Raw genomic sequence first — 72,089 nt, 5'->3', positions numbered from 1 at the left:
GCCAAGAAGAAAGAGGGAACGCTGCGACCTTGCAACGACTACCGCCAACTCAACAAAGCCACGATCAAAAAAAATCAGTACCCTCTTCCGAGAATAGAATACGTGTTTGACCAATTAAGAGGGTCAACATGATTCTCGATGATTGATCTAAAATCCGAATACCACCAATTGCGAATCAGAGATTGTGATATACCTAAAACAGCGTTCCGCACACACTACGGACACTACAAGTTCGCAGTCATGCCGTTCGGTCTAACCAATGCCCCTGCTATTTTCATGTGTCTGATGGACATAATTTTTATGCCGTACTTGGACAAGGTTGTGGTAATGTTAAGTGATGACATCCTCGTATACTCTCCAACGGAGAAAGAACACGAATACCACTTGAGAATTATCCTCCAAGTACTTCGAGACAACCATTTATATGCGGAGGCCAGCAAGTGCAAATTCTAGATGAAAAAAGTCGAATTCCTAGGACACGTAGTGTCAGAGAAAGGAATCCCAGTTTACAACGGCAAGACAGAAGCAGTCATGGACTGGAAAAGACCCTCAACGGTGTTCAAGATAAGAAGTTTCTTGGGATTAACCGACTACTACAGAAGATTCATTCAGGATTTCTTCATCAATTGGGAAAACATTGAATTCAACGAGAACGTCACTCTCAAGGAATAGCCGTAGAGGTCCAGGACTATAGTGAGAGGTGCATCCAAGACAAAACCATTCAACCTGTTTGAATCCTTTGGCGACATCGAGAGACCAATGAATCAAATTGGAAACGAATCGATACTATGCGTCAACTGCTGTGTCTGATATTTGCTAATTTCGATGACGAAATTATTTTAATGGGGGTAGGTTGTAACGACCCGGATTTTTGCCCTATTTTTTTTTCTTTTCTTTTTTTCTTTTTTCAATAAAGAAATTATTTTTAATCAAATAGTCTATAGTAATCGATTAATTAGTTAAAAAGTGTTATTAATAATGAAATTAATTCTTTTCCTTAATAAGATAAATACAAATAAGAATTATCCTATTTTAATTATTTTCAATTACATGCATGCATGCATACAAATTCCTTCCATCTCTCCCTCTCCTACTCAGTTTCTACTTCCTCCCTAGCCACAAATTCGTCCGTATTTATGTCCATCTCCTAACCCAAGAAATAGAGTTTTATTTAAATACAAACTCGTCACCTTTTTCCAAATTCTCTTATATATACCCCATAACTCCGACCCTAGGGCACACCACGCCACTCCCTACATCCCACCAGTCCAGAAGAGAGAGAGAATTCGGAGAAAACGAAGCTCCAATCCGTGGAGTTTTAGAGAGAGAAGGAAAGAGAGAGAAAAGTGGGTTTCAAAGCCACGACCAACCGAGACCCGAATTGATCATTCTAATCACTTCCCTCAACCCCAAGCATCCCCAAGCATCATTCAATTCGAGCCCAAGGTCCCCCGATCGCCAAAACCGAAGTTGTCTTCTCCAAAAACTCAAGATTCGTTTTAAAATCAATTCGATCCAAACCAAGGTATTATAATCCCTTCCAACCACTTCTCTAAGTATATTAAGTGTTTTTATGCTTAACTCAATAGCTCAAATGGTCCCATGCATCGAAACCGTAGCAAAAAACCAAAAAACGAAATCTGGACCGTACCTTGCGGCCGCAAGAACCAGGCTGGACTTTGCGGCTGACTGCTCCACCGCAAGGTCAAACGGTCAGACCTTGCGGCAGATTCTGTTTTGTTCCGAATTCACTTTTCGACATCCCGAACACCATTTTTGACTCCCGAACTATTTTTCCTAGACTTTTCACACCTCAAAGATCATACCTTGTTAATATCATAATTTATTTATTTATTTATTTATTCAGATATTTATTCATTATTTATTCATTATCTTTCAAGGTTTTATAAACGAAAAATATTTGCGACCTTCCAAACAATATTTTTAACACCCAAACTATTTTTCCTAGATTTCTCACACCTCAAAGATGTTATCTTGTTAATTTCATATTTTTTTATTTAAATTACTATTTATCATTATTTTTACAGTGTTTCCAATTAAAATTACTTTACGACCTTATAAACCTTATTATAAATTCTCAAATAATTTTATTTAGACTTTTTACCTTCCAAAGATGAAACGTTGTTAACCTCAACCTATCTTATTTATTAAACAATTTATTATCCATTTATTTTACTTTTGACAACTTTTATTAATCTCTTTGTTTAAAATAATCTCGCGGCCCTCCAAACCCAACTTTTGACACTCAATTGGTTGCATAAGACCTTTAGGACTCTTATTAAGGTCATGATAAATATTATTAATATTTTTATCTGATTAATGTATTTAATTAGTTTTTAATTAATCTATTATCTTAGAATTAATTAATAAGAGCCCAGAAAATTTTTCTTTTAATTTCTTTTAAAATTCTTACTTTATTATTGACATTGTGACCATACAAGATTAAGGGCAACGGCCCGTCCATAATAAGTTGCGTGATTACATTGTTTATTAATTATTTTAATTATTATTGATTTGTTGTATATTGCATCACTGCTTAATTGAATGCTAGATTGTATCCTAGAGATATGGGTTGGTATGCGAATAGAGTTCACTTAGACGATGCTAGGTAATGGATGAATTGGAAAGTTTTGTTTTCTTTAGAATGCCTGCAGGCGGGATTTTGAGATGTGATGAGTTGAATGTGATGGTTTGAAACTGGCAAAGTAAGCCCAGTGTCGATTGATGAATTGAGACTGGCAAAGTAAGCCCAGTGATGATTGTGAAGTGGTGCATAAGATAGGCGAACCCTAATTATGATTCAGGCATGATAAGCTTTCTTTTGTTGTAATGAGAGGGATACACGCTAGGTACATAACTGAGGTGCAATCCGCGACAACAAAAGAAAGTGAGCTCATGGGACAGGGCATGGCTAGCGGTTGGGGAGGAAAGATCCCGCGGAGGAGATCTTAGATTACACGTCAAGTTAATGGATAGTAAATAATTGGTTTATGTGGAACAAACTCTGTCTTACTTTTTCGAACTACTATTATCCTGCTGCTTGCTAACTGTAAAGTAAGAGGGGTAGTTGGGTTGGATTATTCTACTGGGTGATTTATCACTTACGGATACGTTTGTATCCTGGCAAATCGTTTGTTTCAGCGATCAATTTGCCAGAGGGCGCATGATTCATTAGAGAGGATTAAAAAATGGTGCAGTTCGACACGGAAAGAATATCAGGAACGAAGATCGAGTATGCTTCGGATTTGTATCAAGCCTAGAGTTAGCTCTGAAATTAATGTATTTTGAATCAGTAAATTTATCTTGTGAATGTAATAGCTAAAACTTTATTTTGAAAAATTATATTTATTTAGCAAATTTTCTTAAGATTTTATTTTATATTGCTTCCGGAAAGTCGGGATGTTACAAATTGTAAAGCTTGACGACGTACTGGATCAACATCACCACAAAAAATCAAGCATCGGATTTTCCTGTTTTGAAGTGCAATCTTAAAATCATGTTTGATGTTTATCTTCTAATTCAATAACATTGAACTTCAATCATTGAATAATCAATGTCCAATCGATTTGGTTATTTATTTATTTATTTATTTATTTATTTATTGAGATAGAGATACTATACTCATTAAGCTTTGCAATGTGTGGACGGTTCAATCGGATCATTGATGTTTTGAGCTTGGAATGAGCAACTCATCAGCCAAGTTAGTGCCTAGGCATTCTCGTGAAAAATAAGGCCGGAAATTATGTTGACTGGTTAAATGGCATGACTTAAGCAAATCAAGTCAAACAAACATAACTTGGGTGTTGTTTGAGGTGGGAATTGTAGTAAAAGAAGATTTATTTCAAATTATCAGTAGCAAAAGTTAAGCAAAAAATTACAAAACATGTCAAAGAAAGATTAATGCAGTACATATGATAGTGGAGTTAGGTTTCATCGATCACATGCATTGACATAGTGTGCTTTTTTTTTTTTTGTGAAAATGATATAAATGCTGTCTTTTTGGCCTTGGATGTGAATGATATTAAGTCTTTCGGGATAAGAGTTGTTGCGACATAGAAACATCCTTTCAATAATTTTGATGGAGAAGAAGCTAAAGTGGGCAAGTGAAGAAAATGAGCCCATGATAATTTAATCACTTTTTCCACTGATTTGTCCATCACATGATTAAAGCAAAGCTAAAAGTCAGCGATTAGATTCTCAATTCTCTTTCTTCTTGTACGTACATATAGGGGGGGTCGTCGAAACTGTGCACTTGATGACCACGTAAAAAAGTTGGGCTCGGCTCCCTGCCAAATTAAATTCCATCCCCACCGTGTACCCGTATTCACATTGATGAACTAAACAGTAGATTTCATACATGCATCACTAATACATAGAAGGATATCTTTTAGAAAAAATCAATTCAACATATAAGATTAAACTGCACCCGTGTCAATGTTCTAGTATTAATTAAACTGATTTTGGGCGCATGTGTTCTTCATGCATGATGTATGAGGTCAATAATTTGGAACATTTAGGCTAAAAATAGGAAGTATGAAAGAATATGATAGAGCGTGGAGGATAGAGTTTTGGAGGGGAGCTGACCCCAAAAAAGTTGGTGGGTTATATCTTCACCCCATATATATGTGTTGGGCTTGTGAAGCCTACTTAGCAGGTATTTATATCGCACGAAACCTAGACAGGGGCATTACAGGAATCGGTTATGCAAATTTTTTGTTATAAATTCTTGCTATACGTACGAAATAGCCGATGTAAAGTCAATATACAGTAAAAACTTGTGTGACCGGTAGATGTATCAATTACGGAGTTGAAGATCGAAGCAGCCCGTTTATCGTTATGAAAACAAAGACAGTGAATCCATGCGTTTGAGATTAGATTAGGTTGATATATTTTTCCCATAAAAAGTCTACGTGATAAAGCAATAATAGAAAAAGGCCAATGGGACCCACATGGTTGAAATCCAAAAAAGCCTAGACTATAGGACATATACCCATCATTTTTCATCCGAGGCCTGTACGTTCTGCTTCCTGAAATCTCAAAATTGAATCTTGACCCTCCAATTAGCTGGCTAGGCTCTTGCTTAGCATCATATAATAATTTGCATCACTGCTACGCCACTAATACGTCATAAATAGCTACTCTTACATTAGTGGCCAGTTAATCACATAGTATGCGGTATGTATAACGTGGTTGTATTTAGATTTTAAGGGTGTCTGCGAGAAATTAGCAAAAAATATGACCTTGATGTACTTGTTTTGAGTAGTTTTTAATTGAATCGTTCATCAAATTTGAGCTAAAAACTGCTTAGATTAAGTCTTGCCCGGTCTTTTTTTTTTTTTTTGCTGATTTCTCGTAGGTATCCTTAAAATCACGTTCTGATTACATTGAGCGGCTCAGATCATCAAAATTCAATTGGAAACTATAAGATATTTTTTTTAGATGTTTTTATAAGTATCCCTGAAACCGCCCCGATATTTATAACAGTAATTTTTAGCTCATAATAACAAATACATGTTGATTTTTCTTTCCCTCAGGATCTACGAGTCAGCTAATTACGCGTATGGACCTCGAGTAATCCTTCGGAGAACTACCCTGTCATCCAATGGCAAGGAACCTATTTAAAACAGTATGTGGCCTAGTCTCACAAAAGTTAATAGCTCTTCAAACGAACGTTTATGTTACTCATTTACTTTTTCGGGACAATTCCCCATGTAATTAAATTAATTAATACGGCATTGGAGCAACAAGTAGTAATGCTACCATGACAAGCCCTGTGGACAATCTTCAAGCCTTTATTTTTTTTTTTTGAGGGGGGGGGGGGGGGGGATTGTCTCTATCACTAATTTAGATTTATAGTCCAAAGAATTCGACAAGGGAGAAGCCTAATCACACATTGGCCATGTGCAGTACTTCTATGAGTTTAACTTGTATTTAACTCCTTCAAAGTTCGTTTGAAATTCACTTGTTATGGAAAGAGAAAAAGGTCGGACATTTTTTCATGTTCGTTATGATTTGATGCTCAGGCACCCATTTTGGCTATGGAATTAAGACCTCATACATCCAGCGCGCTATATTCAGACTATGCCAAATCAGAACCCTCATGCACTGGCAACCAACCCTTAATCAACGAATCCACTAACTAGCTCAAAGTAATCTCGCACTTTTTGAATAAATCAAATAACTCGATCTCAACTTTTAATCAACTCAAATAAAACTCAGTCGAGGTCGACTCAATTAATAGGTGGACCAAGGCTGAAAATAATTTTCCAATTTATTAAGCTTTTAGATCAAAAAACTCAAAACCATGGTACCCAATTGGACTTGGCTTGGTTAGCATACTATGACTGACTTGAGGACTTGAGAATGATGACACACTGCATTATGGGCAAAGATGAATGAATTAAGATGCTTGGTTAGCATACTATGACTGACTTGAGAACTTGAGAATGATGGCACACTGCATTATGGACAAAGATGAATGAATTAAGATACAAATTGGATCACTTAATCTGAGTGGCCGGCTTCAAAATGTTACGAATATATTATTTACAGTATTTTTGGTAGGAGTAATATATTTGATCCCACGACCCGCAAAAAATATTCTCCCCCAAGTCCTAATCCGCCTCAAATTTTTCTGATTTCCGTTTGTTTCGATGTAAAATATTTTACAATGTAAAATATGTTCCATGTAAAATGTTTTTTCAAAAAACAAACTTCAAACTTCTATTTTTTGGTGTTTGGTTGGTACTTGAAAAATATTTCTAGAAATCAAAAAAATAGTGTAGATCTAGAGAGAGTTGATGGAATTAAAGAGTGAAGAGATCTAAGAATATAAGAATTCAAGGGTAAGTCATTTTCATCCGATCAATGAAAATAATTTACTTTCTTATTTTTTACATAATCAAATACCAAAAAATAGGGAAAAAATATTTTACGCAAAAACAAACGGAGCCACTGTTTATTTCTTTAGTTTTTGATCCACTACTCAAATCATGCTTGTGATGATAGGAGTAAAATGGTAGGAGTAGTAAAAAATTCAATCATTGGATACTCGAGGGGCCTAATCTACGCTTCATTGTCGGAGTAGTAATATAGTTGACAAATCCAATCCAGTCCGAAAACCACTATAAAGATGTCCACCCACTGCCGCCCGACTTGTGGACACAGAGCGACGCGTGAGCCCTCGTGACTCTCAATTTGCTGCTAAAATTCGCGGGTCCCACGCCCATCTTAGCGGAAACCTACCGTACATATGAGGTGTGCAGTTTCACTAGACTAGCTTATTCCAAAAACTTTTTTAAGAAATACTTTGTCAATATTAATTTATAATTTTTAAACTTAAAAATGATGGACTTATTGAAAATAATTTTTATATTTTTTTTGTATCTTTTTAAACAAGATCCATATTATATATTTTTAAATTTCAGTAAGCCCATCATTTTTTATCTTAAAAATTACAAATAAGTATTTATTGGACGTACTGGAACAGAAAACTCAAGTTTTAAATAGATTTTTAGGCAAATCATTTTTGTCACATACATTAACTAGAATATTACTTTTAGCAGAAATAACTTGATTTTTGCTATTAGCATGTAGTTCAATAATATAATGGAAACACGCCTTAAATAAAAATTGATTCCTAGAATAATTTCGTAAAAGGTTAATTTTATTGAACATTGACAACTCGGCGGCTGAATTGCATTTGTTTTGAAAAACGCAATGGCAAAATCGATTTTAGGGGCTAATTTGGTTGAATCACTAAGCTTAATCTTCATGTCGAGTTCCAACTTTTTCCAAGCCCAGTTTATTTGTCAAGTTCTATGAAGTGAACGGTTTGAATAACATTTTTTTTAGCTCAGAATAAAGCCTATTTGAAGGGCTCTCTCCTTTTCAAGTCGTCGGCCTTTTTAGTTAGGGAAATTAAACATAACACTCAACAACGACTCTAGTGGTGGATAAGGGAGGGGATAAGGACCTTGGTGGTATAAGCTAATCTTAACTCACTCTTATTTAGTGTTTGGTTCCCTCTTTATACCCAGACTACTTATCCGGTGGATAAGTGCATGGGTCTTAGCGCAACCCACCCCGCCCGTAGGATTAGTTTATCCAGGCGGGCATAGTTACCAGCGTGCCTCTCAAATACCTCCAAACCCATTTTTGTATTCTCATTTCAAGGGTCAGCTAAGTAAACGATCTTACATTATTTCTTTATCCACCACTCTTATTTATCCATTTTTCAGCTACCAAACAAACCCCTTCTTAGTGAATTCCACCCCGTTAACTAATATCCACCTTAATTTTTTTCTTATCCCCTAAAATCTTATATATACGCCAGCCAAACAAACTCCTTCTTAGTTAATCTCACCCTCTTAACTAATTTCCCTTTATAACATAAGTATTCAACTTTATCCAACCTTCTTTATTATCCCAAAATTTTATCCTCTCTTTATAACATAAGTATTCAACTATATCCAACCTTCTTCATTATTTCAAAATTTTATCCGTCCATCTAACGAGTCGTAGGGGGGCAACTAGTGACAATGCCGATGCAGAGAGAGAAAGCAGAGAGAGAGAAAGGTGGGTAAACGATTGAGATATCACGCCTCCTCCTCCTCCTCCTCATCGGATACCGTATGGTATAATGGGTTTACTGTAGGTAATGTGGGGTGGTGAAGAAAAGGAGGTAATTAAGATTAGATCGATAAAGTTGGGGAAGAAATTTTAAGAAAGGAAATTGAGGGCCATGTGATGTGATAGTACTGCCATAGTGGTAGTGGTACTCTCTTTTTGACACGCTTTCCCGTTGAACTTTTTGTCGCATTTTTACCTCATTCCTGCCATGCATGATGCATCATCCACTACTAGCTACAATTTACACATGGGATCCCAATCTGAGCTAGCTAGATTCGAGAAAAGAAATTCTTTTTCTTTTTCTTTTTCTTTTTCTTTTTTATTTTATTTTATTTATGGCAAAAATAGAAAATGATTAGCTAATTCTTCCTTGGGTGATGTGATCATACTGGGAGATGGTCCCATTCTTTTATTCTCTCAGCTTGTCGCACCGGAGCATTTTGTCTTCTTCTCTTCTCTTATATACTACAGTAACTACACCTTTCGGCTTTTTAATGTCGGAAATTCGAGTGACAGATTAATTTGTGGGTGGTGATTAGTGTCAATGTAAATGTCAAAAGTATAAAAACCTGTCAACTGCGTAAAGGATTTCGATCGGATGAATTGAAATGTATGAAAATAGGGATTGGGATAGTAAATATTTTTCGTTAAGTTTTAGCAAAGCTGCAAAGGTAGTAAATTAATAATTTCCATTAATCCCGCATTAAGTGAAACTAGTGGACGGTAGTTAACTTGACCATTTGTTAACGGGTAAGTCTGCAAACGAGCAAAGTCGAGCTTTAAAATAACTTCAACTCATTCAAAACTTGTTGAGCTCAAGCTCAAGCCAATGTAAATGAGTTGAACCGTAACAAAATTGTTCTAACCTGTGTCAACTAGTACTAATAATTTAGCTATATATTACAAGAAATATTGGAAGTTAGTGACCTCTCTTGTCAAGAGTCATTTAATATTGGAGTAGGAAAAATGGAAATTAGCTTTGTTAACCTTTCTTAAATGGAAGAATCTTACAAAACTGTAAAATAACCGACACCACACTGTCGGTTAACATATTTCGTACAGGTGTCCCTTGAGAAGAGAGGAAGCGAGAACGCATAAACTCAGTTAGAATGGAGGAAGAAACGAGAAAGCAGAAAGTAGTTGGAGGTTAGGAGCTCTGAAAAAAATACTCCTTGAAGATATCCTGGAAATTGCAGAAAATTATTTACATGCTATTGGTTGCTCTAGTCTCAGACTATTTGTCCGGCTAGAGGAGGAATTCGCTTTTATTTTTTTTATTTTTTTATCACTTTTATACATCAGCGGGATTTGGAGGGGGTAGTATGTTAGTTTACAAGAGATCCAGAGGTTATTCATAGCTCTAAACACCGATCGCACCTCTGGTGAAGCTCGAACTCACGCCTCCACTGGGAAGGTAGATGAGATTCATGAGAATACTAATTCGCTTAATGAATTTCCAAATAAGAGATGTCAGTACATTTCCAAGTCAAAGCTTAAAATGAAGCCCAAATCAGCTTCTCCTTGTTTTTTTACCTGATCGAGAGGCCCAAATCATCCGCTTAATTAAGAAAATTCTTATGGTTTCTCCTGACCAAAACACAATTTGTCAGTTTCGTATTATATTTTCTAACACAATCTCCAGAAAAGCAAAAAACAAAAATTCTGTCGTCTGATTTCAAAGAAAGCAAGGGGCAAATCTGTTACAACCCTGTATGATCAAACCTAAACCTCTCATTCCAGCACAATTTTGCAGGCCATCTGAGGTTGCTCTGCTCCCTTTCCTTCTACTTCTCGTATTTCCATTTTCGCTCCCCGAATCGGGACAATTCGCGTTTTAGATACCATATGTCCATGCTATTTAAGCAGTAAACTTCAACAAAAATCTGCATAGTTAAATGGAACTTTTATAATGAGCATCCTTGTTTGCTAAAACGTTATTTAACCAGTACCACCAAAAGAACATACGCTCTACTGTGCTTCATAACTTCAACAATACTGGTTTCTTTTCATTTCGTGTTGTAGAATCTCTTAGGAGCCAAAGTTATGATGATGTCATATCTATGTTTGGATAAAGATATATAGCTAACTTTGTCATTCAATACTAGACAGTACTCATTGCACCAACAACTCAGATAATACAACAACGGTTGCTGGCCGGGTACACCAGACAAAATGTATAGCAGAGAAATGTAACAATGACCATTTTCTCATACAACAGAGAAATGCATGTGCGGCAATTTAGACTACAATATGGAAAGAAACGTCACAATCCTCTTTAAAAAAAAGTCCGAATACAAAATGGACGACTACTCGCAAACATTTTCAAGATTGAGCAATTCTAAGAAACATCAATTGGATAGACTTCCATGAAGGATCGAGTTGACCAAGATGAAACCAATTTCAGAAAAGTGCCGCCAACATCAATTCATGCTTACGCGAATTTCCCGGCTAGCAATTGATTGACATTTAGGCTCCGTTTGTTTTCCGGTAAAATGTTTTACTTATTTTCCGGTGTTTGGTTGTACAAAAACTAAGGAAAACATTTTACATGCAAAACATTTTTCATTAATTGGATGAAAATGATTTACCCTTAAATCCTCCGTAAATTATTTTCCGAAATGAACCCGCTGCCTTTTACTGTAATTCTCACTGCTCAGTTTTCTCGATCGTTAGTCCTGACTTACGTTCAATTCCAATATTCTCAGATCTCTTTACCGTTTAAGCCTCCGCCTCTCTCTATCCACTATTTTGTTGATTTTTAAAAATATTTTTCAAGTGTCAACCAAACACCGGAAAATAAAAATTTAAAAGTTTGTTTTCTGAAAAATATTTTACTTGAAACAAAAGGAGCCTTAAATCTTGAAACCATTACATGAGAATACTCCCGATAGAGAAACCACATATTGTCACGCACCTTTATAAATACTTTACAGCGTCTAATTATCACAAAAATAACCAAATTGTCACGCACCTTTATAAATACTTTACAGCATCTAATTATCACAAAATAACCAAATTGTCACGCACCTTAATAAAAGACACGGTTCATGAGTTTACAAGGTCAGCCGTTATAGAACTTGAAAGTTGAAACTATCACTCCCGTAGCATATTTTCTACTCGTATCCCTCGAAAAATGAAGAAAATCTGTTGCTTACACGCATAGGTGGAGGGACATAAGGACGAAGGAGGGCAGCCGACTCCACTGGTTGTCAAATTTTTATAGAGATATGTATAATTTTTACTTCATTTTTACTAATTTGACCACACTTTAAAATTTGTTTTTGCCCCAGCCCATATAAGAGTTTTGTACTTGGAAAAAAAATAAGTCAAAATAAAATCTCCACCCACAAAATTTCCTAACATAGCGCTAGTTTATTCATTCCTTGACAATTATTCTATCTCCACACTTATTTACACACCCCCACTCACAATAGGGGTGGAGCCCGCACACACTACACATCCAGTGTGTGTGGGCCCCACCTTTATTGCGAGTGAGGGTGTGTAAATAGGTGTGTAAAAAGGTGTGGAGTTAGAATTTTCGCTAAACCAAAATCTCTATGGAAGGTAAGAACCTCCTCCTCTTCTCTCTCTCTCTCTCTCTCTCTCTCTCTCTCTCTCTCTCTCTCTCTCTCTCTCTCTCTATTACAAACGAGACTATCATTCATTGTTTTCGAAGTATGAAAAGTTGTCGAGGTATATTGTAAATTGAAGCTACATTTTGTTATCAACATATACCTATACATATCTACTTTTTGATTAACTTGTTAATTCTAATTGTTTCTTTCAATTAGCAACTAGAAAAGTGAATTACACATAACTTAAATTTTCGACCCCACTTATCGAAAATCTTAGCTCCTCACCAATAAAGAATCACACAAACAAAACACTAGAATCATTAGCCTAACAAGAAATATAGAACCAAAAACTCCATAGCCACATAAATAACTCATGTCGTAGGAACAACAGCGTGGTGCTTCTTCCATTCGGAGTGAAATTATGCGGAAGCGTTCAATCTACTCCTAGAGGGGAGGTGAATAGGAGTTTTGATTAAAAAAAATACCAATTTTCAGATTTAAAAATTAATATAGATAAACGGGTTGATTATCTCGATTAATCCAAACCAAAAATAGAGTACTGCAGTAGAATAAAAACTGTAACAAGAGACGCACGATTTACGTGGAAAAACTTAGGGTCCTAAATAACCCTAAGCCAAAACCACGGCCTAACACTACTGCTTTATTCTATTAATCGGAAAGAAGTACAGATTGCGAAATAGCAAAAATCTTACCCAAGCCTTTACCTATTCTCGCCAATCTCCGATGCTCCCAGAGCTTCTTCAAGATCCAATAAATGCACCACAGACTTCACGCCCGATCTCCGGATTCAACCGGCTCCGAATCAATCTCCCAAAGATTCGGCCAAAGTAGCAAACGGCACCAAAAAAATATGCACAATGAATAGATGAATGATATGATGAGAAGCGTGATCTAGATAACCCAACTATCGTTCAAAGATGCAAGAGGCAAGAACAACAAAAACGGAATACGGGCTGCACACCAAAATCACCCCGCTGTCGTGCACTGGCCTTTCTTTTTCTTTATTAACAAATAAAATCTCTCGCCCTCCGCCGAAAACCGAAACAGTCGAGCAGCCCTTTCTTTCGTTTGTATAAACAAAAAAACTCTCCACTGGATCGTGCAAGAACGAAACAAAACAAAGGGGGTTAATTGCTGCCAAAATAAAACTCTCTCTGGTTGGCTACCTCCTTTGAATGAATAACCCCCTTTTTTTATATATATATTTTTTGTTACCTCTCGCCCAAAAATCTTTTACTAATGCAAGTATGGAAAGTAAATTTTCAAAGGATTTTTTTCAAAAGACAAACGTGCAATTTTGTTTTACTCTAAAAAGGAAATCTCGTAGTGACAATGATGTTAGTATGGAAACGAGTATTCGGAGAGATTTAGGAAAGACAAATGTGCATAAATAAAATTTTTAATCATGGAAATAATATGCATGATGTGCTAATGCAAATTACCTCTCACGCAATTGGATCAATTTCGTAGCGGTCAACTTGGCACAGATAATGGGAGGGGTATCGAGCGAGCAACTACCCCCTAATTAACCTACCCATTACAATCAAATGGAGTCAATATAATAAAGACACCAATGAAGGTTTTGAACAACCCCGGAAAGTGCCAAAATATCTAACAATCTCCCCCTTTGGCATTTCCAGGACAAAACTAACTGCACTAAAACACAATAAAAAAATACAACTTAAAGAGACAAACACTAGTCTAAACTAGGTCTATCCAATGAACCTTGAGTTGCACTTCCAATACCTACAAAGATATGTAACGCCCCGATTTTTTAATGAATTTCGGAAGTATTAACCCTAAAATACCCTGAATTTGATAAACTACTAGACCCCTATTTGTCGTTATACAAAATCTACATAAAAAAATACAAAAAAAGAATCTAACATTTTATTTAAACATCTTCAAAGCGATTCTAGTGTTGATACAAATCTCAAGCATCATCGGTCTTCGCCCTTAATATCCTCTTGTGTCAAACAGCTCCACCATTGAACCCTGCACCCTCTGACAAATTGATTGCCGAAGCAAACGATTTACTAGGATACAAACGTATCCGTGAGTCATAATTCACCCAGTAGAATAATCCTAAACCTACCAACCCTTACTCTACAATTAGCAGTTCAACAATATAACAATTCACAGGAGGTACAGAATAATAGCACATCGCCCTTTTATTTACTATCCATTATCTTACACGAAATCTAAGAATCCTCTCCACAAGGTCCTTTCCTCCCACATCCACCAACTTTGACCGTTCCATGGAATAACTCTCCCTTTATTTGTCTTGCACCATGGTTCTAAACGAATACTGCTAAATTATGTATCCAGTCTAGATTCGCTTACAACCATAATAAAGGAACAGTTCACCATGACAACTCAACATTAGAGGCCGCACTATCTCATTGTCAGGATCCTTTATAGTCTCCCAACTCTACACACTGGGTAATTTACCATACCCCTAATCTACACAATGGGTACTATACCGTATTCAAGGATCCTTTACCGTTTTCCAAAATATTGTACCCGAAGTCCTTTATCGTCCTCCACACACATACTGGGTACTGTACCGTATTTAAGATCCTTTACCGTATCCCAAATACTGTACCCGGAGTCCTTTAACGTCCTCCACACATACACTGGGTACTGTACCGTATTTAGGATCCTTTACCGTATCCCAAATACTGTACCCAGAGTCCTTTACTGTCCTCCACACACTCTGAGTACTTTACCGTACTCAGGGTCTTTTACCGTTCCCTAACTCAACTAAAGGTACTTTATCGTACCAGGGTCTTTTATCGGCACCCAACATCCTCAATCAACTTTATCATTTTATTCTTTACTTAACCACGTCTACTTATTCACTACTTGGAACCACCCATGAATCCAAGTGTATTATAACACGTACAACATAATACAATCAATCAACAGCTCAATTCATAATATGATACATTTCAATGAGATAAAAAATACATACCAAATAATATTGTACAAGTAAGTAAACACGTAGTGTATTATGATTGAACTGATGCATTTACGCTTATTCAATGAGAAATTTTATTGAAACAAATAGATCAATAATTTTCTTAACTTTTGAATATGCATGTGTACGGGGTACAAATTCTTTGATACTATAAAATATAGTTATCTTCCTTCATAATTGTAGATTAAAATTTCTATTTTCATTTATTATGATTCAGTAAATCAAATAAGATTTGTCATGGGCCGAAACATTACACTAGATAACTAGGAGGACTAAAGTGTTATTTTATCAAAAACATTTGACCATCATATATATTCACTGTTCATGGCCGAAACAAAACATGAAAATTTTCGCATTTCGATTGTGCGACGTCGGGATCGATTTCTTCTACTCCGAAATGTTAAACACTAATACATAAACACATAATATACTCAAGAGAGAGAGTAGGGAAGTGATTATACTACCTTAAATCCGGCCGAAAGAGAGGTACTAGTTTGCGGACGATTTCGGTAAAATGAAAAAGACGGCGGCGGCAATAGGGGACTTTGGGCTGACTCGAAATGATTGGAAGGTGGTTTGTGGATGCTTGGTGATGTAGTGGTTGATTGGGAACCTGAATATGATGTACGGAGGGATTTTATGTAGAAATCTGTCTGTCTGTCTGTCTCTCTCTCTCTCTCTCTCTATTCTAGACTCAATAATAGAATTGGGATTGAAATAATATACTGGTATTCAATTTTTGAATTTATGTGGGTATGTATAATGAGAGAGAATAAGATAATGAGAAGGTGATAGGATAAGTGTGGAAGTGGTAGAATAGGGAAGGAAATTGAAGGAGATGAATGCTGATAATGATAAGAGGGATAGGGAACAAGTGCCACATTTAGTGGAATTTTCTTTAATTCTAATGTATGTGGACGCGTGTATGTATGGGATGAAAATGTATGTGGACACGTGTATGTATAGGGTGAGAATGTATGTGGACGCGTGTATGTATAGAATGAGAGAGAGAGACGTGAAGAGTTAGTTTGAATAGAGTTCTAGTTAGGATTTAGATAGGAAATATAAGAGATGAATATGAATCCCTAATTCTCTGTATATCTAAAGTTTAAATATATACTGTATCTTATACAATAGTGCAAATAATATCAATTGTACACATAATAATATATTTTAATTATTCAATCTAATTAATTATTAAATTAGAAACTTAACAATATAAATTTGTATTAAAAAAAATTGGGTCAAAAATCCGGGTTGTTACAGATAGCTCGACAATAACTATGCGACAAAATATATGTTTCGAAAAGTAGAATGGGTCGGCATAATTTAATAATAAATGACAAAGCAACATTATATCCAAAAGCATGAAAACTCAACCAGCGATCAATAAAATAAATCTCTCCGTATAAATATCTCCCCAAATGAACAAAGGAACTCAAAAAATTTCCATCTGAAAAATATCTTTATGCAAGACTTGAACAACACATATCACTCCCAAACTCATGACCATACCAGAACCATAAAAAATTAACCATAAAAATTCTTCCCCTTTTTGTCATGGAAAAACAAAGGACATGACTATATCCGAGTGTGACACATGCAACCTAAAAGCATACAAGAGAATCATACGATATGCAATAACAAGAATCACATAGGCAAGATGGCTACAAGAGAAATGCATCGAATGGAAATTTAAGACCATATCAACTCGTGGAGGCAGAATGATGCAAACCAAGGAATGGACAAAATGCCATGCTCAAGCCTATGAATGTGAAGCGTAAACGCCGTGCATGAGGACCAAGAAAACTTATCAAGGACTAAGTGGGCGCTATATTCGTATCTCAAGAAGGGTTTAAACAAGACTATCATGAGGAAGTCAAACCAGAAATGCTCGAACTTAGGAACTTAAGCACAAACCTCATTGATTGTTTTAGACTCGAGATTAGCGACTTACACCTAGCCTTGTGGGGCAAAGGACCAGGCAGCTATAACCTCTAAGGTGAAGAGACAAATATAAATAAACTCCCTTTTTCTTTTTCTTTTTCTGCTTCCTTTTTTTTTTATAGGGGTATGTTTTTTTTTTATTTTAAACAATAGACAAGAAATAAAAGAAAGTCTCAATTTGATTTTTCCAAACCTTAGAGGTACGTTACACACCAATCCATAGGCGACCCATCTCATAAGGAGTCAAATGAGGGAAAGCATCCCTAGGTAAACAACGAACATGTGGTCTATCAAAGTGATTAGTTAAGATAAACCCACCTAAAACTCAATAGAGATCACTTAAACAATGTAAGTTTATTAGCTCCAAGTGAGATTGTGTGCATAGAAACGTGAGCATGAGATTCTAATACCAGAACAGAGAATAACATCACTATGTAACCGATTGATATGATAAAAAAAAATTTGATTCGATACATAACTCTCAAAGGCATAAGCATATGTAAAACTGATATCAAAATAGCATATGATTCCCAAGCACACAAAAAACATTGCAAGCACGCACAATATTAAAAAAAAATTTTCTTTGACTCAAAACAATATACCAAAAAAAATATACTACTAGGTACATAACAACACATGACAACTCAAAATTAAAAAACATTCAAAGCAAGCATATGAGATGGCATGTGACCCCACACAATCTAATCTAGATAAATTAAACCAAGAGATTTCTTAAGGTACTCAAACCTAAGAGAATCTAAAGGCTTAGTGAAAATATCCGTTGTTTGAACTTGTGTGGGTATAAACTTATCATTCAATTGACAAACTTGAAAGCCTAGAAGGTAAGTCAATTCTCCCATTAGACTCATTTGAAACTCATGGGACATTTGTGCCCCAAAGTGTTTCTCATGCCACTCATTTGTGGATCCGATCACAATATCATCAACATATATTTGAGGGATCAAAAGGACGCTCTCAATTTTCTTCAAAAATAAAGTTTGGTCTACTCCCCCCCTTTCACGAAGTTGGTATGTAAAAGATGGTCAGTTAAACATTTAGTGGTTACAACTGAATTTATCTTTTTATGAGGGTTTTTTATTTGTTTTCCCTTCATGTAACCATCACACACAAGCCCTTGCCCATTGGCAAGTTTGGGCACTCCCCTCACAGTGTCGTTCTTGGTTATTCGATGCAATTCAGGAAAATTTACATGTCCTAAACGTTGGTGCCAAATTTCTACATCGTCAAGCAAAACTTCATGACACGCATTAGAACATGCAATTTCAACACAATAGCAATTATCCGAGGAACGAACACCTTTAACCACACACACACCGGAAGCATCAATAATAGAGCAATTATTTTTGAAAAAATTGACTTCATACATATTATCACAAAATTGCCCAATGCTTAACAGGTTAACTTTCAAACCCTCAACATATAAAACGTTATCTAACGGAGGGATCCCGGGTGCGTTTATGGTGCCTTGTCCTACGATTTTACCTATATTACCATCGCCAAATGTGACTCAACCACCATTATACTTCTCTAGCTTAGCAAAGAAAGACTTATTTCCAGTCATGTGCCTTGAACATCCACTGTCTAAGTACCAGAAGCAAGCATCCTGTGCTCTATACGCAGTGTGTGCAACATGACAAGTAACATTCACTCTTTTCCATGTTTGCTTCGGTTTGGTATTCACATGCGAGGTGTGACGATGTATGGTACGTCTTTCAACAATTCTATCAGTCTTTTCATTATTATTAGCCAAATTTGACAACCTTTTGAATTCCTCGATGAGGTGAGAAGTTTGATTCGCCAATTGACTCAATTTATTTTGAAAATTCTCATTCTTAAATTTTGTGGGAGACTGACGCACAACTTGAGGTCTTCCCACATTGGGTTGACCATACCGAGCACTTTTATTAACTGGGGCTACAAACAATTTCCCATTTGTTATCTGATTGTCCCTTCTAAGTGTATAACAAAAAGGCCGAATGTGACCTTGACCACCACAGTAGTGACAAATAAAGGATTTTTCTTCTCAGGAGCATGATTACTGTTGTATGCATTTTTAATGATGGTGGGAGATTTCATAGAAGATTCGGGTTTATCATTCACTACCTCATTCTTTGCAATTTCAGATTTCTCAAACATGATTTCCTTATTTGTAAACTCGTTAACCTTAGGAGTGAGTGAAGGTGGATCAACGAACCCTAAGCCGTTTCTGTTTTTAAATATACGTGTCATCTCAGCAATATGAGTTGCCCCACACTCATTACGCTTTATGGCCTCAGTAGCCTCCCTAAGGTCACGCTCCAATTCAAAAATCCTATCCTTAGACCCTTCAAGGGTCTTCAAGGCATCCACGCGCTCTCTTTCAATTTTGGCAAACTTGTCTGCCAGATTAGCGTTATAGGTTTTTACTTCTTCAAGCTCGATGTTCTTAGATTCAATGTCATCTTTAAGTTTATTCTTTTCACAACTAATTTTCTCGATGACACTCATGAGTTCCTTCTTTTTCTTTTTCAGTTTGACACCCTCTTTAAATAATTGATTATAGGCCTCATGAATAGAATCTATATCATCACCACTATTCTCACAATCTTCATCAGTCGAGACATACTTACTATCATCGCTAAGAGTTGTAGAAAGTTCAATCGATTTGGGGGACGTGGGGCACTTAATGTTGGCAACAAGCACAGAATATCTAGAAGCTTCATAACCCCCATCACTACCCTCATCACTATCTTCATCCCATGTAGCCTTGTACCCCTTGGCCACTTTCTTTTTAAGAGTGTTTGCACACTCTTCCTGAACATGCCCGAAACCATGACACTCGTGACATTGTATACCTTGCGATTTCTTGGATTTATCAATAGAAGATTTCTTTTCATTATCCCAAAAATTAAAATTCTTACCTCCACTAGTTAAAGAAGGAAAATTTCCAGATTCATTATTCTTATAGAATTTAACAAATTTACTAAATTTCTTAGCAAAGAAAGCAAGTTCTTCTTCATCAAGGTTATCATCACTCTCTTGTGTCAGAGGATTCTTCTCTAGATGATTTAAAAGCAATGCTTTTATTAGGCTTTAATGTAGGTTTCTTCGAAAGATGATTCAATTCAAACGTTTGAAGTTTACCTACAAGTTCCTCAAAAAGAATATCATCAACTTTATCACTTTCTTCTATCGCGACTACCTTAGCCCTAAACCTCTCAGGGAGAGACCTAAGCACTTTTCGACAAACTTTAAGATTAGGGATTGGTTCTCCTAATGCGTGGAAGGAATTAACGATGTCACTCAACTTAGTAATAAAACTATCAAATGTCTCATCTTCCTGCATTCTCAAATCTTCGAAACGTGTTGTAAGCATTCGGAGTTTTGAAGTTTTAACTGTCTTAGTACCCTCATGGGTGACTCTGAGAATATCCCAAGCCTCTTTTGCAGTGGTGCATGCGGAAATACGACTAAACTCTGTTTTACTTAATGCACCATAGATAGCTCCTAAAGCTTTAAAGTTTCCCTCAAAACTATCATTGTCAGCAGTATTCCACTCTTTGTCCTCCTTAGCCCTCGTCTGTCTAGTAGTAGTGTCTTCTATGGTAAGGGCCTCATAGCCGTACCTAACAGATCTCCAAACCTTAACTCCTAGGGAACTCAAATGTGTGGTCATACGAGATTTCCAATACGGATAATCATTACCATCGAAAAAGGGTGGCCTCGAGTTTGAGGCTCCCTCTTGTGGTGCGTTCATGTCCATTATAAAATAACCAGAATTAAACTCAAGTGGTTAAACCAAAACAGAGCAACCCACTCTGATACCAATTGAAATTTAGGGAAGCGTTCAATCTACTCCTAGAGGGGGGGGGGGGGGGTGAATAGGAGTTTTGATAAAAAAAAATACCAATTTTTAGATTTAAAAATTAATATAGATAAATGGGTTGATTATCTCGATTAATCCAAACCAAAAATAAAGTACTGCAGTAGAATAAAAATTGTAACAAGATACGCACGATTTACGTGGAAAAACTTAGGGTCCTAAATAACCCTAAGCCAAAACCACGGCCTAACACTACTGCTTTATTCTATTAATCGAAAAGAAGTACATATTACGAAATAGCAAAAACCTTACCCAAGCCTTTACCTATTCTCGCCAATCTCCGATGCTCCCAGAGCTTCTTCAAGATCCAATAGATGCACCACGGACTTCACGCCCGATCTCCGGATTCAACTGGCTCCGAATCAATCTCCCAAAGATTCGGCCACAGCAGCAAACGACACCAAAAAAACACGCACAATGAATAGATGAATGATATGATGAGAAGCGTGATCTAGATAACCCAACTATCGTTCAAAGATGCAAGAGGTAAGAACAACAAAAACGGAATACGGGCTGCACACCAAAATCACCCCACTGTCGTGCACCCCTTTCTTTTTCTTTATTAACAAACAAAATCTCTCGCCCTCCGCCGAAAATCGAAATAGTCGAGCAGCCCTTTCTTTCGTTTGTATAAACAAAAAAACTCTCCACTGGATCGTGCAAGAACGAAACAAAACAAAGTGGTTAATTGCTGCCAAAATAAAACTCTCTGGTTGGCTACCTCCTATGAATGAACAACCCCTTTTTTTTTTATATATATCTTTTGTTACCTCTCGACCAAAAATCTTTTACTAATGCAAGTATGGAAAGTAAATTTTCAAAGGATTTTTTTCAAAAGACAAACGTGCAATTTTGTTTTACTCTAAAAAGGAAATCTCGTAATGACAATGATGTTAGTATGAAAACAAGTATTCGGAGAGATTTAGGAAAGACAAATGTGCATAAATAAAATTTTTAATCTTGGAAATAATATGCATGATGTGCTAATGCAAATTACCTCTCACGCAATTGGATCAATTTCGTAGCGGTCAACTTGGCGCAGATAATGAGAGGAGTATCGAGCAAGCAACTACCCCCTAATTAACCTACCCATTACAATCAAATGGAGTCAATATAATAAAGATACCAATGAAGGTTTTAAACAATCCCGGAAAGTGCCAAAATATCTAACACGGAGCTCATATTTTTCATGGTTCCGGCGGACTCACCTGTGAATCACATTGTCTTTAACCGGAGAAATTATTCGCTGCCCCAAGGGCAACACGTGTATTTGCCGCCTCCCACTTTTTTTTTTTGATCCCCTGCCGCCTCTCACCTTAAATCTACTTACATGCGTTTTCTTCTCTCCTGTCCCACTAGACACAGCCTTTTTTCTAAAATTAAGTGTTTCAAATTTCAATCCGTTTGAATGGGTAAGAAGATTTTATTTTTTTTATCATTTAATTCTAAAGGGTCATAATTAAATTTTGACCATAGGGCTCTCGTTGATTAGCCCTAAGAAAGTCGTAGAATCAAATATCTCTTAGGATTAACCAACGAGAGCCCTAGAGTCAAAATTTAATTATGACCCTTTAGAATTAAATGATTAAAAAAATAAAATCTTCCCACTCATTCAAACGGATTGAAATTTGGAGTACTTAATTTTTTAATCATATTTTTTAACCATATTTTCCTCTTCTTGGAGTACTTAATTTCTTAGCATTTTTAATATATAAATTTGGATACGACCATGGTGTCCGGACAAGAAATGATGTGATGGTTATGACGTACCCACTTAATAATTTTTCCACGCACTACGAATCTAGGATGACGTGCAGTTTCATCCCCATGTCACAAAACGAATTGATTGGTACAATTATATTCCACCAAGGCATGTATAGTAGTATAGAATAATATAGTATATATACACAGGTCCCAAGAAAATGCTAAGAAATTTGGGAAAGAAGAACCTTCAAGAGTTGCTAACATGCTAGCAAGCAAGCAAGCAAGCTGTATTTCACACAAGTACGTACACAACAATCAACAAGGCCATACTAGCTAGCTACTGTAATCAAATATCCATTTTCGAAGTCGTACCAAGACAAGTCAAGTGTCATAATAACAAATTAAGAAACAAAAAGATCCAGGCTAGCTCATCATTGCAAATTAAGCTCTTATTGTATTTTCAGTACAATTATTTTAAGACCACACCCAAATAGATACACACACATATCCACACACAAGTGTATGGAGTCCACACACACTGCACACTTTAATATGTGTGGAGCCCACACACACTGCACACAGTATATCTCTACTGTTTCTCTTTTTTCTATGTAAAGTTCTTCCTCTTGAACCACTGTCTTTAGCCCAATGACTTCACCACTTCACATTAATTGCATCGAAAGTTTGGATGTTACACCAGCAAAATGACACACGTTCAGTCATCCTTAATTACTGGTTTATCCTTAATTTCCACAGCACCAATTATTGAAAACGCCCAGTAACTCCCTTCAATTTCGAAATTAATGAGTTAATCTCCATAAATAAAAAAATTAAAAAACGAGAATTATATTCATTTCGTGCATTTAAATATGGGACGCTTTCATTGAAACAAATCTTATCTCATCACCTTACCCCAAAAATTGACCTTATGAAAACTGAAAACCTTCATAACAAGATGGTCCATGTAACTATGTACGCCAAAAATCAAGTCAAACCCACCCCAACTTACTCCTAAATTGATTGCATCATGATCTACAACCATTACATGGGTGTTTCTTCAAGAAGGAAACCCAATCATGCCGGAAAGGTAGACAATATAACATACATAATGGTTTGGTTTCAGACTTGTTTTGTGTGTGTTGGATGGAAATTACTTCACGAACAGGATAGGTAATACCCAAAAACATTAAAAAAAAAAATGCTATCCAATCACTCTATTTTGGCCTTTTTGATATTTTTGTCTTTAGTTGCTCCATTTTGGTCTTTCGGAAAAAATTGTTTGCTTTTGATTAGTACAGGCACAAATGATGTAATGTCTTAAAAAAATTTAATTCTTGAATTTTTCTGTTGATTATATAATATGCCATTCAGAATAAAATACTAGTCTTTTATATTTATGATATGATGATATGCTAATACTAAAATAATATGTGTTAGTATAGAGTACGAGAGGTTAATGCAATCCAATCCACATTTGGTGAGGATTTTTTGGCCATTTTTGAATCAAAGTTAAACCCATTTGTCCTAGTTTAATGGGCAGCGAGGGAGGTCAGTGTATTTGTCAGAAACTTCAGAGGAGGTCAGTGTAAAGTACCCTTGATTTTTTGGTAGATTTGAAAACTGAGAAAAGTGTAGCAAAATTAAAATATTATGAGTCGGTGTGTATTTGAATGTGTTGGGTGGGGTCGTAGCATGGTTAATTTTCTTTTCCTTACTTTACTCTTTGCACTGTCCCCTTTTTTTTCCCTAGGTTTTTATTTTTTATTTTTTTCCATTCGTTAATCCTAATCTTCTCTATCCTATTGGACTTGGGGAAGGGGATGGATGCTTACGAAATCAAACCATGTCCATGTGCATGGGAATATAAAGGAGAAATCTATTGCATTCCACTCCACTTGCCATTTTTCCCTAGTTTAAATCACAATACTATTAGGGAATTTTTTTTAAAAAAAACCCTAAACTTTTAGTTAATTCGCAAAAAAACCCTGAACTTTAATGATAGAAAGACACTTAAACTTACCATTCCGTTAACAATTAGACCACCGCCGTCTAATTCCATCGATTGGTAACGAATGGAGCTAACGGAAGGCATTAACTTTCCTTCTTTTTTTCTTTTTTTCTTTTTAACTTTTTACTTTTAAAAATTACTTTTAACTTTTTTTTTTCAGTAGTAAATAAATATGCTATAAACTCCTTTTTTTCTTACTATTTATCTGTAGAGACCCATAAATTCTTTTAATAAAATTTAATGTTTCATAAAAGGAGGATAATGTGGAATATATGTTTGTGGGTTGATGAGTAAGAAAATAGAACATATGGGCGTTAGTGTAGTTTACATATGTGTGTATATAAGGGAGGTTAGGAGTATTAGCACATGAACCCCTCCCCCCTATCTCTCACGTTCATCTCTCTCTCCATCCCGGCGCCTCTCTCTCCCTCTCTAACTCAAAATTACACTTAACCAACACAAAACCCACACCAAATAGCTTCAAATTCTGCACCTCTATGCGTATTGGAGCTCGAATCGTGTTGGTAGGAGCTCGGTGAATCGTATTTCGCTCAGTTTGGAGTTTGAAGTTCTAAGGCTTGCTTGGCCAGATCTCTTCTCCTGTTTGTTCTCCAACTTCGAGGCAGGGATTTCTCATACTCTTTATATGTTCTTGAGTTGATTGTGTACATGATTCATGCCTTGGATCATTGTCTTGAGTTGGGTTTGATATGAGAGAAATCTACCGAAGTTTCTGTGTGTCATTGGTATCGATACCTCCTCAAAGAGGTATCGATGCCTCCTCAAAGAGGTATCGATACCCTTGAACCTGGAGTCATTTAGGACCCTTTAGTATCGACACCGTCCTTAGGAGGTATCGATATCTCCTCTGGTTTGGGACAGTTTTGCTTCTTCTATTCCTTGTTCGATTGCGGTGACTTTCACTCATTTCTAACACATTTCTAGCTACTCTACACCACTTCCAAACATAGTTAATTGCACTCCAAAGATTCCTTGATCATCCTCATTCATTGGCTTTCGTTGTGTAGAACTCAAGTATCGTGCGAGATGTGTATCGTCCTAATACCTTAATTGTGTGTTCGTTTTAACTATCAAAGATACCATGAGATGTTAAAATAGACGATGTGAACTCGTAAAACCGTACGTGTGTTGATAAGGTCGATTGTTAAATAGAAGGGTGGATGAATCATAACGAAATACGATAACTTGACTATTGATGCCATGTAGTACGAGGAATGAGTAGGGATAACGAGTTTGGGATCGGAATGGAAATACGAGTTGGGACGTGAACCATTTACTTAACATCAATATCCCTATCTTGCAAATTAGAGTCTTAGAAACACATATGACGAAATGCAATACAAATGAATTGCAATCGGCATATGGGGTTTTGATACCCGAAACTTAAAATGGATGTAACAGGTCACGAGCGCCCAGAAATGTATTGTGGGTATACGGGGTCCTAAGACCTAGAAAGTTTCTTAAGTCCACTATTCGGTGTGTTATTGGAGAAAGAGCTATTTGAACTCACATTGGAGATCAATGGGAGACGTACGGGGTTCTCATGTAGAGACCCGTAAATTTTTTCTATTTTCTTTAATCGTTTAATATGTGAAAAATCGTATTTACATTAAATTACATGTTTATTAATGAGGTTATACGGATATGCCTACCGTTGTGTACCGGACACTCGGAGAATAGTGAAATGTGAGTTTTGATGTTGTAATGGTGTTTGGAAGTGTTGGTAGCGAGTAGGGTTTGATTTGATGACCGTTGCCAAAATTTCATTTTTTTTGTCTAGCCAGTACAGTCATAACTTTCTCGTACGCTATCAAAAAATGCAACTTATATACTGAATTCGAGGTCTTGAAGTTAGCTTTCCAAGGCCACCAGAATCACCTTAAAATTCTAAGTACACAAAAAGTTATGATCATTGGAGTGAAGGTGTGTCAGCTACCTCGTTTTCTGCTATTGCAGTCATTTTTTGGGTTTTTGCCCAACTTCGACTGATTATCACTTCCTCATCCAAAGTCCAATTCAAGCATATGATTTATCGATTTCAAGGTTTTGAAGTCATCTTTTAACAGCCACCAAAATTACGTTGACAGGTTAAGTATACAAAAAGTTAGGACTATAGGAGTGGAGGGTGGTTAGTTGCCACAACCTAAGAATGAGTTTGATAGACCTTAAATATTGCTCAAAGGTTGAGTTATGAATTTATGATGAGTTTTGGTTGAAATGATGACGATCGTGGAAAATGCGAGATGGGCATGATTGTTATACTCGTTGATATGTGGGTGTTGCCCCCTTAATGGTTGTAGTATATTAGACCCTGTTATGAAATTGTAACGACAAGTTTACATCGTGAGTAATTGTGATTATGGGAATAGACCCGGGTAAAGCTGTGGTGACCCAAGTGCCTTGTGAATGCAGGAATAGATCCGGATAAAGCTGTGGTGACCCAACTGTTCTTTGGATTTGATAATAGACCTGGGTAAAGCCACAGTGACTCTCTTCTGGTTCAACTTAGGGAAAAGACCCGGGGAAAACCGTGGTGACTCTAAAGGCAATGTTGAATGTATTGAACTAAGAATTTGAGATATCATTGTAGTGTGTGGTGACTTGTGGTAACGAGTTTCGTGTGGGATTTTAACTACGCTATTCTTATTATTATCTGTCATTTGATTTTTCATTTGGTAGAGTGCTTGCCAAAGAGGCATAGATGACCTGCCGTAGTGTGACGCGTTGAGGAAGATCGGTGCAGGCATTTGCACGTAAGGCTATAAACGAAATCTGATTGTAGGGATATGATAGATGACGATACGTGACATAAGAGTGAGAAGATTGCCACAAGGGAGTCCTTTGAGTTCTTAAATGTCTTGACTATGCAGTATGCTCAAGGTTGGCTCAAATTGTCATTTTCTAACGATGTTTCTTCCTTTACACTTGTCTTCTCATATATACATAATGTTAGAATAGATTTTTCTACTGGGCTAGTGTAGCTCAACCTATCATTTTCAGGTACATTGCAGGTCACTGTCATGGAGTGTGAGGAGTGCATGCTGATATCACCATCAAAAGCTCTTTTCCGAAGTTATCCTAGTATCATTGTAAAGAAAACCGTACTACACTGTATCGTTTATTTTTTTGAATGTTGTAATTGCTAATCAAGTTTATACGAATTTGGGAATTGTAATGTCTTTTGGGGTATTACCTATATTATCGCAAGGATTTCAATTATCTAAAGTTATTATTAATTATGTTAAAAATTGAGGACGTGACATCTCAAGACTCAGAATGTAAGACACTTAATGTAGAAGTGTGCGAAATGAAACTTCGAATAAAAAAAAAAAAGGGAAATGTAAAAGATGACTAATAAATTGACTAGATTGATTAATGACAAGTGAAGTACTCATTGAGGTTTGCGTTTATTGCATTCCCTTTTGTTGTCTCAGACTTCATTATTTTTATGTCCAAATTTTTTCATTTTGCATACAAGGTTTGTAGAGGTTTTCCAAACGGGCGTGCGTTTGCTCAACCCTTCATTTTCAGGTGCAAATTCAGAGCTGTAGCATGGAGTGTTGTGCATGCATTGATTGGGAACCTTTTGAAAGCTGACATGAGGAAATGACATTGTCACTCTTTCGAATTTCTTTAAAAGATGTTGTCACGACCCAAATCTAGCGGATTTGAATATCGTGACTGGCCAGTGAGTCCGTCTCACCAAAGGCCTCTATTGACCCTCGTTTCTTTTCTTTTTTCAAAAAGAAATAACCATAACATTTATGGAAGCCTTTTCTAATAACCAACAATCACTATTAATTCATTATGCTAAGATCAACATAGGCTACACTCTTCTCTTATTCATTACATAACCATAACATAAGCTTAATAACTTTGTTACTCTGCCCGCCATTCTAATCCTGATTACCTGAAAAAGGAAAGATTTCAACAACATAAGCCACTGCTTGTGTGAGATTATTGATTATCAAAGTTACATGACCTACCATGGAATCTTTTTATGATCAAATAAACACAAGGAACATAACTTCAATTTTTCAAGGCTTGAACTGTAACCCAAAATCATAGCTTCAGTTTTTCATGGCTTTAATTGTAACCAATATCATAAATAAAACCATACATACGATATACCATCCATCGATTACCGCCGGTACTGAGGGAGCGACCCCCAACGCATATATAGTGAATTGATCAATTCAAATGGACACCCGACTGTGCCCCTTTCCATTCCGCCCTTATTACGCCATTCCCACTAGTATCTTTAACGTCCCCTAGATTCAAGGACATCGTTCGGATGTATCGGTAATACTTTTTCATATACTGTTCAAATCATCATAATTCCATGGTATATTTGCTACAAAAGAATTCCATGTTAAATAACCATATTTTTGTAAGCCAAAAATATAATTTTACGAAAATTCATGTAACAGAGATAATTCATAACTCACCTTTCGTTCCGTCCAACTTGGCTTATGATCAATTACTTTCGAAGGGCTTGTATCTAATTCTTTTCCTCTTCTTTCCTCCTCTTTTCTCTCTCTCCCTCTCTCTCTCTCTCTCTTTTCTCCTCTTTCTTTTCTATTTACTTGGTGGTGTGTGTGGTGTGTGGAGGGGAGGGAAGGAGGCTTGCCTAGTTATACTAGTGAAAAGAAGGATCTAGATCATATCAAATCAAATCTACATCATAATCTAAACATAATCTTACATAATCTTATAATATCTAGCAATATCCAACAAAATCTATATAATATCTAATAAAATCCAATATCAAATCTTAGTGAATCCATATCAAATCTTAAGAATATCTAGAATAATCTTCCAAAATCTAGGTATATCTAAAATTCATTATATAATCTAACAATATCTTATAATATCTTTCCAAATCTATATGTAATCTAACAAAATCTAACTAAAATCTTGTAATATCTAATAGAATCATATCATATCTTATCATATCTTGTAATATCTAATAAAATCCACCTAAAATCTTATCATATCTAGCAAGATTTAGTGTATCTAGACTGATCTTGCATAATCTTTCATTATCTAAAATCTAAGGATATCATAATAGGATTTGATCCGACTCGCCCTATCATGAGATGTCGCCTCTTTCCGGATTAATTGTTTCGGTTCGCGGGGACAATGTTTACAAGGTTAGGGCAATAACGTTTTATAAATTGACACATATGCAGAAAATAAGTCAAACTAATTAGTTCCTAAATCCTAATGGTAAGTGGCCCGTTAAATTATTATCCCATTACTTTTACCTTATTCTTTTTTATTCTAAGAAGTCGGGGTATTACATCCTCCTCACCTTAAGAAGTTTGGTCCTCCAAACTTGGTGAAACTTAAGAGTTGAATGTAGTGCGATCATACCTTATTCAAAAAGCTCCAGGTATCGTGCTCTCATGTCATCCTCTTTTTCCCACGTGGCTTCTCCACCGGAATGGTTATCCCACCAGACTTTAACAAGTGGAATTATTTTATTTCTTAGTTGTTTTTCTTGACGATCCATGATCCTAACTGGTCACTCTTCATAAGTGAGGTCCTGCTTTAGTTCTATTGGCAGTGAGGCTAATACGTGTGCTGGGTCTGACACATAGGGCTTTAACATTGATATGTGGAAAACGTCGTGGATGTTGGCGAGCTCGGAAGTCAAGGCTAATCGATAAGCTATCAGTCCTACCTTTTCTAGGATCTCAAATGGTCCAACATATTTGGGGTTTAATTTACCTTTCTTTCCGAAGCGCAATACCCCTTTCATGGGTGAAATTTTTAGAAACACCCAGTCTCCTTCTTGAAATTCCACCTCTTTTTTTTGCATCCGCGTAATTCTTCTGACGACTTTGTGCAGCTTCTAATCTTTCTCGAATGAGTTTAATCCTTTCCATCATCTCCTGGACGATATCAGGTCCAGGTAACTGTGTCTCTCCTACCTCTGTCCAGCAAGCTGGAGACCTACATTACTTGCCATATAAAGCTTCATAAGGAGCCATGCCAATGCTTGCTTGATAACTGTTATTGTAGGTGAACTCAGCTAACGGTAAATGTTCCTCCCAACTCCCTTGGTAATCCATCACGCAAGCATGCAATAGATCTTCCAAAGTTTGAATTGTCCGCTCCGATTGCCCGTCAGTCTGCGGGTGGAATGTTGTACTGAATCGTAACTCTGTGCCTAAGGCCTTTTGGAAGCTTTTCCAAAATCTAGATACAAATCTCGGGTCTTGGTCTGAAATTATAGTGACTGGTACTCCATGCAATCAAACAATCTCCCGAATATAAAGAGTAGCCAACTTATCCATTGAATGAGTTGTTCGTACTGGTAGGAAGTGTGCCGTCTTAGTAAGTCGATCCACGATCACCCATATTGAATTATTACCCTTCTATGAGCGTGGCAAACCAACTACAAAATCCATTGTGAGGTGCTCCCATTTCCATTCTGGTATAGGCAGAGGTTGTAACAATTCTGCAAGTTTTTGTCTTACAGCTTTAATCTGTTGACACAAAAGGCACCGACTTACAAAGTTAGCAATGTCTCTCTTCATGCCCATCCACCAGAAAACTTTCTTTAAATCTTGATACATCTTCATGCCTCCTAGATGGACGGAAAGTTTTAAGCTATGACTTTCTTCCAAAATCCGTCGCTTGATATTTGAAACATCAGGAACACAGATTCGACCTCAAAATTTCAGCATATCATCCACTACCACGAAGTCAGGATGCGGAGCTGCCTCAATTTGTTCACGGATCTTCTGTAGCTTAGGATCTTCTTTTTGGTTTAATTTTATTTCCTCCAATATTGCCGGCCGGGCAATGATAGCCGTACAAATGGCATTGAATCCTTGAATTACCATTTCGAGACCCATTCGATCCATTTCTTCCAATAAAAGTGGTTGCCTTGTGATAACATAGTTTAGGGCTTTTGTTGTCTTACGACTCAAAGCATCTGCAACAACGTTGGCTTTTCCTGGATGGTACTGGATTCCGACATCGTAGTCTTTTAGCAATTCCAACCAACGGCGCTGTCTCAAATTCAGCTCTTTCTGCGTAAAGATGTACTTCAAACTCTTATGATCTGTATAAATTTCCAATGATACTCCATACAAGTAATGCTGCCAAAATCTTCAAGGCAAAAATTATTGCAGCTAACTCCACGTCGTGTGTAGGGTAGTTCTTTTCGTGAGGCTTTAATTGTTCAGAAGCATAGGCTATGACCTTTTCGTGTTGCATTAATACGCATCCCAATCCTTGCCGGGATGCATCACTGTAGATTACAAATCCTTCGGTTCCTTCTGGCAGTGTAAGAACAGGTGCTGTTGTTAGTCTTCGTTTCAGCTCCTGAAAACTTTGTTCACGCTTTTCTGACCACACAAAAGGCTCTCCTTTTCGAGTCAACTCTGTTAATGAAGCGGCAATTTTAGAAAAATCTTTAACAAATCTTTGATAATATCCGGCCAAGCCCAAGAAACTATGAATTTCTATCACTGTAGTTGGTTTTGGACAGTTTATGATCGCTTCCACCTTCTGCGGATCTACTGCAATTCCTTCACCGCTGATGACGTGTCCAAGGAAGACCACCTTGGTTAGCCAAAATTCACATTTCTTGAATTTGGCAAACAACATTTGGTCTTTCAGCGTTTGGAGAACGATTCGTAAGTGTTCTGCATGTTCTTCTTCATTTTTGGAGTAGATGAGGATATCATCGATAAAGACTATTACAAGTTCATCCAGGTATTGCTTAAATACCTGGTTCATCAGGTCCATAATAGCTGCTGGTGCGTTAGTTACTCCAAAAGGCATGACCAGAAACTCGTAATGTCCATATCGAGTTCGGAACGCCGTCTTCTCTACATCGTCTGCTTTCACTTTTAGCTAATGGTACCCCGAACGTAAATCAATCTTTGAGAACACACAAGCTCCTTGTAATTGATTAAATAGATCATCTATCCTTGGTAAGGGATATTTGTTCTTAAGTGTTACCTTATTTAGCTCCCTGTAGTCGATACATAGCCTCAGTGTGCCATCCTTCTTTTTAACGAAGAGCACAGGTGCTCCCCATGGCGACGTACTTGGCCTGATAAACCCCTTGTCCAACAGTTCCTGCAGTTGGGTCTTTAACTCCTTAAGCTCAGCTGGAGCCATACGATATGGGGCCTTTGATATTGGTTGGGTGTCTGGTATGACCTCTATCTTGAACTTGATCTCCCGGTCTATTGGAGTCCCTGGCAAGTCATTCGAAAAAACTTTCGAAAACTCTCGGACTACTGGAATATCTACCACCTCCTAGCTTGTTGGGGTTGATATGACGCTACAGAAGAATCCCCGGCATCCTTTCCTTAGCAGTCGTCGAGCATGAGTTGCGGATACTAGGTATGGAGGCGAAAATACTCCAACTCCTACAAATCAGATCTTCTCTCGTTCTGGACTACGGAGCTCGACACATTTGTTAGTACTGTCGATTGTGGCGTGGTTGGCACCGAGCCAATCCATACCAAAAATCGCATCAAAATGATTCATCTCAAGGGGTATCAAGTTAGCATGCAAACATATATCGTCAAAACGTACATCGCAATGCCTATAAATTGACGTGCAAACTACACCTTTACTCATTGGTTGCGACACCAACAAGTCATAACCGAGGGGTTCTGCTATCTTGGATATTTTTGTGACAAGTCGTGGTGAGATAAATGAGTGTGTTGAACCAAAGAAAGAATTAAGTCAAAAGTAAACGGTAAAACTATTATGGTTGATGTTGTTGCAATTGCTACGTATTTGCGCTATGAGAGGCTCGATGGAGATATGGTCAACTACCCTCGTGCTGATCCGATTGATTCGGATGTGGTTATCGGAGACCTTTATCTCACCATTCCTAATGTTGGGGTCCCTCCGCACAAACCGGGGAAGTTTAGAGATACTTATCGGATTTTGAATCAAGTGGTGCATTACAATCTCTATCCCCGTGGGGCAGAGAATAAGCCTTCGAGAAAGAGTGCAGAGGTGATGTATGTGTTCATGAATGATGTTGATTATAGAGCGGATTGGGCGAAGTTCATTTTTGGGCAGATTGTGGATTTCAAGGGGCATACTTTTGGCACGGCCCGTTGTCCTTTCCCGTGCATGATCACCGCTTTGCTAAGGCAGAAAGGTATTTCTAAAGGGGACTATAGGAAGCTCGAGGAACCATTTCCTAGCATCATCACTAAGGCTGTGCTTGTGAAAAGTAAGTCTCAATCCAAGGCTGCTGCAGCTGGTACATCGGCGGGACCATCAGCTACCATTCCTCCCAAGCCATCCCTATGGTCGGTGCCTGATCCTAAGGCATCGAAAGAAAGTATATAGAGAAAGCTTTGCTGTCAAAATATAGCTATTTGGAATTGCATTCAAAAGGAGAAAAAAGAGAGGAAGAAGTTAGTAAGGGAAGTTAGGGAGCTCAAGCACGAGTTGCATTGGCACACTCAGTACATCAAGAGTACAACAGATGAGTAGTACAAGGCACCGTCGAGGGTTAAGGAAGCTGAGAGTGAGGAGGAGGTCTTGTTTGAACTAGGGGCTGACGTTGGAGGACAGTGAGGAAGTTGTTTCGAGTCGGTGGTTCTTAGTAGTAGTAGTAGGTCAAATCCCTCTACTTGGTCGGGGTGCGTGGTGGTTGACAGCCCACATTTCTATCTTTTTATTGTCTTTAGTGGTTGAACTCGTATCTAGTAGTTAACAAGTTTTTGTTGTGGCCGGCATGTGGCCTATGACTTGGTAGTTGGAGTTGGTGGCAGCCAAAGGGTAGATAATCACGCTAGTATATGGTCGCCACCCCATTTTTCTAATCGTTCTTTCATTAAACCAAGGTCAATATATGCTTTTAAGTCCTTAGTTGATCCGTAGTATGCCTTTATTCCGTTTTGATTCAATTTGTGACGTAGTGCATATTTTAGTTCATGGCATGCCTTCTCTCGGTATTTTAGCTTATAGCTTTGTGTTTGCTAATTCTATTTCATGGTGCTCTCCACATATAGGGCATGGTATTTATCGTTCCCCATTGCCTGATTCCGAGCATTTATTATGGGATGTGGTTCGTTGCAATAGTGACATTTGTGATAGCTGTATCCTCCCTTTTGATCTTGGATACGGTCTTTTGTAGCTTATTCAGAATATGCTCAATACTTAGTGTTCTGTCATGGTTTTCAGCTGTTAGTTGCGAGTTTGAATAAATTTGTTTTTGGAACTCTTGCTAGTTGTTTAGATATAAGCATGTGCCTTAACTATTTTGTCGATCGGAAGGATTGTTAGTTATTTTTCTTAGTTTGTTTGTGTTGCTCGGGGCGTAGCAACGTTCAAGTTGGGGGGCATGATGAGCATCCAAGATTGTATAATCTTGATGCTAAAATCCTCCATTTTCAGATGTTTCTTTATTTAATTGGTTATTGTAAGTTCAATTTTGCACGTAAGGTGTTTCATCTAGTTTTGCAGGAAAAACGTGCCAATATAGCGTTTTTTATTGCAAATGGATGTTCCGGGCTCTAGTTAAGTGTTCAAGCACCCACCGGTACTAATCTCATTGTGATCGGGACGTATCCGATGTCATGCGGAGCCGTGTAGGACATTTGGTGGCCTAATTGGCACGGGTGGTGCCTAAGCGTAGCAAACCCCTCAAGTCAAGTGCGCCAAGAACGACCCTCAGAGTACCCGAGTACTCGAGACCATCATGTGCTGCACTTCCAAGCCCCTCGAGTCAAGTGACGATGCCTCAGAGATGCCATAGCAGGGTGGCTCAGCATTAAGCTTGAAGTTTGCAAATTCTGCAGACTGTTATCGATAACAAAGTGGATGTTATCGATAACATTTGTCCAATTTTGGTCCGGCCACCAGCGTAAAGGAACCTGATGTTATCGATTACATTGAAGAAGTAATCGATACCTTTGCACTATCTTGTTCCAGAATTTGTCCAGAGGCAAGGGGAGCGATAACAATTGTTTCTGGTATCGATAATTTCTTTCTACGGGGGATCATCAGAGTGATGTTATCGATACCTTTCCTTTGGGTATCGATAACTTTTGTCTCCAACAAATATTTTTCTTGTTTTTTCAAACTTTCCACTTATGGAAACTTTCTTTTAATAGGTAGCTTTTTGAGATATTTTTTGGCTTTTGCAAAGAGAAGCCCTCTTATGTATAAATAGGGGCTCTCTTTTACTTTGTTGTAGCTAGCCCATTACTACCTTAGGTTTTTCCTCCATTAATGTCTTCTTAAGCTTTTCAAGTTGTATTTTCTCAAGAACACTTCAAGGTATTTACGTTACGTTAATTTCTCGAGTATTAAAGTTGTTCGTATGCGTTGGATCTTTTACAATATCAAGTTTAATTTCGGTTCTATCAGTTAAACATCTCTTCCAATTCTAGCATGCTTTCTAGTTTTTTCATGTTGTGTGAGTAGTCGATTAGGCTAGGCCACGGAGTGATTACTGCCATGTGATTTATGTTAATTTTGCCTTTCTCAACTAAATACTTGAGGTTCGGTATGGAAAACGTGCGTGGTTCGCCTTTTATGTAACGAAACTTGTCGATGTTAACCTCCGGTGATCATATGCTTGCACATATGGTTTCGTGAGCTATGTCTCGCCTCTTGTTTGCCAAAAGAACTACTTCATTTTCTATACTTCATCTTTAGTCTTTAAAGTTTTCCTAGCTAAATCTTCCGGTTGATAGCATATGCCGTGCGATTCAACCGAGTTTTCGTTGAGAAGGGTCAGTTGGCTAAGTCACGGGCGTTATGAACTTCTATGCCTTGCCGATTGTTTAAATAAGTTAAAACTCATTTTCTAGTCATTTGTTATAAGTGTTAATCACCGGTCAAAGCAAAACCAAAAGTTGACCGTCAAACGCCACAAACCCTCACATTTACAAATCCTAGCAAGCTATAAAGAATTTTCTTTGTGGGAATGATATCGAACTTCCGGATATTATGCTGACAACGACCTGGCCCTACGCTCGGGGTAAATCAACCTATTTCAACGGTTAGGTTGGGACAAAGCATTAATACTGAAGTCAATTCAACTATTAAGAACACGTAAGGTAATATTTTCTAGAATTGCAAACAGTTATTTATCTTTATTCCAAGAAACCCTAAGTCGGGAATCCAATCTATCGCTATAAAGCTAAAAAATCGTATTTTCCCATTTCTTTCTTTTTCCTCACCTATTATAAATTAACCTGGCTCTGATACCAACTCTGTCACGACCCAAATCTAGCGGATTTGAATATCGTGACCAGCCAATGAGTCCGTCTCACCAAAGGCCTCTATTGACCCTCTTTTCTTTTCTTTTTTTAAAAAGAAATAACCATAACATTTATGGAAGCATGTTCTAATAACCAACAATCACTATTTATTCATTACGCTAAGATCAACATAGGCTACACTTTTCTCTTATTCATTACATAACCATAACATAAGCTTAATAACTTTGTTACTCGGCCCGCCATTCTAGTCCTGATTACCTGAAAAATGAAAGATTTCAACAACATAAACCACTGCTTGTGTGAGATTATGAATTATCAAAGTTACATGACCTACCATGGAATCTTTTTATGATCAAATAAACACAAGGAACATACCTTCAGTTTTTCAAGGCTTGAACTGTAACCCAAAATCATAGCTTCAGTTTTTTTATGGCTTTAACTATAACCAATATCATAAATAAAACCATACATACGATATACCATCCAACGATTACCGCCGGTACTGAGGGAGCGACCCCCAACACGTATATAGTGAATTGATCAATTTAAATGGACACCCGGCTGTGCCCCTTTCCATTCCGCCCTTATTACGCCGTTCCCACTAGTATCTTTAACGTCCCCTAGATTCAAGGACATCATTCGGATGTATCAGAAATACTTTTTTATATACTGTTCAAATCATCATAATTCCATAGTATATTTGCTACAAAAGAATTCAATGTTACATAACCATATTTTTGTAAGCCAAAAATATAATTTTACTAAAATTCATGTAACAGAGATAATTCATAACTCACCTTTCGTTCCGTCCAACTTGGCTTGTGATCAACTACTTTCGAATGGCTCGTACCTAATTCTTTTCCTCTTCTTTCCTCCTCTCTCTCTCTCTCTCTCTCTCTCTCTCTCTCTCTCTCTCTCTCTCTCTCTCTCTCTCTCTCTCTCTTTTCTCCTCTTTCTTTTCTATTTACTTGGTGGTGTGTGTGGTGTGTGGAGGGGAGGGGAGGGGAGGAGGCTTGCCTATTTATACAAGTGAAAAGAAGGATCTAGATCATATCAAATCAAATCTATATCATAATCAAAACATAATCTTATAATATCTAATAATATCTAGCAATGTCCAACAAAATCTATATAATATCTAATAAAATCCAATATCAAATCTTAGTGAATTCATATCAAATCTTAAGAATATCTAGAATAATCTTCCAAAATCTAGTTATATCTAAAATCCATTATATATTCTAACAATATCTTATAATATCTTTCCAAATCTATATGTAATCTAACAAAATCCAACTAGAATCTTCTAATATCTAATAGAATCATATCATATTTTATCATATCTTGTAATATCTAATAAAATCCACCTAAAATCTTATCATATCTAGCAAGATTTAGTGTATCTAGAAGAATTTTGCATAATCTTTCATTATCTAAAATATAGGGATATCCTAATAGGATTTGATCCGATTCGCCCTATCATGAGATGTCGCCTCTTTCCGGATTAATTGTTTCGGTTCGCAGGGACAATGTTAACAGGGTTAGGGCAATAACGTTTTATAAATTGACACATATGCAGAAAGTAAGTCACAAACAAATTACTTCCTAAATCCTAACGGTAAACGGCCCGTTAAATGATTATCCTCTTACTTTTTCCTTATTCTTTTTCGTTCTAAGAAGTCAGGGTGTTACAGATGTAATTGTCTTCACTTTAGTTATTTGTCAAATAGGTAACTGTAAACTATTCACTACACGAAAAAGTATGTTTAGTGACGAAAAAGTGGCGACAAAATTTAATTTCGTCGCTAAATGAGTATATTTGGCGACAAAAAAATAAATTCGTCACTATTTTGATAACTTCCTTGACGAAATTATTTTGTCACCAATTATAACTATTTCGCGACGAAAAAGATATTTTTGTCACCAAAGGCTCCTATTTGGCGACGAAATAAAATTTTCGTCGCCAAAAGAGTAAAAAAGGAGACGAAATTATTTTTTGTCGCCAAAGATAACTATTCGGTGACGGAAAAAATATTTTGTCGCCAAATGAACCAATTTGGCGACGAAAAATATTTTCGTCTTCTTTTTACGTTTTCAGTGACGAAAACTTTATCCTTTGGTGACGAAATTTATGAATTACGCTTTGTCACCAAGTATATTTCGGGCATAACTCTTTGCTCAGAACTCCGATTGAGATAATCTAAATTGGGTTTGAACAATAACATAAAAAGCTACGACTTTCATGTTTATTAAAATTGCTAATTTTAATGTTTAATAGTTCAAAATGGCGTTCAAAATATATTTTAATGTTCAATGTATGTGTTATATATTAGATATTTCAAACATATGCTGAAAAGTTTGTGTGGTGTAGTTGGTTAAAGCTTGCGTGCAAAACTTAGGAGACTCGGGTTCGAAACCCCGTAGGAGCAAGAAAGTGAGATTTTTTTCACATATAAGAATGTCTTTTCGCGACGAAAAATTTCGTCACCGATGGGTCACCTTTGACGAGCCAACGGGAATAATTTGTGACGAAATTTTTTGTCATCAAAAAAGCACAATAGGTGATGAAGAAAATTTCGTCACCAAGTCATTTTTCCGTGACGAAATTTTTCGTCAACAAAAGGCAATATAGGTGACGAAAAATAGATTTTGTCACCAGGTAGGAATCCTTGACAACCTTTAGTCGACAAATTTTTTTTCGTCACCTATATTATTTGTGACGAAAAACATACAATTTGCGACGATTTTCATTCGTCACCCAATGCAATTTTTCTTGTAGTGATTTAACTTTTACTTCACTCTTTGTAATTACAAGTTAGTGGGCCGATGTGCCATGGGTGAAAACTCTTTTTGGGGTATGCTGTATGTTATTGTGAGGATTTTAATTATGAAAAGTTAACTTATATTTATGTTGAAAAATGAGGGTGTGACATTATCAAAAATTAGTTTTAACTCTATTTTTTATTATTTACAAAAATAACTTTAACCACTTCTTTTTTGTTACTTTCAAATTTTACCTTCTCTCTCTCTCTCTCTAGAGCTTTGACCCCACTCCACCAATCAACCGCCAAAACCCTAACTCCAATTTCAGAAATTCAAAATTACTTTTAACCTCTGGTTTTTTAACATACTTTTTTTTTTTTTTACTTTTTACTTCCAAAAATTACTTTTAACTCTTTATTTTTAGTAGTAAATATAAAATAAAGTTCTTTTTTTTTCCTTACTACTTAGCAAAAATTACTTTAACCCCATTTTTTTTTATAATTTACAAAAATAACTTTAACCCCCATTTTTTACTTTCAAATCTCTCTCTCTCTCTCTCTCTCTCTCTCTCTCTCTCTCTCTCTCTCTCTCTCTCTCTCTCTGGATCGATCGACTAAAACACTCTCTTTCTTCTCTACGTAATTTAGGGTTTGAAATCTGAAAATCCACTATTGTTTGGTTGTGGAGTTAATTGGTGGTATGTGGTCGAATTTCTAAAAAAAAAAGAAAGAAAGAGGGGGAGAGAGAGAGAGAGAGAGAAAATTTAAAAGTAAAAATAAGGAAGGATGGGGGGAGGGGTGGTTTGAAGTAATATTCGTCAATAGTTAAAAAAAACAGGGGTGAAAGTAATTTTGGAAAATAGTAAGAAAAGAACTTTATCGCATATTTATTAATTACTAAAAATAAAGAGTTAAAAGTAATTTTGGAAGTAAAAAAAAAAAAAAAAGGGTTAAAAGTACTTTCGAACTTATAAAATTGGGGCCAAGATTTTGGCGGTTGGTTGTGGGGTTAATTGGTGATGTGAGGTCAAATTTCTAAACAAAAAAAAAAAAAAAGACTGAGAGAGAGAGAGGTAAAATTTGAAAGTAAAAAAAGGGGTGGGTTAAAGTATTTTTTATAAATAGTAAAAAATGGGGTTAAAGTAATTTTTGATAAATTGAAAGAAAAAAATCTTTATTGCATATTTATTTACTACTTTAAAAAAAAGAGAGTTAAAAGTAGTTTTTGGACATAAAAAGTAAAATAAAATAAAAAAAGCTAGCTCCATCCGTAACAAATTGACGGATTTGGAGGTAGGGGCCTATTTGTTAATAGAATGGTAAGTTTAATGTCTTTTTGTCATTAATTAAAGTCCAAATATTTTTTGGCGAATTGGCTGAAAGTTCAAGGGTGTTTTTTTTTTTTATAAAAATTTTCTCTACTATCAAGAGTTTAAACTTTTAGTGCTCTGCTATAAAAGGAAAAAAACAAACAAACAAACAAACTATAAGTGTTAAGAACAGGGGCTCAAGTCTTGAATCGCTATGGAGCTGTGCTACGTGCACAGCAGCTTGTACACAGCAGCTGTGCACAGATCCCATTTTCTCTCGGCTCGGATCGCACAAAGATGATCGGAGCCGCTCATGTTGTTCTAAATATATCGTTTAAGGTCTCTGTAAAAAATGAGCTTCGTTCGATATCGTTAGAAGCGTTAACAAAACACCCAAAATCACTTCAGAATTTAGGCCAACAACATGAGCGGCTCCGATCATCTTTGTGTGACCCGAGCCGGGAGAAAATGGGATCTGTGCACAGCTGTATGCTGCTGTGCACAAGCTGCTATGCACATAGCTTTTCTGATCGCTATGTGAAGTTCAGTGTGATTGTTGTGCAGAAAATCTGTCCTCACAGACATTATATGCACAGATTGTGCATAGATTTTTTTCTGGGGCCCATTACGGGTCCCACACAAATGATCCAAGCCGTTCATTAAATGTAAAACATTTTTTTAAGGGTTTCCGTGAAAAATCATCTTGATACAATACTTATAGGTGTTAGATCCAATTATTTAACTTTTCATTTTCTTGAAATCTTAATGAAAAGTTAGATGATTGGGTCGAGAACTTATAGGTATCGGATTGAGTTGATCTTTCATAGGGATCCTTGAAAAAGTGTTTTACATTTAATGAACGGCTCGGATCATATGTATAGGACCCTTGGTGGGCCCCATAAAAAAATCTGTGCACTTTTGTCTGTGTGGGTCGACTGGTTCATTCTTGTGATTACAAGGAAAAAATGGAAAAAAGGTCTTTTGGGCACAGATTCTATTACACAGAACATGCACAGATTTCTTAAAAAATGATTTGAACTATTCCTTTTGTAAAATATTTTTTTTGGAATCCAGTAAAAAAAATTAGCTCAATTGAATATCGATAAGTATTTTTTCAAAACTTGTAGGGCAAACCATCCAGTTTCGTACTAATTTTGACAAAGCCCTTATCGATATTCAATTGAGTTCATTTTTTAAAGAAACTCATAAAAATAATTTTAAGAATAAGCAATTTAGAACATTTTTGTGAGACTTAAGGTGGACCCCATAAAAAATGGATTGTGAAGTAAAATCGGTGTGCATAGCACCGTCCGAAAATTAAAAAGTGGAAAAATGGGAAAGAGAAAAGTCAACCAAAAGTAGTTTAAGTTCAATACATTACATAAAGTTTTGAGGGGGCGGATAACAGGCATATATTTTTAATCGGAACATATATACTTATTAATATCATAAAGTTGTTATTTTTCAATACATTACATTTGTACATTAAAATAATTCTAGCCTAATGTAGTTAAAATATACCAATCATTTTATTTTTTCCATTAGACAACTTCAACGTTCGTGTGATTATTTTTTATTTAGGAAAGAAATAGAGAAATATGAATGTTAAATAACTCTTTTTATCAAATCAAATCAAACCAAAATTATTAAGATATAAGTAGCTATACACGATCAATAATATTCAAAATCAATATATACAAATTAAAATTTTTAAGATTCGGGAGCTCGGAGAAGGTCCAGGGCCGGAGCTAACAAGCCGATAAAAAAAGAAAAAAGGCACGCTAGCAGAACCTCCTAGAAGTTCCCTCCGAACCTCCTAGGTTTCCCCAACGGAACCTCCCACAACCTTCTTTCCCTTTCCAGAACCTTCACATTCGCCCCTTCCCCACTCCTATATAACCTCCCCAATAACCTCTCCTACCCATCAAAAAACAAAATCCACTCGACGCACCAATCCAAATTAAACAAAAACCGTTACCTACTACTACTACTACTTCGCATCATCCCATTAGACATGGATTTCAGGCTAATGGGTCTGGACACCCCGATCCTCCACGCGCTCCTCGACGCTGCCAACACAGCCTCGGCGGATGACAAGTCTGCCGCTAACGTGCCTTCCCGGACCTACGTCAGGGATGCCAAGGCGATGGCGGCGACCCCCGCGGACGTGAAGGAGTACCCGAACTCGTACGTCTTCATCGTGGACATGCCCGGGTTGAAGTCCGGGGACATCAAGGTCCAAGTCGAGGACGACAACATGCTGCTTGTAAGCGGAGAGAGGAAGAGGGAGGAGGAGGAGAAGGACGGGGCCAAGTATGTGAGGATGGAGAGGAGGGTCGGGAAGTTCATGAGGAAGTTTGTTCTGCCGGAGAATGCTAACACGGACGAGGTGTCGGCTGTTTGTCAGGATGGGGTGCTCACTGTGACGGTTCAGAAGTTGCCGCCTCCGGAGCCGAAGAAGCCCAAGACTGTTGAGGTTAAGATCGGTTGAGGCTTGGGAGAGAGAGAGAGAGAGAGAGAGAGAGAGAGATGTATCTTGAATGATGGGTATGAATAAATCAAGAGGGTCTGTTTTTGTTTTCGTTCTGTGTTTCAGTTTCTCCCCCCCGTGTTTAAAGCCAGGTTGTAATGGCATTGTACGCATATTTTGCCTAGATCGGTCTCTATCCACTATATCTTTGTTTTTAATTCCTCCGGATTAATTCTCTTTTATACTAGTATCCTAGTTGTTTGGTAGGAGTAGTTCGGTTGTACTATCCTTTTCTTATTGACAAGTTTTTTGCCAAAAAAAGGAAAAAAATAATAATAATACTAGTTCTATTATAACAGAACAGATATGCACATGTAATTAACTATAAAACATTTGTCATAGTTATGACAAATAAATGAAAGGTCCAATTTTCCGCAAATATGAGCTATTTACAGAGTATATAATTACTGGAGTTCAATTTGAGTAAAATTTTTCCAAGACATTTTAAGACTTAAAATCTGAATAGGTTTATCACCATTGAGAATTCTCGAGAGACTCATTCACAACGACATACTTTTAAAAATAAAGGGGACTGAATCAAAGTGGTTCGACACAAGTACTAGTAGTACTGTATTTCTTAAGGGAAGACAAAATGCAAAGATAAAACTAACAAAGAAAACGAGAAAGGAGAAGAGCGAGAGAGATGTAAATAAAAATAAGGCCTCCTAATATAGAAGTAGCTTTTTTGGAATACCATATGCCAAAAGTAAATTGGTAATGCCATTTCCCGTAGACACAATCTTTTAATCTGAATGAATGACCGGTCATACAACACACGAGTTCACTTCACACAGTAGGGGTAAAACAAGTTGAAACCAGGCGTTAAAGACTCCTCTTAATCAACATGCATTATGGTTCATAAGGAATAATGCTAGTAGTATTACATAAGACAATACAAAACCTCAAATTGAACTAGTATAAGCCACCAACAATAATACAAAAACTAGACGCTAAATGGTTCACTCTCCTCCATCCACAAGAATCAAAACCTCGCTGTTCTAATCTACTGTCACGTTTCCAAAATGTACACCAATGTAGCTCTTATCCCTACAACAATAGTAAGAACTAGGCCAATAGGCTGGGGGCATGGGATTGCACTTATTCGTTCTTGACGTGAGAATGTTCTGCTTCTACCAAGTTTGCTTATGGACCATAGAGTTCGATCTCCAGCATGAAATTATCTTCGATATCAAGGGACAAAACTATCAAGTTTTGGTTGGACTCAAGTTCGGTTATGGAACCAGTCTTGAGCATGAAATTGTGTCAGGTACTTGTTGATAATCAAAAGTTCAAATTTTGTATGTCTACCCGTTAACCCATTCAACATCACTACTGCAATTGGGTCGAGTTATTTGCTCGGATCACGTATGAGTGGCAATCAAATACGGACTTCTGATTTGCAGAAAATGTCGATGTGGCACAATCTCATGCTTGGGGACTGGAACAGCTGAGAAAGCAAAACTCAGACAAAGGAGGGGATTGCAAAAAGGTAGGTTGGCTACATCCTGTTCAAGTCCTGCCTAATTGTTCCAATACCAGAGCAACATTTTCCTAGACTCCCAATTTCTCATTACAAAACATCGGAAAGAATCCACCAAATATTCACAGAGGCTAATAACAAATCTAAATCTTCCTAATACATCAATTGTACACGTGTATCAAAACAAGACTGTAAGGCATTACTCTTTAATTTCCCAACAAATGCTAGTAAGTGTAAAGAAGTTACATCAAATACTTCGTCTGTGAACCCTGGCATTCCTGTTTCCTAGCCTAACATCGTTTAGTAAACATAAAAAACAGATTCTAGTAGGATAAGGTACTTGCACACATTAGAGATAACGGTGATAACGGCTGTTGAAGAATTGAAACAAAGTATCCTGTTCAGACATTAAGATATCCCGTTCAGGCAACTTAATAGTCTTATTTACAGGGTAAGACGAACACAACGGACCGAACTTATGTAAGGTAACGAAAACTGAAGGAAAACAAAAAACAGGAAGCATTTAATTGAACTGTTAAGTTCCTGTGGAAAAAAAAAAAAAAACAGCAGAAGTCACTCTCGCAAAAGCCCTCCAGTTACCCTTACCCAAACAACACCTTACCCCCACTTCTCTCTCAGCTCTCTCTTAAAACTTTTCACTAACATTTCAATTTTGCTCGTCAATTAAGATTTCCATATGCTATCACATGTCAATCTGCAATTATAACAAGATTTCACATTTTCCATTAACGCGAAGTGATTACAATGTCCATAGAGACTAAAAGCAAGACTTTATGCTTAATTGTACCTATTTTACAAGTTGTCATTACACGGTTAGGCTTCTTCAAAACTAGAGCAAAAACTTCATTCAAAGCTATACAACTTGTAGTCAAACTTCACCAAATATTAGAACCAAAAAAGACCTTAACCAAAAGGGTTAGGAGAATTCAACAGCATAACCTGAAGAGAAGTTCCCATATGACATCCAATTCACTGCCTTAGATTAAGCGAAAACCTGAAATAAACAAAGCAACTTTAAGCTGTCAAGATAACTACAGAAATTAGTTGGAGAATAATATATGAGGCTCAGGCCCATCCCAAGGGCGAGGCCTGGGCCCCCAAATTTTGGCCCAAATAGAGAGGCCCCGTTAGGAGTAGGTATATATATATATATATATATATATATATATATATATATAGAAATCTTCAGATAAGAACCTTAAAATGAGGATCTTATATGCGGACCTCCCATTTCTCGCCTTTCCCGATCGGATTTCGATGATCCGAGCAGCTCAATGTGTTCAAAACGTGATTTTAAGGGTACCCATGAGAAATTGGCAAAAAAAATGACCGGGAAGGGCTTGATTTGAGCAGTTATTATTTGAACCGTTAGATAAAAAACAAACAAAAACTGCTCGGATGACTATATATATATATATATATATATATATATACAGGTATTTTCAAATGATGAGGTCCTTATTTTAGTTAAAATAAGGACCTCCCCATTTCTCCAATTTTTCGATCAAATTTCGATAATCCGAGCCGCTCAATATTAGTGTAGAAATTGTAGTTGGTTCAGTGGTAAGGCCCCTCTAGTCCACATTCTGTGGCTGAGTTCAATTCCTACCCCCAACATAATTTTTGACTGTATATTTTGTCAAAAAATGACGCCTTGATGGAAATTTGGAGCTCCCAAGTGATGGAAATTTGGAGCTCCCAAGTATTGGACCTGTCTCGGAGAAGACAGAAACATAACGAAACCATTGAACCAGAGCAAGTTCTTCGTTCAATATGGACTAAAATTTATATATAAGCAATACATTATTTAATTAAACCATAGGGCCCCACTTAACGATTTGGCCTAGGGCCCCCAAATACATTGGGCGGGCTCTGTTGAGGCTAGACAGGGCAATCGCAAGTAATTGATAGTAACTATCAAACAAGCACTGTGAAAGTCTACAGCAATCTACTTGTAAATTGTTTCTTTACTCTATTTGCTTTCAGAAGCTAGTATAGGAACCACTATTTCCAGTAATATATCTTGCCCAAATCAAGCTGTGTGATAGGTGCACCAGCCAATAACGACTGAAGTACCAGAAACTCTCCATGTACATCATAATCCATGAACTTGCACACTTGAATTTCATTGGATAGGTTCCGACAGGTTGTTGGGCCCTTTCCTAACAAGTTAACTTAAGTTTATGGGACAAGTGGCGATCTTACTCCACAATATAACTACTTGTACTACAGCTTAAATGTATACTCTTCACTTATTAAAATTAAAATCCATAAGCCATTCAAACTTCAACTGAAGTCCTAGACTACCTATCCGAACATAGGTAGCTTTAGTAAAACTTCATCGAACATCAAAACAACTTGATAGTGACGACAAGCTTCAACTGCCAAAAATGCGATGAAGAGGAAGAGGTGGCAAAGTGAAAGCAATGCAAAGATCACAAGAAGAAAGATGTAGTTGTGTAGCGAAAAGAATCTAATCGAGGCAGCAATATTCAATGGGGAAACACTACTCTGATAGCTTATGTCAGTGGGGACACTTCAATAAATTCCAACAATTTGCGGGGTAATTTCACACGAGCATATAACATGGGAAGGTGGAAAGAGGTGGGTTCTTACTCTTAACTACCCATTAGTAGCCCAAGCCCTAATGAGACTTAACCCCTTCCGCATGAGCTTGCTCCTACCTAAATTAGGATATTTTCGAACGTCCACGACAGGTGAGGTGGGCGTAGAACCAGTAGAGGTAAAGTAAGAAACTTTCATATGAGAACTCTAAGGAAGGTTACAAGAAAAGTCTGCATTAAAATGAAACAAAATCCAATTATCTTAGCCATAGCATCAGCACATCAAGAGATTCAACTCCTTCGAACACCTAAACTTATGCCGGCAGTAAAAATGCTTCTTTAAACTCTTCACTTAATTATATATGGTAAAAAAAACATCTTTCTCAACTTCCACTAAAGCAGGTTATGACGTAGAGTCTCAAGGACACTTGGGCCGTAGTGGTTTGAATCTTAGTAGCAGGGTCCTTCGAAAATGGGTGCGCTCCCTAGATGGGAGCTCGAATCGGCACTCCCAAAGATGGGGGCTTGATGGGAGCTCGCTCCTAACTAAGATGGGAGCTTATCGGGCCATTAAGGCAGTTATTCTCTTACTTTTAAGGGAGTTATGCCATTGTAGAAATAAGAATATGAGAATAATATTAGTCAAGAAGTTTTGCAAATTGAGACCAATAATTACACTTTAAGATCGGAAAATTTTCCAGCAAGTATCACTTTTCCTTTAATGGTTAAGTATTTAAAGATATTTTATATACATATTTTTATATAATCTAGATATGCTCCTTAGGCGTTCCCAACCTTAGAAGCTTCTAGGCCCCTTTGCTTCCCCGTACCCGCTCCCACTCCCGCTTCTGCTCTCGCCCCCGCCTCCACTTTGTGCTACTAAGGTTTGAACCCATGGGCTACCAATAGCATGTCAATTATATATGCAAATGATGAAAGCATTGAAACAAGAAAAAGTACTACTGAAAAATCTAAAAGACCAATGCTACAGGCATCAGTATTAGCAAATTTGTTGGTGGGTCAAATTTGACAAATTATTGGTTGAAATCTAGTGCCATGGAACAAATACAACATATCCATACAAAAGGAATAAGTTCACCATTGATAAAAAGTCACAAGGCAAACTGGTTAAAAGACAAATAAAGAATACAGTTCTCACTTACTTTGATCAACTTAACTTGATGTTCACTTCAATAATGTCATCGTCCTCCATCCCAAGGGCATCAGGAGTTGTGGTTGGACTAATTTTATCCCCATCAAAAGAGAAAACTAATCTTTGTAAATCAAGCTTACTTTTATCTGCGTACAACTTGAAGAGCCGCTCGAACTTATCATCCTGAGGAAATATAATAATCTCAATTGCATATCATTATGCTTTATATATGCCCTAGTATGATACATAGTTATAGTATTGAAGAGAAAAGGAAGGAAAGCGTAGTAGAGAAACATCTTCGGTCAAAAGAAAACGAGATGCAAACTTGCCAGAAAGGAAACAAACACAAAAGGGCTTAATTCTCTATGGTTAGCTCAGAAATGAACTTCGAATAAAATATGGCCACAATCAGAAACTAAATTGTGATTCGGAAAATAAAATCAGAAACCAATTCCTTACTGAAGCAGTTCAGACCAGTGACTTGCAAGAATGGACAGCGCAAACATATTGAGCAAAAAAAGCATGAACCATCAATGAAAACAAAGTAGCATAGAGCAAAACACAGGAATATGTTTTTACTAATTTCTATTTTGCCTGTATATCCCACCATAGCTACTGTTAATACAGACTAGTGCCTTCCAAGAATGGACCTTGCAAAACTTTTGAGCAAAAGTGTGACCTAGTGCACAGGGCTCCTCTAGAGTATTTCTGAAGACCAAAATAAAAATATATATCATCCTTATTTTGGGCACATGTAATAATATCATCAATAAGACCCAAGGAACAAAGAGCGCAGGAATATGTTTTCACCTATGTTACATGGACTCGGGTGCAAGTATCGGGTGTGGGTGCAAGTCCAAGCGTCGGACCTTTCTAAACTTAAATCTTAGGATACGTGGATATTTGTCCCCAACTTGGGTATGGGTACGGGGACACGTCCTGAACTCTTGTTTGTGTTATATATTGCATAATTTTCTCAGATTATGTACTGTAAACTATGTTTACAAATGTATTTAAACAATAAAGGGTTAAGAAAATTATGTTTTTGCTATTTCCCTTTCTTCTGTCTATGTGAAATACTCGAAATACTGCTTTTCTTGCTAATTTTTGATATTCCTTTTATGTATGTATCTTAACAATAAGAGGATCCGAGTGTCCAAAAGGATACGGGTGTCGGACACCTCGATACGGGTACTTGAGCCAAAATGAAGGATCCATGTAACAAAGGTTTTCACTAATTTGCCTTTTGCTTGCACATACTACCATAGTACCATAGCTACCCTACCATTATTCATCCTCAAACTGTTTCAGCTTTCTGCTTTAGGCAGATACACAGTGCTTGGATGTTTTAATTTTGTGATCAGCAGTTTGGAGGATTATACTTGGATCATCATATCGGTTCTGTCGGTTTTTCGCTAGTTTTTCCACTGAACCGAACTATTCGGTTTGTTAAAATCTAAAACCGACTCCAAGACCTTGTTTGGTTTGGGTTTTGAAGGAGGTTTTTAAGAGTAATGATGAGAGAGAGAGAGAGAGAGAGAGAGAGAGAGAGAGAGAGAGAGAGAATTTATTGGGGACTTTTGAGACCCCCAAACGAACAAGCCCCAAATGTTTTAGGAAGAAAACCGGTCAGTTCGGTGTTAGTTAATGCGGTTCGGTTTTGTCGGTTTACTGATTTGAGATTTCAAAATATAATCACAATTGCTCAACCAGCGACGCACCTACACATCTGGTCTTTTCTTGCCTCACTTGATGGTGTTTCAGACTTAATAGTGAAACAAGGAACTGTGTAGGTGTGATGCTTCAATCTGTGTGGCTCGTTGCCGTTTGACAGAGATCGTCACCGATCGTCGACATGTATGGCAGCTATGGCCGAGAGAGAGAGAGAGGGAGAGAGAGAGAGGACAGCGTGAAAGTAGATGTTGGCTTGTAATAAGTTAGGGTTAATGTTGTAACATATACGTTTCATGTGGTTGGGCACGTGGAAGCAGATAGTGCTCTGCTACTAACAGATAAAGGGTTGGTATTAAATGTACAATACAAGAGTTAATAGTCGGGTTGGGTCAGTCCCATTGGGTGTGTTTCACTCCAAAACCGAAAACCGAACCGAAATTAAATTTTTCTGGAAATTTGAAAACGAATCGAACCGCCTTACTTATAAAACCACCCGAACCGAAATTAAATTTTTCTGGAAATTTGAAAACCGAATCGAACTGCCTTACTTATAAAACCACCCGAAATTAAGAAAAATTGTTCGGTTCAGTCAGTTGGTTCGGTTTTTTGGTTAATATTTTCATCCCTAAGATTCATGTTGCTCTCTTAGTGTGTCCAAAATACAAAATATGAAAAACAAAGCTAAAATTCCGCACCAAAATGTAAAGCATTAGTATTATTTTGCATAGAGGGGAAATTTCCATTAAAGTATGGCATTTTTACCCGTCTTCTAGTCTCCGTGTTGATCTGTTGATTATGCAATTCCAACTTCAAAGACTGTTTTGCTAAAGAATTCTCTCCAACGTGACGATTTTTGTCAGACTTTCTAATATGTAGCTTCTACTTATTGATCATATACCACCATATCCATTTTGGTATATAAAGAAACCACATTAGATAATGCAGCCCTTTAGTTCTTACCCAACGTTGTCATCTGAGCCCCACAGATCGGCTAGCTTGTACCATGTGTAGCATTATCATGTGGATAACAGGACTATGTGCTGCACATCGACAAAAAGTAAAGCGCAGAAGTTTCTATTACTCTCAAGTCTCATGCATCTCTATGTTTCAACCTAAGTTTTAGACTTATTGTTGCAGCCTCAATAACATGTAGCAGATCAAGAAATATCAAGAGCGTAGCAGTTGAAACCTTTGTGTGATGTCTGATAGTCAACCTACTACCACTGATTGGCAACTAGATAAAGAAGATAATATTCTGCTAAAACAAAGCAAATTCCTACAGAAGAAAGGTACCTTATACACGCGGAATTGCTTGACTCCTTCCTTTTCCTGGATGGAAATAACTATTTTAGCTCTTTCACAAGGAGGCTTTGATGGCTGGTCAGCTGTAATCACTACTGCAGGTACTGAGGAAGAATTAAAATCTCTTTTCACAGATTCTTCCACAGAACGCAGCACTTCTTTTGCTGATTTTGCAAATTCTGCCAACTCCTGCTTCTTTAACCTACACATATGAAGCAATCGTATAATAGAAAGAAGACTCAACCATATGCAACCTACTCCGCAATTACATGTTAGAATGAGTGAACATCAATGCAGCCAATAGCCAGAGCTTATCGCGTGTTATACCCTAAACTCCAAAACCATAGTCTTCTTGGTGAAAATTGCAGGACCCTACACAAGTTGCAAGATTCATTGACTGCTTAATATCACTCAACATAGTACAAACCTAGATGTGTAAGAAGCCATTCCAGTTTATATGGTTGCTAATGAATTTAAAACTCCTACTACTTTAATAAGCAAAATTAAGCGTCAAATCTTTTGAAGAAACAATTGCCTATATCAACTGACACGACCAGATAAAGTACGTAAAGCAAAAGCGCCATGTATCGACCACGGTTTTATCCTAAGTTAAATAGGAAACTTCTCCGGCTTACTGATGGAAACTTACTGTTCCGTAGTAGGGTGTCCAACCCAGTGATGCAACCAGATTGAGAGTTGAGGACTGTTGTGCCCTTAAAGAGAAAATCCAAAGAGCATTCAGGGGGCCCAGCTGATAAATATGTACTGTATGGCACTTGGGAGTCGGGTCTAATTGAGGTCTTTTCATCATGCCCAAAAAAGTTTAAATCAAATAGGAGTATTGGATGCATTTTTGTGGTTTGGAGCATTTGAAACTTACAGGGCTCCAAAGGATAAAGTGGGTTTGGTTTTCATACCTATCAACCATTCAAACAGAGCCACCATGCTCAAGTATTCGTAGGCTGCAAGTAAGAAGGCTAAGTCTCTGTAAGTTAAATGGGGAAGTACTTGTGAGATAAAAGATCAGTGTTTTGGGGTTATGGGTATGTCTCTCCCTGGCGATTTATCTTGGAAGGTTAAGAAGATTTTTAAGCTAAGGCCCCTATTTTGGCTTTTGACCAAGCACGAAAACAGTGATGGCCAGGATACTTCCTTCTCGCTACAGCTGGCATCCATAACTTGAGACTTTGGAGCCTTTGCATAACACATGTGGTTATAGTATTGATTTATTCGAGCGAATGGACCAACAAATTAAACCACAGACAATACATCAAGCTGCAAACTCACAAGTAGTATAATTCATAACTGTTTTAACCATACAAAACCGGAGCTTAAAGATGAAGTGTTACACGTATCGAAAAAAAACCCCCACAGAATCAATTCAACAATATTGCAATAAGATACCAAGGACCATTCCATTCCTCCCCGAAATCATTTGAATGAACCAAACACTACCTAAGAGTTAATTAATTAAGATATAATCACCAATGAGACCATACCTCAACTCCTTTATAGTTGAATCCTCGCCAAACTCCCGGGCCTCATTTGAAACCTTGGGAGGAGGAGGTAGCCAATCATCCTCTTCCTTCTCTTCACAGTCAACTATGTGTACGACTTTCCCATTATTTTCTACCTTCTCAACCTAAATCAAATCCACAACCACCCCACAATACACAATAAAAAAATCTACCTTTGATATTCATCAAAACTCTACGGCAGTAGTAGAATAAAATTAACGAAAAATACAAAAAACAGATATCTTTACAGCAGAATCAGGAAGCTTCCTTCGTTTGGCATTTACAGCTGGGGATGAATCTTGACAATCATCTGCCAATTCAACAACAAAATGAGATATACATACACATATAAACATACATTCACACACACTCATGCGTACATATCCGCGTCTATCTGTTCCATACTATGCTACGATATGTACTAACAATGGGTAATACACATAGAGCACTCTCAAATTTTGAGAAAAAAATATAAAAAACCTAAGAAAAATCCACATCACCCTCTACTCCAATCCCATCACACACACACACACACACTCCTTCCTCCAACCTTCCTTTTTATTTAGCTTTTCCCTTGTTCCTTTGTTCCCTTTAATCTTCATAGAAACCTCTATATTTTAATTTATACCCCTTATTTTGTTTCTTTTGAAACTGTAAGCGTTTTTAAATATTCTATAAACTGAGTTTTCAAAAATTGAGAAAGTTGTTCCCTTATATTGGGTTTTCGCACTCCAAATAATCGAAACGGTAGAATTCGAAAATTGGTCAAAAATAAAAGAACACATCTCAAATCAACCCAGTTGTTAAAATTAAGAAAAAGAACATTCCTTTGAAAAGATTTCTATAATCGCTATGTATAGAGAGAGAGAGAGAGAGAGAGAGAGGTGACCATCGAGACAGACAACTTCGAAGGGTTGAACGCGGCTGTAATCGAAGAGGGGTTCGAATTCTTCGGTTGAGTCGGCCTGTGAATTTTAGAAATAAGATTCGGAAAAACCCTAGACAAGTAGAGTTGAAGATAACGAACTAGTAAAAGATTATAACTGAGAACTTGAAGTATAAACGTACTACCATTGTCAAGCTTTGAAATCTCTCTTTCCCCCTCTTTGCCGTTCGTGTTTCTCTCCTCCGTGCGTGGTGGTACAAGTGATGATGTAAACAAGATTCCAAAGGAAACCGCCCGCGTCTTTTTACTCTGTACTATTTTCCATGTTTTCAAGGGTAAATTTCACTAACACTCCCTCTATCTATGTTATTCTAAATACACTTAACACTCCTTTATTATTCAAAATCTCACCGACACCCCTAGCAGATAACTCTACATAAATCTGTTAATTGTTTGTTTGTAGTTACCAAAAAAACCTCCATTCTTTTCCATTCCCACCCCTGTCCCCTCTTCTCTCTCTCTCTCTCTACACCAGCTTCCAGCTCCCGTCACCAACTTTGAAACCACCCACGACCACGGCACTAGCATTGGATTCTCCTTCGCACACGTTGTAACGACCCACCCTAACTGACCTGCTAACCATTCGCCTAACCACGTGGCTCAAAAGGTTAATCTCAAGTTATACAGTAGTTGGTCGGAATCTCTTATATTCCATTTTAACTCTTTGAAATCTTCCCGATATGGTACTTACATATTCAAGATGGGCTCTCACAATCTCCTTACCTTGGGGTGCAACGTTCTCATTGTATTGGCCCAACAACTTTCCCCGGGTAGTCATGGTGTGACACTTAGCTCTGTACAACACAATCAGTGTGTTTGTATCAGCCTCTAGAGGTGGCTCCCACCATGTAGATCAGGGTTGTGCTCTGATATCAACTGTAACAACCTACGCCAGCTGACCTAAATATTGTAAGAACCTACCTTGAATATGTAAGTCCCACATCAGGAAGATTTCAAAGAGTGGAACATGTTATCAACTGTTCCCTTGACAGTAGCTTGATCACATACCTATATCATGAAATATGATTTAAGACGTTAAATCTATGCATATGTATTGTCCTTATATTAATGTATGGACTATAGACCAGTCTCTTTGCATATTTATATGAACTATAAACTCTTCTTTATATGAACTATAAACTCTTCTTTACCTACTGTTCAATGGGGAGTTTTTTTCTGGCCTTAGAATTTCCGAACATCCGTTTAGCATCTGATTCCTCTTTCTTCAGCAATTCCATATCGTCGTGTGTCAGCTTTGCACACACTTGCACGCCTTGTTTCTTCTGTCCAGGTGATACGCCTATCAAGTGTGCCCGAACTCGCGAATAAGACCCGGTGTAACGCTTAACTTGGCAGCCAAAGTTGCATATAAACTTTGCTGATCCACCTCCACCTTTGGATCTTTTTTCAACAGGAACTTTTGTAACATATTTCCAAAGTGGAGTAGCTGATGGCTCTTCAATATCATCCTCTTGAATATCATCTTCTTCCTCAGAATGGATGCTTCGATCAAGATCCATAGCAATTCTGAAAAGAGATAAAAATGAAAACACGAATTAGAAAGTTGAATTATACTCTGTATCACAAAATTTATAGAAGATAAAATAGAACTATAAATTTAAGTTTCAGATTTTAGAAGAAACTGGAACTCAACATACCTAAGAGGCTAATATAGAAATGTGGGGATGGTGATACTCTCCTGCAATAGCTAGTGATGAATTTATAAAGAGGAGTGTGGACTGTGGAGAGAATTTCTTGGTGGCTAAATATTTAATGATTTTAATCTTTACGAGAAGAGCCGTTGAACACTTGCACTTACCACCTACTTCACTAATTGGCACTTGTGTAGATAACCAGCATCTCATTATGACTTAGTGGAGAATTCTAATTGCCCGTTTGCTTAACTGTTTTTAAAAGAAAAATTATGTCAATTTGATCAGAAAGACAAAAAATATGCCAATTAGTTGATTTCATTATTTGTGATATGCGGACCTATTATTTGTGATCGTGAAATTAGAGGGTTGAGAAAAATCGGAGATCACTAGAACTTTGCTAGGTTTGATTATGATGGAGATTATTATTTGTGATTGGGTAATCATAGGATTGAGATATTGTAAGATTCAATGTGATGCTGATTAGTTAGTTGTAATGTTTTTGTTATCTGAGATCATGACTAGTAAAGAGTACAGACATTACAGGTTGAACTTAGCATTGTTAGAGTATGAAAAATGGAAATTATTATGTGTGATCATGAAGTCATGGAGTGAAATTCAATGTAATGTTTATTAGTTAGTGGTGCCATGTTTAATTTGTTAGAGTATGGCAAAGGGAGATCATTTTCTATGATCATGACTAGTATGACAAACAAAGGTTATTAATGTGATCGTGAAATCATAGGATTAAGATAGAGTAAGACTTATTGTGATACTAATTAGTTCGTTGTATTGTGTTTTGTTAGAGTGTGACAAAGGGAGATCATTATCTAAGATCATGACTACTATAGGCATTATAGGTTGAACTTAGCATGGTTAGAGTATGACAAATGGAGATTATTTTATGTGTTTTGTTAGATTGAACTTTGCTTTGTTGGAGGATGACAAACAACAATTATTATTTTTGATCGTAAAATCATCGAATTGAAAAAAAATCGGAGTTGGGAGATTACAATTTGAATTTGTAGGAGAATAGAATTAGGCCCCAATCCTTATTTTTTGAATTAAAGTCTAAGTATTGTGAGAGAATGATCTGTATCCTTATTTTGAAAAATACGGTCACTCGAAATCATATTTTCTAGACTCCTAGTATTTTGATTTCAAAGCATCTCATGAAGGCTTTAATTATTTGAAAATGATACGACAATTTATGTTATAAGAATTCTTACCGAATAATTTTTACTATATAAAGATTCTATTAAACTAAATTATTGTTTTTCAATTATTGCCCAAGTTTCGAGCAAGCCAATTTAATTTTTATGATGCAATGTCTCTAAATTTTGAGGAGCATTTACTTTTTCTAGTTCATGTTGGAAAATAGTATCTACACTCATATTTTAGCCATCTACACTCTATTTGTTTTGTCTTTATTTACATGAATTTACGATATTGTCCTTGAATGTGTGAAGAAGTGTATTGAAAAAAATGGCAAAATAGTAAATTCAAGTAGATAAAGACAAAAAAGAAGAAGAGTGTGAATGACTAAAAGGGGAGTGGAAATCAATTCCCTTCATGTTTTAGTATTTTAATATTACCGTAAACTATAACCTCCCCCGAAACTGAAAATGGAGACGATAGCTTGTAATTAGTTGAATAACTTGAATTTATTTGGTGCATGAATATTCCTCTCAATTCCTTGCCAAATGTAAAATTAGTAGATGATTTTATTTTTACAAGAATACTAAAAATACCTTAACTTGATAAACTTTAAATTGACATTTGGTATATGTACAATTAAATATGCTGATAAAAAAAATATGTACAATTTGATTTTGGCATTGAATCTACATGCAAAAATCCATATGCATATAGATGCACAGAATCTACCAGCAAAAATTTGATTTTGGCTAATTTTTCATCAATTGTGCTACTTGCACAGATAATTTTACACATATCTTGCACATACATTTTTGTGTGACCCATATCGGGATCCCACAAAATGATCCAAACCGCTCATCTTTTTTAAAATATTTTTTGGAGAGTTCCAATAAAAAATCAGCTCCAACAGATATCGGTAAAGGCTTTCTCAGAATTCATAGGGCAAAACAGAATGATTCGCCCTACGATTTCTGAGAAAGCCCTTACCAATATCCGTTGGAACTAATTTTTTACAAGAATCCTCCAAAAAATATTTTAAAAAAGACGAGCGGTTCGGATTATTTTGTGGAACCCCAATATCAACCCCAAAAAAAATATATGTGCAAAATTCTCTGTGTGAAAATCATTTTTGATTTTTCATTCACTACCCATAAAAAGGAGGGGAAATGAGCAGTAAAAAAAATTTCTCCTTCCCACTTTCCAATTTACTTTCCCAACTTCCAACTATAAAGCTGTACCAATTTATTACTTTCCCATCTTCCAACTATACAGATGTACAGTCCAAGATTTCAAATACAAGTAAAGGTGTAATTGGTTTAAAAAAAAAAAAACAATACACTGTCATTGGCCGTACAAGTGTCGAGAAACATATACAAAAGTGGGTATCTCTTCGTCTTCCCCCTTTTCTCTCTTTCTCTCTCTCTCTCTCTCTCTCTCTCTCTCTCTCTCTCTGCAAAATAGAAAAAAATAGGGCAGGGAGATGAAACGGTAAGAAGATAAAGAAGATGAAAGATCGATCAAGAAGATGAATGCACGTGTAGAAGAAACATACTCCATAGTCCATACAAAGTCATCGTATTCCTCTCTCTCTCTCTCTCTCTCTCTCTCTCTCTCTCTCTTTGCAAAATAGAAAAAACAGGGGAAAAACATGAAACGGTAAGGCATATTTGTGTCTTCTCTCTCCATCTTCATCGTGCGCTCCCATCTCCCTTAGGAGCGCGCTCCCATCGCTTTTCTGACCCAGAAGCGGGGATTCGCGTTTCTCACGCAGGAGAAGGCCCCAAGGTAGGCATTTCCTGCAACTAAGGTACGGACAGACGTCCGATATCCCCATAAGGCTAGCAGTAACTGCTCATGCCAATTTCTTGCAGATTGAATGGTCTTTTTCCAAAACGGCCTTGATTATCTTGTTTGCTGCTTCTACAGCTCCATTGGTTTGCGACCGGTAAGTCGTGGACTTGTGCACTTGGATCTGAAATTCCTCCAAAACTTCTTTGGCTCGGCCTTTGAAATGAACTCCATTGTCTAATATAAATGCCTGAGGAACCCCATATCTGTAAATGATGTTCTGTTTGATGAAATGGGCAACTTGTATCGCAGTCAGAGTAGCGTAAAAGGCAACTTCTACCCATTTGGTGAAATTAGCGACGGCAACTAGGATAAACTTGTGTCCATTGGATGCCGCCAGCGTGATTCTTCCAATAACATCGACTCCCCATACTGAAAAAGGCCAGGGAGAAGTCATCTAATGCAGTTCTAACGGTGGGACATGCATGAGGTTGGCATGGATCTGGCATTTGTGGCATCACCTCACATACTCAATACATTCTGTTTCCATGGTTGACCAGAAGTATCCCTGCCTTAGAATCTTCTTAGCAAGCATCATGCCATTCGTGTGGGGACCACACACTCCCTCATGAATCACTTCCATTACCCTTTTAGCTTCCTCTCCGTTGATACAAAGCTTGTGCGTTCCACAATGTGATCTTTTATACAGATTCCCTCCGCAGATGATGTACTGAGCTGCCAGTCTTTGGAGAGCCAACCAATCTTTCTTGCTCGCTTCGACAGGATATTCTCCTCTTTCCACGAATCTCCAGATGTCATAATACCAGGGGTGACCGTCGTTGGGTTCATCGATGACCATGACTGTAACGCCCCGAATTTTGGGTACGTTAAAAAGACAATTTCATTAAAAACCTCAAAATAGAGTCTTGCTTTTATTACAACAAAACTCCCACAAGAGTTCAATATTTACACAAATGGAGGGGGTTCTAGGGTTCGTAACTACAGCTCCTTCTGCTCCTCCATTCTTGCCAGCTCCTCAGCTTCAAAAGCCTCCATGGTGATCTGTTTACCCTGATTATCTACAAAATCTGACACATTATACTAGCGTCACCACCGATATAATATGTCAGGGTCACCAAAATGGCAACACCGTGAGCTACAAAGCTCAGCAGAGTAATCCCATACCCGCTAACCCATAACTTACAAACACAGGTCATACAAACATTGATTTCCACATGATACGTATATACACAGCTAACAATGACACATCCACATTCGTTAATCAACTATCGTTGGTGTCCAAGATTTTCTGTGTTTCTCCTATGCAACTCGTCGTAGACCGTGTCAACATTTTTATTTACAAATCAACCTTTCAAAATCATTTGTTTAACACACCCAACCTCGGTTCCGCCGTTCCGGTCTCCCGAGTATCCTCACAATGGTTCCGCCGTCCCGGGTTCCCATTGGCACACAAAAACATTTGCATTGGTTCCGTACCGCGGATAACCAAGCCATACCTCACCATGGTTCCGCCGCTCCGGGTTCCCATGGGAACGCACACATTTTAAAACCCTCGGTTCCGCCGCTCCAGGTTCCCGAGTATCCTCACAATGGTTCCGCCGCTCCGGGTTCCCATTTGGGGTTTTCGAAAAACTAAACCCTCAGTTCCGCCGCTCCGGGTTCCTGAGTATCCCCACAATGATTCCGCCGCTCCGGGTTCTCATTGGGTTTTTCACAAATCTTACTTTTACACACACACACACACAACTCACATAATGCTACCCAAAACCGGTCATTATGTAGTTTCAAAATATTTCCTTCCTCGGAAAACATTTTTCTTTCGTTAATCACACCCTAGATGTCATGTTTCTACTTTCTCGATTCTCGTGTCTCGTTACATACAAAGACTCCGCGGTAGGACAAAAATAAGCATGAAACATTCTAACAAGATCATCCAATTCTATATTACTTATCACGCTCAATCACCATTTATAGCATAACGCCACATGTACGAACGCCCTTGAAGTGTATCACTTATGCTTTATTCAAAGCACAACGCCACATGTACGGACGTCTTTGGAGTGAAATCACTTATGCTTTATCACATCACAAGTAATACAAGCAACTCATATACGCATACTCATAACTATCAAAATACGAATACTTAAAGTAAATAGGTAAAGATAAACTTCATATACCATTCTTTCTTAGCGGTTCAAAATAACAATGTTATACTTGAGTAAGTAAATAAATAGGAAGTAAGGATTTCCTTACCGTTCTTCTAGGCGGTAGTAACGGCTATGGAAGGTTAGTCGGCTTTCGGACGGAGTAACTTCCTACGGTATGCCTTCGGAAGCTTCGAAAGAGAACGGTCTATCTCGAAATCAAATATTGACTAAACTACTTAAGCTTTATGGATCGAAGGGTGGTCGAGTGGCGGTTTAGTGGCGGCCTAGGATGAGTTTCTTGAAGAACTCAAGAACAACTCAAGAACATGAAGAACAAAGAAAGAACAAAGGAATTCTAGAGAGAAGTTGGAGCAATAAGAAGGTGTGAGTTGAATGGCAAACATGGAGTGCTATTTATAGCCAAAATCTTGGGCTCTCCCTCCCTCTCATGGCTGGCCCTCTCTCTCTCCAAATCCTCCATGGATTTGCTCCATTAAGATGACAAATCAAGCCTTTCAATCAAGTCCTAGCCTTCTCTCCAATCTTTGGCCAAATCTTAGGTGTAAGGCTATGAAATCAAATAAGATCATTAGGCTTTTTAGGTGACTCTAGGTAATTATAACCTAGGTCTAGCTTGTAGTCAAAATCTTAGGCTAATAAAGGCTAGGATTATGTCATAATGGTCCATCAATAGGTTGTCATTAGGCAAAAAAGACTTAGGCCTATTATGGTAGCTTGCAAAGCTAGGCTAGTCCTTGGATTGGACTATGGGAGATTTGTTTGGGAAGAAGGAGACAATGGTACAAGATTTGGCTTTAAACAATTGAAAGATGTATAAGGAGGACAATGGTGGTTATACTTGGCTAGGAAGAGTAAACAACCAAGGATTTGGTAGTACAATGGGAGATCAAAGGTACACATCAAATCTCCTCTCTCTCTCTCTCTCCCTCTCTCTCCTCTCTCGGCTCTCTCTCTCTCTCTCTCTCTCTCTCTCTCTCTCTCTCCCCTAGTACACTACACATATATATATAAATGCAAGAAAGAGTAAGAAAGGTACAAAGTACAAGATTCTTTAAATCCAAAATCCCATTTAAAGAAATCCAATTAGGCACATGTCCCATTAAATAAATAAACTAGTGTACTAATGTACTTTAGGAAGATCAACTCCCCAATAAATTAAACCAATTGGGTACAAAACCCCAATATAAAATAATATAATAGTACTTTTAAGAATCTTAGGCCTTCAAGGCTACTAAGGCTAATAAGTACTTTCACAATAAAATATTTAGTACATCATCCCATGGGTTTTTAGAAAAGACTAGTTTATTAAAAACCCTTGTACTAGTTGAAAGAATAACTCTTTTACCCAATGGATAATAAATTTCCTAACTTTTATTGTCCAATGGACAAAAGTTAAAAGGAAACTTTTATATTAAAATAATCAAAGTTGTCCTTTTAAAACATGTGACAAAAGCCCTATATTAAATTAGGTGTGGTACCAAGTACCCCAATTAAATAAAAAGACTAGGATTCTCTCCATTAAAATAATAATAAAGTACAAGTCAAATCAACTTTATTGGAAGGTTTCCTAGTCACATCGGTACTTTATTTGGTCAAAAGACTCTATTACCCAAGGGTCACTAACTTCCCTAACGGTTATTACCCAATGAATAATAATTCCCATTGCGGTAAATAACCAATGGACAAAAGAGGACAAGTACTTTTTATTTTAAAATAAGATTTTGAAAGACTACATGTACTTTTAGTCAAAAGCTTATTGTCCAATGGACAAAAAAAAATTACCCTAACAATATGGACCAATGGATAAAGAATAAAGGTTCAAAAGGTCCAAAAGGTTCATCTAATAACTAGGTGAGTTGGTTGCTCGGTTCCTCCAAGTAGTCGTTTAGAAACTAACTAAATTGGTCAAGTAGGGTTTCTAGTCGAGACCAAAATCTAACTACGACGAAATTTAACAAGAAATCATATAGCCACTCAAGCGAAAATAAGTAATTCAAATAAAATTCAAATATTTAACGAAATTTTTATTGACCAAAATTCAGGGTCATTACAATGACATGGTGGTATACTGGTGAATCTCTTTGCTCAATTACAATATGCCTCAGTTTCACACCGATAGGAATTTTGACCATGGACGCCAAAGTTGCCAGAGCATCTACAAATTAGTTCTTAAGCCTTGGCACGTGGGTAAAAGTTACTTTGCTGAAATGAGAAATGAGGTCTTCAAGGTCTTGGTGGTACAGCTCCAGCTTTTCCTCATTGACTTTTCAATCGCCGTTAGCCTGTGACACGACCAGGTTGGAGTCTCCTACTGTAGGGAGGTATTCCCGAACAGGTACAAAATAAGCCCGAGCACGATCAAAAAAGGGGTCAACGCGCTGTGGACCAGTGATATGAGAAGTCAATGGTCCAGAGAGGTTGTACGATTCTCGGTGCAATAACATGAGACGTTATTAGGACCAAATCCAAGGAACATGACATGAGATGCCACTGTTCATAGGAACTTGTTCGGCATGAGAGAGCCGAACAAGAGGAGAGCTCCTTAGAAAGGATATGGTTCAAATTGTTTTCTTAGGACCGGTAACACGTGAAGTAACTGGTCCAGGCCGTCTGTTCGGCCATGAGATGGCCGAACAGAGAGAGAAGTCCTATTTGAGGGAACATTCTCGAAGGGTCCAGAATCACTGATATTCCGTTAAAGGATGAGATCCCAAGAATATAGGATCTAAGAAAGATACCCAACGAATATGGGATGTTCGGCTTGATATGGAAAAGAGTCCTACAAGGATTAAGGTAATGAACCGATAAAGGAAACAAGAATCCTTGATATCCTGGGATTCCTATACGAGTTAGGAATCCTAGGGCAACACGGATGCTTGGCCAGCAAGCATACGCAAATCTATAAATAAGAGGTAAACCTAGAGGTAAAAGGTACGCAATATGTTGCATTATTATTGCTTTCCTACTGATAATTAGGGTTGAGTTTTCTAGTACGTGATACTAACAAAGGCATCGGAGGGCCTTTGCCACGAGAGGCAAAGGTGCACTCACTCCTTGTCTATTTTACAAGATAAGGATTTCTTTGGCAAATTAGGGTTACGTTCAAGAGACACGTGAAGCCGCTGCATTCCAGTGCTGTACAAAGCACTACTTGAATTTGTCCACCTACAATTGGCGCCGTCTGTGGGAAACGAAAGAGTTCCCTTTGAAATACGACCATGGTGGAAGTAGAGCCAGCAACGCCACACGACCCAAAGGATGTGTTAATTGGAGGAGGGGATAAGTCTCCACCCGGGGCTCCGAGAAAGCCCGAAGGAGGACACAAAAGGACCACGAGTAAGGGCCACCCCCTTACTATCCACGGCAACTCCAGAAATAGAGATGGAGAGACGGCATCGAAGTCCACGAGAAGGACTAAATCCCATCGAGGGGATGAATCGATTGCACACTCCAGAAGTGTATTCCGTAGCGAAGACGTTCTTGATAAAAAGAGACGAGAAATTGAGGAGTATGCTCGGTTGATCAAAAAACGAGAACATGAAATCAGAGAACTAGAGAGAATCAGAGAACATCCGGAGGACTCTGGACTATCTCGAAGAAATTCTAGAGGCAGTGAATACGCTTTGGTACAGTACCAAAAGGCTCCTTCACGAGGAAGGAGGAGTAAAAGCAGAAGTCTGACCCCGAGGCGACATAAAACTTCTCCACGAAAAGGGAGGAGCAGGATCCGAACACCCGAGCGAAGGAGGGTATCTCCAAGAAAGAGGAGAAGCAGAGGTCGGAGTTCTACCCCCGAAGAAGAAGGGAGTAGAAAACATCATAGGGACAGGTACGAGAGACCTGATTCCGATTGGGAACGAACTAGATCCAAGAAAGGACCAGAGGATGAAGCCATGACTGCACGGGAAGCAGCACGGAAAGCACTGCATAATATAGCATCCTCCCCTTTTGCAAAAAAGTTACAGGAGGCTAGATTGCCGACCAGGGTAAAGCACGGGACATTCATCCTCTATGAGACAGATGCTGATCCCGTGGCCCATATACAGCATTACCAGCAAGCAATGTTTATGCATGAAGGGGATGATGCAATCATGTGCAAGATGTTCCCGTCGAGTTTGGGAAAGGTTGCTCTGTCCTGGTTCCACAAATTGGGCTCGCGCTCCATCCGAACATGGGTACAATTGGCCGAGGAATTCACTGCACGGTTCTTGACGAGCAGGAAAGCTCCCAAAACCTTTGAGAGTCTTTCTTTTATGAAACAAGGAGAGGACGAGCCGATCAGGACTTATGCAAAGAAGTACTGGGAAACCTTCAACGAAATTGAAGGATGTAGTGAAGAGTACGCAATAGCCACGTTCAAAACGGGTTTACCTGTTCGGGGGGAACTGCGTAAGTCTCTAAACATGAGTCCCGTGCAGACATTGGCAAAATTAATGGAGAGGATTGAGCAGCATGCCAGGAATGAGGATGACATCCTACGAGAGGATGGAAAGTTGGCCGCCGAGCAAGTAGAGGGGCCTACAAAGAAAGCTGACAAGCCAGAGCCCAAAACCTATCGTGAAAGGAAAGATTATGGGCAGGCGAAGAAAGAGCAGTACAAGGATAAACAAGCCCCGGATCCCAAGTCATTCTTTTCAATAAACACGGTTTGGAAAGAGCCCATTTACAGGATTCTTTATCGAATAAAGAATCAACCATACTTCAAATGGCCCCCAACTCTTGGTGGGAATAAAGATGCAAAACGTGCTACAAACCAACACTGCAGTTACCATAAGGATTGGGGTCACATGACAGAGGACTGTGAGATGTTTAAACGACATCTTGATGATTTGGTCTCACGAGGTTACCTCAAAGAATTTATCCAAGAGGATTCCAAGGATAAAGACAAGGCAATGGAATTGGATTACGAACAGAATCCAAAAAGGATAATCCATATGATACATGGATTGGCCGAACCTTATACGAGAAATGAGGTGAGATTGCTTCAGAGACGAGTGAAACATGACCAGCATGTAATGCAGTTGGGGAAGAAAAGAGGTCGCAACGAAGGGGCAAGCAACGAGGGCATAGTTTTTACTGATGAAGATCTGGGAGGAGTCCAGGTACCTCACAATGATGCTTTGGTCATAACCCTACGAGTTGGGGAATATGATATGGAGAGAATCCTGGTGGATTCAGGGAGTTGCACCGAAGTGCTGTACTACGATGCGTTCAAGAAACTGGGGCTCACACAAGAAGATTTGGTACAATCAGCAACTCCACTGGTTGGATTTGGAGCAGGAGCAGTTTGGCCGTTAGGCAAGGTAACTCTGCCTGTTCGGGCTGGGACAGTGGTGCTACGAACCGACTTCTTAGTGGTGGATGTACCGTCTTCCTATAACGTGATTATAGGAAGGACATGGTTGCACAAGATGAGGGCAGTCTCTTCAACTTTCCATCAGATGGTAAAGTTCCCAGGGTCTAATGGGATTGAGCACATCAAAGGTAACCAAAAGATAGCTCAACAATGTTTGGTATCCATCATAAAAAGAGTCCATAATGCCCACCATGTTAATACTGTGGAAATTCCGGATCTGCCGACCATTGAGGATATTGGAAAAGACCCAACCGAGAGGGTAGTTGAGGATTTGAAGAAAACACCGATCAACGAGACTGATCCAGATAAGTATTTTCTAATTGGGGAATCACTGCCAGAAGAGGAAGAGAATGAACTGATTAGTTTGTTGAAAACCTATGTCGATGTATTTGCTTGGACACCAGAGGAGATGCCTGGGGTGAATGCAGATGTTATCTGCCATCACTTGAATATAGATCCACAGCATAAACCGGTCATTCAAAAGAAACGAAGGGCAGCCGTACAGCACGTTGACGCTGTAATTGAAGAAGTAGATCACTTGTTGGAAGCCAAGGCAATAAGGGAAGTTTATTATCCAGAGTGGCTATCAAATACTGTTGTCGTCAAGAAAAAGAACGGAAAATGGCGTGTATGTGTTGACTTCACAGATTTAAACAAGGCGTGTCCTAAAGACAGTTTTCCTCTTCCAAGGATTGACCAGTTGGTGGATGCAACAGCAGGATATGGACGGATGAGTTTTCTCGATGCATATCGAGGATACCATCAAATTGCAATGTTTGGGCCAGATCAGGAGAAGACGTCTTTTATTACACCACGAGGGTTGTACTGTTATAATGTCATGCCTTTTGGATTGAAGAATGCAGGGGCAACGTATCAGAGACTGGCGACCATCATGTTTAGAAAATTGCTTGGCAAAACTATGGAGGTCTACATAGATGACATGGTGGTAAAGAGTAAATCTGGGCAAGGCCATATTGCAGATTTGAGAGAAGCTTTCGAGATTTTGAGGAAATACAAGTTGAAACTCAACGCCTCGAAGTGTGCGTTTGGAGTCGGCTCTGGAAAGTTTTTGGGCCATCTTGTAACTCTAAGGGGAATAGAGGCAAATCCCGACCAGATAAAGGCCTTACAAAATCTGGAAAGTCCTCGGACAACGAAAGAAGTCCAACGATTAACTGGGATGGCAGCAGCTCTTAATCGATTTATTAGCCGATCAAGTGACAAGTGCAGACCTTTCTTTCAGCTGTTAAAGAAAAGCGAAGGGTTCGAATGGGGAGCAGAATGTAAACAAGCCTTTCAGGATCTAAAGGGATATTTGGCCTCTCCTCCCCTTCTTTCGACTCCAGAAACAGGTGAGTCTCTGATTTTATATTTAGCTGTTTCTGAGCATGCTGTAAGTGCAGTACTTTTAAGGGATAAGGGATCCGAGCAAATCCCAGTCTATTATGTGAGCAAAACTTTGTTAGATGCCGAAACAAGGTATTTGCCCCTCGAGAAATTGGTCCTAGCACTAAGGACAGCAACTAGAAAATTGCCACATTATTTCCAGAGCCATAAAGTTGTGGTTTACACTGAGTTCCCATTAAAATCATTGCTCCGAAAGGCAGATTTCTCGGGAAGGATCTCAACTTGGTCCGTTGAGTTGAGCCAATATGACATCGACTATCAGCCGCGCACAGCAATCAAAGGCCAGGTGTTGGCGAATTTTGTGGCAGAATTCTCACCTGCGGTTGCACCTCTGCCTCCTACGAGAAAGGAGTGTGAAGCAAAGTCTCCTGTAACGAAGAAACAGGCATTAGCCAAACAAGATCCCCTGGAATGGAAGCTGTTTGTTGATGGGTCAGCTTGCAACACCGGTTCAGGAATTGGAGTTGTGCTTTTACCCCCTGAAGGGTCAATGTTAGAATTATCTGTTCGGCTAGGGTTCAATGCATCAAATAATGTGGCAGAGTATGAGGCGCTTTTAGCTGGTTTGAGAAGTGCAAAAACCCTAAAAGCTGAACGAGTTAGGGTATATTCTGATTCACAGCTCCTAGTCCATCAACTGTCCGGGCAATATGAAACCCGGAGCGAGAAGATGGCGGCATATGTACAGGTGACCAGAGATCTGCTCGATACCTTCGAAAGGGTGTATATTGAACAGATAAGTTCTGGAAAGAATGCTCATGCAGATTCATTGGCATGGTTAGCTGCAGCTGTGCCATCTGAGTTTAAAAGAAAAATAGCCGTAGAGTATTTAACTGAGCCGAGCATTGGCAGAAGTGTAGAGATGGTCTTGGACGTGAACCAAGGACCAAGTTGGATGGACCCAATAGTGGAGTTTTTACGAGATGAAGTACTCCCTTTGGACAAAAAGGAGGCACATAAAATCAGGACAAAATCTGCTCGGTTCTGGTTATCCCCAGAGGGAAAACTATATAGGAAGTCTTTTACAGGACCCTACTTGCTTTGTGTGCATCCTGAGATGGTGCAAAAGTTCCTCCACGAAATTCACGAGGGAACTTGTGGAAGCCATGCTGGTGGTCGGTCCATAGCCCACCGAGCAATCACCCAAGGGTATTGGTGGCCGTACATGCAAGAAGATGCTAAGGTGTACGTAAAAATTTGTGAGAAGTGTCAGAAATTTTCACCAATGATTCGAACACCAGCCAAGGACCTGGTGCCGCTGACAAGTCCCTGGCCGTTTGCTCAATGGGGAATGGACATAGTGGGTCCACTACACAAGGCAACTGGGAATCGAAAATTCCTATTAGTTGCAACGGATTACTTCACTAAGTGGATTGAGGCTGAGCCGTTGGCCAAGATTACTGAACCTATGATAGAAAGGTTTGTGTGGAAAAGCATCATAACTCGCTTTGGGGTACCCTATTCGTTGATTACAGACAATGGGTCGCAATTTCAGAAGAAATTCAAAACTTTCTGTGCCCAGTATGGGATAAGAAATTTTTATTCGACTCCAGCTTACCCTCAAAGCAACGGACAAGCAGAGGCTTCAAACAAAACAATCCTTGATGGGATTAAGAAACGTTTGGATAAAGCAAAGGGGAAATGGCCCGATGAATTGCCATTGGTCCTATGGGCATACCGAACAACGCCTAGGAGGTCTACGGGAGAGACCCCCTATTCATTAGCATATGGAACAGAGGCTGTTATTCCATTAGAAATAGGTCTGCCGACCAATAGGACCACTTTGGTTGAAAGTGGAGGAAATGACAGAGCCTTGGAGATTGAGTTAGACTTTGCCGAGGAACGACGAGAACGGGCCTTGGTGCACTTGGCCTCATACCAAGAGCAGCTCATCAACAGTTATAACAAGAATGTACACCCACGAGAGTTTGGTGTTGGAGACCTTGTGCTACGAAAAGTGCTCGGTAATACTAAAGTAGCTAATGAGGGAAAGCTAGGGGCAAATTGGGAAGGCCCATATCGGGTTACAGAAATCGCAGGCATTGGGGCTTATCGATTGGCAGACTTGGATGGGAACCCAGTGCCAAGACCTTGGAATGTCCATAATCTAAGAAAGTTTTTTATATGAACAAATTTTCTTTATGCACATCGTGATTGTGTGAGGGTTGCGAAAAACTCTCTTGTGTTTCAGTTTTGTTATTTTAGCTACAAGGGGTACGAGTAACGCCCTCTTGGGTTTCACAGTTTTTGAATGAAGTTATTCTCTTAGTATAAACTGCTGTTCTCTTGGTATTTGTTTTAAATACGAATTCCGACATTTGTTTTCCCTCATTCGTATTGGGGAGCAGGGTATGAGATATCCATTTCAGTACGTGATACTTAAACAGAACGCAAGTACGAAACACTTGTATGAAGTTCCAAAGTACGTGAAACTTAAAGTGTGAGAACACTTGTGTGGAAATTAAAAACAGAACCTTAAAACTGCATACGAATATATGCATAAAGTACGTGAAACTTTACAGCATACGAGTATATGCACAAACAGTCCACAGCATACGAAGATATGCACAAACTTGGAAAGCATACGAATATATGCATAAAGTACGTGACACTTTAGCCGATTTAAAGTACGAACAACTTACATAAAGAACGAAATACTTAAACATTTCAAAACCACCCATGATAGAATTGTGCTGTGGAACAAGTATCTTAACAGGAATAATTCCAAACACAGATATACAGAAAGGCAGAGCTCATTCATCTTCAGTAAGATCTTGCACAGAAGAAGGAGCAATTACAGGAGCTGCTGGTGCAATCACATCATCAGTGGTATTTTCATCTCCACGTTGACCATCACTGGCTTCCTTTTGGCCAGGATTGGTCATATCAATCTGAGGCTCCACTACAGAAACAGGTTGCTCAGCAGACACGTTCACCACCTGCTCATCAATCAACTCCTCTGCAATATCTTCCTCCTGACCAGCAGCACTGGGTAGTTCAATGTTGGTCCAGAGAGGAGATGATTCAGGAATCTCAGCTTTGGCAAGGCAAGCTGTCCAAGAGGCCACCCAGACTTGGTCTTGTATCCCAGGCATTTGGCTTGTGTAGCTTTCCGTGGCCACCTTGATTCCTTCATTATACCCCTTCTCTAGAGCAGCTTTGGCTTCCGTCTGGCTCGCTTCCAATTCTTTCAGAGTTTGATGTAAGCTATCCTCAGCTCCCTTCAGTTGTCCTTTAAGTCCATCAGCTTCTCCCAAAGCTTGGTTTCTTTCTCTCTCAAGCCTGATGATGGTGCGTTGAAGCTTGTTGTTCTCACCGACCAGTTTGGCACGTTGGGGCTCAGATTGGCTAAGTTTTTGAGCCATGGCCACCATTTTTTGCATCACCTGGAAACATTCAACACAATTAAGCAAACGAAATGGTATACTATGGTTTACAAAGCAAAATTTCACCTTGGCATTGTGAGACATGAATGAGCTCAGAAGGTTGTCAGGAGAGCTTGCCACCTCCTTCTGCATATCTCCTGGCAGTAGAAAGGCTTGAGACAGGGCAAGGGCAGTGCCTTCTGACTCAACACTGTCCCGAGCAGTGATAGCACGGCTGCCGTGCGAGAATGTAGGAGCCCAGACAGGAGCAGGAGATGAAGAGGATGTTGGAGGTCTTTCTTGGGTTTCCTCCACTCGTTGACGTTTTTCACGGTGAAGGGCTTCAATCTCTTCAAGAGAAAATCCTGGGGGAGCACTTGTTTGAGTTTGGGGACGACGACCACGACCTTGAACATTTTGTCCCCGACCACGACCTCGACCAGGAATGGTGAGGAGGCTGCCCAGGTCAATCGGCCGGTTCATCTCTGAAGTTGAGAGGGTATGATCGCTGGAAGACGAATTGGATGAGGGACTAGAAGTTTCCTCAGCAAGATGGATTGGTTCGTCAGGGATCGGAGGTGTCCGAGAACGCCTTTCTTCTTGTTCGGGAACTAGTCTTGAAGGACCAGCTACTGCAGGGTTATCAGCTGCTCGGGTTCGCCGATCAATAAACCCACCGTATGAAGCTTTGTAGCTGAGAAGTACTTGAGCTGCTCTTGCTCGGCCTGCAAGGTATGTCCCTTCACCGTTGAATGCGAGTGCTCGTCTGATATCAGCTACGTGAACTTGTGGGGTTATAATGTTATAACCACGGTTAATATTTGATGCTGAAACAAAGCATAAGCAATTAGAAGCACGAAAAAGCTTTTCCTATGAAATAGGACAAAACAAATGAAA

At 38.1% G+C, this 72,089-nt stretch overlaps 2 protein-coding genes and 1 long non-coding RNA gene across 4 annotated transcripts; 1 reads left to right on the top strand and 2 right to left on the bottom strand.

Annotated features, from left to right (window-relative positions):
• Nucleotides 1-28,564: 28,564 nt before the first annotated feature.
• Nucleotides 28,565-29,371, bottom strand: LOC131311153 (uncharacterized). The gene is made up of 2 exons (XR_009195418.1): nucleotides 29,240-29,371; nucleotides 28,565-28,701 (listed from the first exon to the last, which is right to left on the bottom strand). It is a non-coding gene; the product is annotated as an uncharacterized LOC131311153 (long non-coding RNA).
• A 13,455-nt stretch (nucleotides 29,372-42,826) lies between these two features.
• Nucleotides 42,827-43,778, top strand: LOC131311152 (17.3 kDa class II heat shock protein-like). Its single transcript, XM_058338485.1, has one exon. It carries the CDS (start codon nucleotides 43,105-43,107, stop codon nucleotides 43,579-43,581), a length of 477 nt encoding a protein of 158 aa, XP_058194468.1. The 5' UTR covers nucleotides 42,827-43,104; the 3' UTR covers nucleotides 43,582-43,778.
• A 2,038-nt stretch (nucleotides 43,779-45,816) lies between these two features.
• Nucleotides 45,817-54,542, bottom strand: LOC131311471 (uncharacterized). Of its 2 annotated transcripts, none has more exons than XM_058338959.1 (7): nucleotides 54,403-54,542; nucleotides 54,221-54,296; nucleotides 53,580-53,641; nucleotides 53,314-53,456; nucleotides 51,806-52,016; nucleotides 48,849-49,021; nucleotides 45,817-46,115 (listed from the first exon to the last, which is right to left on the bottom strand). In XM_058338959.1, exons 1-6 carry the CDS (start codon nucleotides 54,403-54,405, stop codon nucleotides 48,854-48,856), a joined length of 663 nt encoding a protein of 220 aa, XP_058194942.1. In that variant the 5' UTR covers nucleotides 54,406-54,542; the 3' UTR covers nucleotides 45,817-46,115; nucleotides 48,849-48,853. The 2 variants fall into 2 exon arrangements, with proteins under 2 accessions (XP_058194942.1, XP_058194941.1); XM_058338958.1 differs by having other exon boundaries at nucleotides 54,400-54,495.
• Nucleotides 54,543-72,089: the final 17,547 nt, after the last annotated feature.

This window comes from Rhododendron vialii, chromosome 12a (genome assembly GCF_030253575.1).
Source record: "Rhododendron vialii isolate Sample 1 chromosome 12a, ASM3025357v1".
Classification (NCBI taxonomy): Eukaryota; Viridiplantae; Streptophyta; class Magnoliopsida; order Ericales; family Ericaceae; genus Rhododendron; species Rhododendron vialii.
The sequence above is the reverse complement of the archived record's forward strand: the minus strand, read 5'-3'. Positions and strand labels throughout refer to the sequence as shown.

Bases quoted from the DNA above. Each gene is read 5' to 3' on its own strand.
- LOC131311471 (XM_058338958.1), bottom strand. The intron at 53,457-53,579 runs GTAAAGATATCT...GATTTGATTTAG, and splicing joins GGAAGCTTCCTGATTCTGCT to GTTGAGAAGGTAGAAAATAA. The intron at 52,017-53,313 runs GTATGGTCTCAT...TCATATGTGTAG, and splicing joins TCAACTATAAAGGAGTTGAG to GTTAAAGAAGCAGGAGTTGG.
- LOC131311152 (XM_058338485.1), top strand. From the start codon at position 43,105: ATGGATTTCAGGCTAATGGGTCTGGACACCCCGATCCTCCACGCGCTC.